This window comes from Ostrinia furnacalis, unplaced genomic scaffold (assembly GCF_004193835.3).
Source record: "Ostrinia furnacalis isolate ACB-3 unplaced genomic scaffold, ASM419383v2 OfSCF7013, whole genome shotgun sequence".
Classification (NCBI taxonomy): Eukaryota; Metazoa; Arthropoda; class Insecta; order Lepidoptera; family Crambidae; genus Ostrinia; species Ostrinia furnacalis.
Genome location: NW_021137252.1, coordinates 37,989 through 110,077, shown reverse-complemented (window position 1 = coordinate 110,077; position 72,089 = coordinate 37,989). Strand labels below are relative to the sequence as shown.

The 72,089-nt window shown below is 39.9% G+C and overlaps 1 protein-coding gene and 1 long non-coding RNA gene across 2 annotated transcripts; both read left to right on the top strand.

Moving 5' to 3' along the window:
- The first annotated feature begins 13,517 nt into the window (after positions 1 to 13,517).
- LOC114363157 (methyltransferase-like protein 9) lies at positions 13,518 to 67,634 on the top strand. The gene is made up of 5 exons (XM_028318799.1): positions 13,518 to 13,873; positions 30,818 to 31,008; positions 65,356 to 65,571; positions 65,997 to 66,172; positions 67,336 to 67,634. The coding sequence occupies exons 1-5, from the start codon at positions 13,562 to 13,564 to the stop codon at positions 67,554 to 67,556; spliced, it is 1,116 nt and encodes a 371-aa protein (XP_028174600.1). The 5' UTR covers positions 13,518 to 13,561; the 3' UTR covers positions 67,557 to 67,634.
- Positions 67,635 to 69,074: 1,440 nt separating this feature from the next.
- LOC114363158 (uncharacterized) lies at positions 69,075 to 70,263 on the top strand. The gene is made up of 2 exons (XR_003656753.1): positions 69,075 to 69,200; positions 69,253 to 70,263. It is a non-coding gene; the product is annotated as an uncharacterized LOC114363158 (long non-coding RNA).
- Positions 70,264 to 72,089: the final 1,826 nt, after the last annotated feature.

The window sequence follows — 72,089 nt, the reverse complement described above, 5'->3', positions numbered from 1 at the left end:
TCGTACGAATATGATTAAAAACATACAATAAACAGTAGTGCAAACAGTGTACATCTAACTATTGATACTAAGAAATATGTGTAGAGTTGCAGTATCGAATTTTAGCGCTCGTATCGGAATAACACCATCTCTACAAACTGCAAAAAGAGTCTAAACCATACCGATGTTCGGATCTCCCATAATCTTCTTTATGGATTCATCGCTCATTTAGCAAATTGTGATAAAAAGAAACTGCCCATTCTATGGCATTACCAATGCAAATGAGCTCGTCATTATGGCTAATCATAATTAATCTCCGCAACAATCCGGTAGTTATCCCGGGCTAAACAAGAGATAATTAGGGTCAGCTATAACCATTTCTCCTTAGGTTATTATTTTTTAAATTCTTCACGAATAACCTACCTCAATTTGACACCAATCTTTTAGGACGTTACAATGTAGAAACGTAACTTTTCTCTCTATATTTATTTTCGTAAAAAACTTTAGATTTATATTATAAAGCAAAACTGATATTTTAAAGTGTCATGTACTTAAATATCTGTACAAACATGAAAATATTTTCATTTTTCATTTTGAGAGAAAATTTTAATGATTTTCTGATTCGTATGCGAACATGAACCGCTGAGTTTGCTGAAGCCACATCATTACGGCAGCCATGTACATGTTTACATCTTATGATATTTTTAATTCAATTTTGCCGCGAAAGTTCGGAACCTACTCCGTTGAGTGTTGAAAGCTATCCAATTTGCGTAATACTGCCAAAATATCTCATTTCTACGCTCACTGTTCTATGTCGACCGAAAAACGACCCAACTCCGTTTTCCCTCACGCGAGTTTGCGACCTTCGTCTAACGTTTTAGAATACATATTCCCTTGATGAAACATCAATGTAAGCTCTATATCGACGCATACGTATAGAGTTTTGGCAATTCCATAATGCGAAAGTGGTCTGTTCAAGCTTTTGACTCTATGAAAAAAAAACGAAACTCGGAAAACGATAGGAAAAAAGGGGAACATTTATATTTTCATAGAGTTGTTATTTATGGTCCGGTGGACGTGTAAAAGTGTTTACAGGGCCCGGCACTCTGCCGATTAGTGGTAACAGCTCTTTGCTTTGGCTTTGAACCTGCGAATCACTTCGGGCATAACGTTGCTGTTTGAATTTCGCACAAGTGTTACGCACTAATGAATTTTAGTTACCGTAGTTGCTAGGCCTTTAATATCTAAAGATGATCAAGCACCGAGTAGCTAAGTCTATTTAATTAAATTTATGAGACATACTCTTAGTCCGTGCCTTCTTATTTACAAGCCAATTATTTTGCAGTTTTCATACCAATATTTGTTGTTTCATCATAATCATTAATCATCATCCCAGTCCTCACTATCGGATATCTTCAGATATGTACTCGTATTATTGAATTTCTAGACGAAGAAGGTTTCAAATGTAGTATTTTCTACGGGTTTTAATGAAATTGACGTCTTTTTCAGTCCCATCAACGACTCTACCACGAGCTGATTTTGCGAGTTGCTAGGAGGTTAAATTGTTACTGCGTAGAAACAAGAGTGTGTATCCACAAATTACATAATAAAGGGTTAAACGAATCATGTAAGTAATATAAATAAATAATAATCATCGCCCGTTCGCATTCGGGACACGCGCGCCGCTAATAAACCCGTGGACGGGGCGCGGTTAATAAACCACGTAAGTACGAAACTCGCTTTTACAACATTCGGACAACGCTTCGATTTGGCTATCTTCATAGAGTCACGGAGAATGGAATAGCAAATTAGTAAATTTAGTCATTATTTACTCAGATTAACGAAAAATGCCATCAATTTCATATATACTTGTGGATTTTTGCAGATTGTAGAGCAAGAGCTCGCATAGCTGCCGCAGTTTCCCATACTAAGGCTGAGTTGCACCATCTTACTTTGACTTTAACAAATGTTAAAAATCTGTCAAACTCCATGCAAAAATCGATTATTATACAGCCTTAGTTGTGTGCAACTAAAAACTATTACACACTATGGGAAACTACGTCAGCTATGTGAGCTATGCTAACTTAGTTTAGCTGCAACCGCATTAGAATAGACGTATTTATTTGTCTCAAAACAGGTATTAGCTTTATTTTTATGACTAATTTCTATAATTACGTTTCTCCTCCTGAAACATTGCTCAGTCCAGAATAGCCAACTCAAGTAAGTTATAACAGTTACCTGAGATTGGCTGCTGCAGAAGTTGATTCGATTGGGAGTTGAGGGATGGCGCGTTGATCACGTACGCTCTTCAGCCTTTGCCTTATCACCTGTGCAGAGATATCAATATCTCTCCGAATATTGCAACTGCATATTTTTAAAGGTACAGTCGCAGAATGAAAAGGTTCGTCACCTTAGTGTCGGTTTTCGCTTGCACTAGGTACCTACTGTAAGAGTCAAACCTGCCAACATAACAGTGCAAGAAACAGTGCTGCTAACATTAAAATAAATATGACGTTTGCTAACGAATAAGGTTTTGCTTGTTTATTTTTCTATCCCATCAGTGCAATGCAATGATGACATTGACCAATTGACAATAGTTTTTTTTATTTAATAGAAATAATAATGGCAGGTTGAACCAACAAGAAGGTTTTAGTTTATCAATCATAAATATCTTCTTGACAAGATAAATCGTCAAACAACTTTGATCTGAATAATTTTGAACTTTACGGACGAACAGTTAAAGATTATTTTCTCTAAGTCGAGATTATTCTGTAACATAGTTTCAAAAGGTAATATGTGCTCGCGATTCGTTGAAGGAATCAATTTGAAAACTGACGAACCTTTTCATTCCGTGACTGTACGTACGTACCAAATGTTGATAAGACTCTCTGTCTTGTAATGTGTATTTTTATGTGTTTCTTGCGCTGCTTATTCTTAGCACTGACCCATTTATTGTCCCGAAGCAGTGGTTGGGTTAACTGGGACGTGTAAAAGTGCTTTTTAAAAGCCTACTTGTAAAAATAAAATGAGCTTTATAAGTTTTTTAGACAAACTTCATCAGATCACCATTGATGAACTATACAGTATCCTTAAGATTTTTAACTATGTATACTGTTAGGTCAAACTTGGAGTACCTAATTAGCTCTCATGACATGTGTCATACTTACATAATTACTAAAAATTCTGCGTATTAAAAAACCAGCTCGCCCGGTGAACTTCGTACCGGATCTGTTCATCAGAAATACTTCTAATGGAGAAATAATTTTATAATCGATCCAGTAGTTATGGAGCTTATTCAATACAAACAGTCAAATCTTTCCTAAAATCTACTGAAAGATATGAAAGCTATGAAGTAACTTTAACTTAACATTGAATATGAGCTTATAAGTATTTCAGCTTTCATTGTTGCAGTGAGGACCCCCGACAAAGGGCATGGTCCAGCGATGACTGGACGGCGGAACTGTAAATACGATTCGAAAACACAATACGAATAACCCTAGAAAACTCATTTCCATTTCCCAGTGGAATAACGAGCAATTAAAATTACGTATGCTGCCAGCGACCTTTGGGAACAAACTTTTAATGACATGTTTTAGATGTCTCAACTTACTAAAATTCTGTTTGATGTTTTTTAATGCATTTATGTAAAGGTACTTACTTGTGTGCCGTGGCTACGTCAAATGGCAGTCTCAGATCCTTAAGTCAAGTCTACAACTTTTATTTTGAAAAGAAAATTATCGGTATTAGTTGTACCTACCTATCCTATTGTTAATAATTTTATTGTTTTCTTAAGATGCCGTATCTACTTTAATATTACGACAGGCTTTTGTCACGTTGTTGTATAACTCTGTACAGGAGCAAAGCACGAGGGCGATTCCTCTACAGCGAGGCGTAAGACAGGGAGATGTTATATCTCCGAAACTCTTCACCGCGGCATTGGAAGACGCTTTCAAACTCCTGGAATGGAAAGGATACGGCATAAACGTTAACGGCGAGTACATCACTCACCTTCGGTTTGCCGACGATATCGTGGTCATGGCAGAATCGCTGGAGGACCTCGGCACCATGCTCGAAGACCTTAATCGAGTTTCCCAACAGGTAGGCCTTCGGATGAACATGGACAAAACGAAGCTTATGTCGAACGTCCATGTTGCGCCCTACCCGGTGTCGGTTGGGAGCTCGATTCTTGAGATTGTTGACAAGTATGTCTACCTCGGACAAACGATCCAGCTAGGTAGGTCCAATTTCGAGAAGGAGGTCAATCGTCGAATCCAACTCGGCTGGGCAGCGTTCGGGAAACTACGCAACATCTTTTCGTCCAAAATACCCCAGTGCCTGAAGACGAAAGTCTACAACCAATGTGTGTTACCTGTGATGACTTATGGCTCGGAAACGTGGCCCCTCACTATAGGCCTTATACAGAAGCTCAAAGTTGCACAGCGTGCTATGGAGAGGGCTATGCTCGGTGTTTCTTTACGAGATCGAATCAGAAATGAGGAGATCCGTAAACGAACTAAAGTCGCTGACATAGCCCGACGGATCAGCAAGCTGAAGTGGCAGTGGGCTGGGCACATAGTACGCAGAACTGACGGCCGATGGGGCAGCAAGGTTCTGGAATGGAGGCCACGTACCGGAAAACGCAGCGTGGGACGTCCACCCACAAGGTGGACCGATGACCTGATAAAGGTAGCGGGAAGGCGCTGGATGCAGGCCGCTACCAACCGTGCGATGTGGAAGTCATTGGGGGAGGCCTATGTTCAGCAGTGGACGTCCTGTGGCTGAAATGATGATGATGATGTATAACTCTGAACACTACATTGCAAAAGAACACGACGTTCTCTGAAAACAACGGCTTTTTCTGTATTGAAATGATAAACCACGTCTGGCTTTAATTTCGCTATCCTAAAGCATGTTTCCGACCCTTTCAGCAACGTTGCGGCATGCCACGCCACGCCACGCCACAGCCGCGCCATGTGTCTGCCGCTAATCCGCCGCGCAGTGAACGATGACCCCTTTATTACTTATTAAGGAGCCTCCGCCGGCCCCGTGCAACGTTATTTATGTCGTCTAATAATAATTTGTATTAAATCAGGGACGCCTTCCCGCAGGACAAACAGGATTTGTTAGCTTTTGTTGTCGGTTTTCCTCCCGAAATGAGATACCTATTGTTTATTTCTTTTATGGAAAAAACAGTTTTGCCGGCGCGGAATTGAGGCTCCGTGATTGTGACGCGCCATCGTGCTGCCTTTCAGTCATATTTGACAGCTAAATGCTCAATTTTTACGAACTGTTTTGTAGTATTCCGATTGAACTAAATGGGTTTGATCCTTGACGAGTGCTTTAAAAATTAATCCGTAATCATAATATTGGGAACATCTGTGTAAAAGAGCGTTCAAAGACACCTCTTTTTACGACTGTCCTCAGACAGAAACAGCTTTTTTACCTTCTTTATATCATTAAAAATACTAATTTTATGCCATTTGGAACAAACCCTGTAATTTGGAACGAGTACTTAATTAAATTCTATGCCGAAAATTCCAGTCTCATAAAAATTTATTGCATATTCAATTATTAACTACTCCGACTTAATTAGCATAAAGTTTTACGATTGCGACCAGAAAATTAACAAGTTTGTTTGGTACCAATTTTGCAATTTACAAAATTAATATTATTATGTACAAATAAAACAAAACAAATTCAAATTAACTATAAACATGCATTTCAATTTATTTAAAAAAAGTGTTCAAGTATCAAACGCGTTTGGTGCACAATAAGTACCTGCTTAATTTAGGTTTCACACTTTTCCCCTGCTACTTTAAGGGATTGCTAAAAAAAATCGCCATGTGTTAAAATTCCCAAGCTTTACACGTTTGCTTCTATTTGAAATGCCATTCACTTAAAAATTAAAATTGCTCTAGAACCCAATTTCAACACATTTTTTGTTATTGCCATACTTTGTAATCGTAAGTAAACTTATAAATTATCTTGGTGTTGTATCATAAACTTTATTTGAAAAAAAAACTTCACACCTTTATCTGTGCAAAAAAAACAAAAGGCGATCGTGTGCACGTCTCCTGCAACGGTAAAGTCCGAGCACATGACGTGAGATGGTGTAAATCTGCGCTTATCTGTTCCCGATTCGCATACATTACGGCTGAAGATACTCGGGGCGACAACATTTACATTTTAAGCGCCAGAGTAATTATTAGCGGGCAGTTTAATTATTTGCCCGGTCAGAGTGAGGAATGCAACACAATTTGTTCGTGAAATCTAAATGGTGTTGAATATTTATTTGAGCCTTCACTTTGATTTGAATGTGAATTACTGTTTCATATCAGTCACGGGTGAATCATCATAAAGTACGGCAGTGTAATTATTAGCATATTTTACATCTCGTATCTTAACTAAGTACTAGTTAAGGTTCGTTTTTTTTTTCAGTTTCTTTTTGCTGCCGTAGGTACTTTCTAAATATCTTGTCTCTACTCTACATAAGACAGTATACTGAAATTACATCACTTCTATAATATGTTTAAAAACTGGAATTACATTTATTCTTTAACTTTCCTTAAAGAATCAATCCCGAAAATTCTACTCATCCCACCTCAAATACGCTGATTGTGTTTAATAAGGTAAGCGCCCGCGCATCACTCAATCGCCAACATTCAACTTTTCAGCGCGACGCCAGACGCCACGCGAGCGTCAATTTTATTTTTTAATTATGGAACTGACTAACGAACGCCTCCACACCGTCGGTTCTCCTACGGAACGTCTCATCAACATAACTCGACCATTCCATAGGAAGCTCTATGATATTCTCCATAAGGTCTAAAATAGTTTATTTTACAGCTAATGAAAGCCTTTTAGGATGAGTCGCAAATGGCGTCCAGAACTCCGCAAGCTGTCCACAGCCGTTGAGCTTTAACTTAAGTAATGAGATATGACTTCAGCTCATTATTATTTTCCTTGTAATTTGTACGGAGGAATAAATAAATGTGTTGTAAATTTAACCTGAGAGGTTTACTGCGAGAGTTATAGAGTGCACTAGTTCTCATTTCGCTTCACATGTGTCTTGTTCTGCTACTAAGGCGTAAAACTGTCATCTAGGAAACTATTGTTTTATTTACGAAACATCTAGTAGTAGAACGGCAACATTGTCAGAGCAAATAATTTCTAGATCATGTTATTTTGTAACTCTACATTCCTTGGTTTAATTAGGTACTTTGTGGCTCAAATGTGTTGTATCATTAATAATAGTCATTAAAGTAGGAATCAATATTATACCTCTGTAAAAAAACATAGGTTTTCCCATGCACTACTTTAGGTTTTTCTTCTACATTAACGTAGGTAGTTCACAATCAGAGGAAATTAAGTATAGGACTTAATTTAATTTTCATAGATCACTAATAGCCAAATTAGAAGCGCCAATTTAATCACATTCCATGGCCGTCAATTTTGTAAATCTTCAATCGAATCGCTCACATTTTAATTTCCTTATGCCTCGTATCATTAAGGCTATTTTTGAACGACATCCATAACCTGTGAGTGTATCGGAGTGTAAGTACAGACTGCAGCACATCAAGTTTAACACAGTGGCATCTTATCTCGTTGTAATAAATGCTATTTTGCTACAAAAATGTATAGGTTGATGTGCTGTCGATGTACGTAAATGAAAACTCGCCTCATCACGTTCCAAATTGAAATCCTCCGTTCCTCTTAGGCCAGCCGCAGAGGTACTTTTTCCCTTTGTTTTATTGTATTGGTCGGCCGATTATTTGAATTATGTTTAATTTGTTTCCATCTCGATGGTAATGCCCGCGGTCTATGTGCCTATTCCGCCGAGTTACTGGAGGCAATCGATCAAAACTGTATGGTTGGGTACCGCTGAAAATGTTGTGGAAAACTTGCTTAACGTGTCTTAGTCAGACTATTTGATGAATTTTCTGTCTAGGTCACATTTAAAAAGGAAACTTGACCCAGTTTTCCGGAAAAATCCTTGCAGCGTGGGACCGGTTGTGGAAATCTTTGGGGATGGCCTTTATTCAGCAGTGGACACAGCTTGGTTGAGACAACGAAAACGTTAGTTAGGTAATTAAAATGTTATTTAAAACCACATAAAGGAAATTAAGTAAACCTCAATCAGTTTTTATTTATTTTAAGCTCACTAGGCACTTGATTACCTGAAATGAAGCAGGTTATGAAGAAATTTCAAAGTGATTGAAACATAATGTTTAGGAAGCAGCTTTAACTAGTATGTTACGATAAGTAAGTACTTTAAACTACAGTGATTTGTTGCGCTGCTTACATGGCCATTTTCTTTCAGTTCGCAGCAGGCCAATGGTGCGGCTGATATCGGTCGCTTGCTTCGCTTCAGCTGCGGCGACGCCGTGAATTTAAGCTAAGCGGCCATTAACAGCAATAAATGCGGTTGCGCAAGCAGATGTCCAATGAAATTTATTAGAAACGTGATCAGTATTCGTACCGAAATCAAAAATCAGTGACGAACGACCGAATGATTGCGGCCGCGCTACGTGATCGCAGCGACACCTTCCGGCCGCCGCGAAAGGATTATTATTTTTTGATAACTTAATGCCCCATCTGTAACGGTGTAATTGCATGTTTAGCGGTTTCTGTTCCGACGAAAAGATAATTTCTCGGTTTCTTCCCACCCTTTGTGACGGCTAAACCGATTTCCTGCCGAGCTACGTGAAAATTTAAACCGACTTAATCCCCTATCGAGCTTTTAATGACATTTTCTTGGAACGTGAAGCCGCAAGAAAACAACAAACATGCCCTCGGATGGTTAGCCGCAAATCATAGAAAGATTTGCTGCATTGATAAAAATAAACGACGAGAGATATTACGAAATCAATATGAAATTGCATTTCCTAATGTCAATTGTTAGTTACGAAGTGCAATAAAGTTCCAATAATCATGATATGAAATAATTCCTGAACGATGTGGCTCGCGGGTGGAGTGTGTCTCTTTCGGGCTCGCGGTGTTGGTATATGCCTGTCCTTGTCGCGGCCGGTGGATCGCGGGGTATGATGAACTCAGTAATGATCCAATCAGAAGTAAAGTGCATCAATGTAGCNGGCTTTTCTTGAGACGCCATTTTTGAATTTACTTTTTGACCTTTTTGACGACAAAATTCCGGGCACGTAGAATTTATCACACTCTGACACCATGTAGCGTTTGGTGTATGAGTGAAAGACTATATTGTGAAGCGACTTGAGTTTATTCAGTATTATGAAATACATTACATTCAGTACAACCAATGTAAGACGATGACCAAAGACCAAAGACAATGGAGCATGACGCCATCTTAAGAGATAGTGTTGTGCGTAACACTAGTGATGTGACTATTCTCATAACAATCAAGTCCGCGCTGTGAGAATGCGGTTGAAGGTGCAAAAACTACGAGCTCAGATTTAAATTAAGCTGACCGTTTGGTTTTGTTTTAGCACACCTTGAACTAAATGTAATGAGATTGTAATATGTATCTGGATTTTTTATTTTATTGTTTATCCTTAACGCAAGGAGATAACAAAGGAATAAGTAAGGAGAGTCATAATATGTTGGTTTATCTCAACATTGAAAGGCTAATCATGTTAAGTTTGTTTTGTATTTATTTTACAGGTTTAAGAACATACACTACCAGAAATAAGTAAGCAATAATAATTTTATGGAACGTGTAATTTGCGATTCTGGATAAGCAAAAATCAGTCGAATCTGTGAACCTAGTTAGTTGATAATCTACTTTTCGTCTCTTTTACCCTCTTATTCGAAAGGTAAATAAGTGCACCCAAAAAAATATTCATCTTACTATACGTAAGTAACGTATTACACCTACATCTTTTTTTCAACAATCATTGGTAGGTATGTTGGTTAACTACAACCTATGCTATGTAACTGTGACGACTAGCCCTGGCTACGACTGTGGTGACCATAAAGGATAAACTGAATAGATCCGTATGAATATTATTAGTACTTAATCATAAGCATCCATTCCATGACTCATGTATGAAAATTTGCGCTCAACACTTACTTAGTGTGTTTTTGGCCCCCGGCGGAATTCGAACCCGCAGCACCGGGCAGCACAGCAGGACCGGCGACCTTTGTTCAGCAGAGACGTCTTTTTCATTTGGCTGAAATGAAAATATCTAGTCACACCAGCATACACCAGTCTTAAAAAGATTGACCTGAAATACTTAAAGCCTCCTACGACTCCTTCCTGCCTAAACAACCTTGAGGATATTAGTAAAACCATTTATGTTTTGGTTTACTATGTGGTATGTACCACTGACTGAAGAACTTCAAAACAATATTGTGGACGGCCTACGATTTGAGTCATTACAGCTTCATGTGAGTACTTAGATTGCGTAGCACGATAGGTACTAGCAAGTTTTATTGATCGCAAGACATAACCAGATGCACAAATATTCCAATACATATTCCAAAAGCGTTAAAGAAAACTGTAGCTCATTTTCGCGAAAATCTTATTAAGCTAATTCTCAATGTTCAAGAACCGCTCATCAGAGTTTCCTGAAACAAAATTATAATCTTAATCCAATGTTTTACCGGAAAACACTTAACCAAAATCAAGCCAAACCATTAACTGCCCATATCGCACACTTCCAACATCGTCCCACCACCCAAAATTTAATACAAGTAATTACATTCAGTTTTATGCAATATAATTCAACAACAAAATTGCCGGAATACTCTAAAAAAAATAGTCCCATTTATTGCCAGCATTGCACCAATAGGCACTAAGTGTGCGCTTTTAAAACCCATTTTTTGGAATTAAAAATAAGTAATGGTCTCAAAACACTGGCTGTTACGTTTCTCCGATGGCTTGTAATTATTTTAAATGTCCCGCATGCGCCAGCGCCGCGTCGCAGCCTGCGCCCCGGGCGAGACGCGCGTGATCGAGAACCCATATTGAACCTTCACGAAAATTAACTCTACATTTTATAGTTTATTTAATTGATACATACTTACACCTGGTTTACCTGTTTTGCTTATTTTCGGTTATTTGTTTCTATGAAAAGACGTGCTATAACAGTGGTTCCAAGTGTGTCATTATCGTTATTATTTGTATAGTAGAGACAGTAGTCATTTGTATTACTTACAATGTCTGTAGCAATTTCATGAAGCGTAAATAAGAAGTCGGTGACTGAAATTTCAATAGCCCTTTCAGACATAATATGATAATTCCATTTTCTTTTTGTATTATGTAGGAAAATTCAGCTGCAAAATTACGTAACAAACTGAGTGATTTAGATACTATCATATAGTATTTATTATACTTAGTAGAGTTAGGTACATCAAATTAGCGAAGTCACGGGTTTTCGCTAGTCAAGTAATAAAATTGCTATTGATTTCTATATCAACGAACAGACGTTATCTTAAATTAAATTTTATTACGATAATGCTACATTGTTTATCGCTCACTTCAAGGCAATCGGCATTGTAAATTCACGCGTGTGCTATATTGATTTTTTATTGATTAAATTTGTGATGGCAAGTTTTCACAACCTCAAAATACCTAAACTCAAGGAAAAAGTAAGTTTTAGTTTTTTTTTTAACCAAAAATAATACGATGCATATTAGGTCTTTTCTGTAGTTTTTGCGTAATAAACGTGAAGTTAGTGGTTAGTTAGAAATAAGTAGGTAGATAGTGGTAGGTTACCGTCAGTTATCTTGTATTCAAATATTGTAATCTTAATACTAGATTGATTTTTGATAACTGACATGTTAACATTTAGTAGTCCTACACATTACATATCGTCAATATTTCGCGTCGTCTTTATGTAAGTATGTATGTATGTACTCGTACCTAGTACATTTATATGTATTAAATCACTAAAGAACTAATGTTTTCTATTTCGTCTTTTAGGAAAATCACTTTTTTTCATAATGAGTTTTCAAGTGATACCTAAAATAACTCAGAATAAGCAAAGAAAAGAAAGAATAAATAAATAAATAAATAAAAGTATGTCTTTAGAAAATTAGTAGGAGATACTACATATTTAACATATTTATTTGTTATTTCTAAATAAATATAATAATACAGTAACTTTTTGCCTTATTGACTCGCGTTTGCCAAACTCTCTGGTTGCCAGTTTGAATCCTGCATTGATAGAGTAACACGAACATTTGCATCTCTTTAATAAAACTAATAACGTACCTAATTTAGATCCTAGTATGTATAGCATATTTACATATTACCTAATATTTTTAAGTTAAGTAAAAAAGTAACTTAAATGGTAGCGTAGAAACTACCTACCCGAGTCCATTGTAAGTTATAAGAATGTAAGTAACGTTACCTAAGTATTAGTACCTAAGTATAAGTATAAGTATAGTACTTCATAATAAAAAAAATTGGGCAGGGCAAGAAGGAAAATTCAAAATTTCTTTAATTCATCCGATCGAAGTTACTCTTTTATCACCAACGGTGCATTTTTCGGCTCAAATACCTACTCATGCGCATCGGCTGGACAGTGAACGGTCGGTCACGGCCAAGGCCGAAGCCGCGGGACTTACATTTCGGCTTACATTTCGACTTACAATCATTAAAATTACCTCTCACCGCACAATACACCGGGAAGTAAGTGTGTGAGTGAAGTACAGTAACAATTCTCTCCTAATTCGTATATAAGTCGTGTTCAGTGTCATATAAAGCGATTGATAATTGAGTTCTTTGAAAATTTCGTCGGCCAGTGAAAGCAAAATGTTGAACTCCGTGCTGCGAGAGATCGTCGCTAAAGCATCTGTCGAATCGAAACAACACACGGTTAGTAGCAAGTTTAAACATACTGAGGTTTAGTACCTAAATGGACCTGTAAATTGTAGAATTTATGATATTTCAGTGCATAATTAGGTCAAAAAATATAAACACAATATTTAACCGGTTTAAAAATGTCGAACTCTACGCGCCCTTAGAAACATAGTAGTACTTAGCTCTAAGTTTCAAACGTAAATTTTTGTTACTAACTAGATGTTACAATATCATTTTCATTTATAAATCTCCGTATTATCTCAAGTATTAGTCTGCATGTGCATCCAACTTTCATCGTAAGTTTCAGGTTCATGATAATGTCTATTTACAGAGCTAGTTCCATCATAAAAAAATAAAAATATTTTACGATTGAAAAATGTTCAACGTAAGAACCATTTATAAAGAAAATAATTAAAACCGTTGTTTTATAGTTGTTTTATGTACTTTAGAAATATATTTAAGACAAAAAAATGATATATTTTAAAATAATTTGAAATATTTTAGTGGCTTCGTAAACGTTTCAATGATCAACCAACAGCGCCCTCTTCCAGACAACTGCGAAACTATCTTTGACGTTTGTCAAACCAACCAACAAAACAATGTTTTGGGTTTTTTCAGTTTTTAGCCATAAAATTAAAAAATACTAATCTTTTAATAGTAAACAAAAAAATCCTTTTACCAGTGCCTAAAATAGTGAGCTAGATCGCAGATTTTTAGTATATATCTCTAGCAAAACTGAAATGTAAGCCTTAGTAATTGGTTTTTCCATACTCATAATTAACATTGAAAGATTAGACATAAATGCTTGCTTTCATTAGAATTCTGTATAGTTTCCTTGTAATACTACTTATGCCTTTGCATTCAAGTAACTTTTGTGACAGAACTGACCTGTATTGTTATTATACAAAGGACGCTCAACCATACTGTTCAAGAGGAGAGTTTGATGATGTCACAATAGCTGGGGATGCTTGGAAAGACCCTGTAAAGAAGCATTTTGAACAGAACAAAGCCATGGCTTCAAACGGACTAATTAGGCCTAGAAGTGCACTTGCTCGAGCGTTCATTGAGAAGCAGCAGAATGATAGAACCCTTCAAGAATTTGATAAAAACGAGGTAAGATTTCAATTAAATTGTAACACTCATGACAAGGATAAGTACCTTATCATTTAAAGTAAGTGACTGTTGTAAAGACAGCTTTGTTGCGTTTAGACTTATCAGTATCGCAGTATTGAAACAAATTATATGAATTCCGGAATCCCAACCTAGATTTAGTTTCATTAGTAATCTCAAAGAATAATCTTGTGATGAATAGCAATCTATACCAAACTAACTAGCATAAATTCTTTACTGCTTGCTTTAAATCATTACTCGAGAGTTTGCTAAGGGCAATATTTTATCCCGAGATCTAAATAATATTACATAATCCCAATAAGAATATGTTGTGAATAAAATATCCTGCGCACCTGACTGCTTCCGTCATGGCCAAAATCGATCGGATGGATCATCATCATCACGTTGTAAGCAGTTATTATAGGTTGTGAGTACTCCTATTAGTAATCCTATGTTAAATCAAACGATGTATTTTAAAATTATTTAGTTTTCATAAAATAATCAGTCACTAATTAGAGATGTTAATCGCAACAAACTCAGTAAAAAACTTAGTTTTCAACTGATTGCTGTAGTAAACATTGATTTCTTATAATGACAACATTTTAAGTCTTCTTTGAAAACAAAAAAAAATACTTAGAAGTTCTAATAAAATAAAATAATCTTTTTCTATTAATGCCCACATTTGTAAAAAATATTCATAAAGTATAGTATATGAGCATGTTTTGGAGAAAAATTGCTTGCTACTCTGCTTGAAACCATCATAATTTATAGGTTGTTTAGTTGTTTCAGGATTTTATGTTCCTTTACTTTTACTATCAACTCATTATTATAAATATTTATAAATTAGTTAGGTATTAGTTTTATTGTTAATCATCAATTGCACTCTAGTTAATTACTGCTGAATGCTGATTCTCTAATGAAACTTTGATACTATGTTGATTGAAATCTAGGCTCATGTTACTGAGAGACTTGGCACCTACATTTCTTCACCTTACCACTGCACCCTACCATTATTGTTCTAAGCTCTATGGAGTTTTTTAATGAGATAATGTTTATTTCCATTTGTTTTTACTTTATGTTTTTTTTCTTACCTTCATATTGCTTTTTTCTCTAGGCTAATTCATACCAACCAATTTTTAACTATTAAAAAAATATAACTTTTACCACATTTACACTAGTAGAATTGCGTTGATATAAATTATTACAACTATACATTATGTTAGGTACTAGTTAGTAAATAAATAATAAGTTTCCCGATATATTGCAAACCAATTTCGGCCTAAACGACGCGAACGGTTGCGCCGTTATCCTCCGCGCCATCATTAATATTTCCATACAACATGCGTTAAAAGCCCCTATTGTTTCGTCAAATCAAAGCCGAACGATAACGAGCCGGCGTTTGTTGCTGGGCGTCGTTTGATTGCTGGATTCAATTTTGTTCCCCGGGACAATTCGCCCAATCTACGAGTCACCCAGTCACTCCGGGGTTTTTCTCTAGGCGCACACGCAATCGCCGCTCACGTGTGCTACTGCCTACGTAACGAGGATATATTTGCGTATGAAGAACACGAAATACCTCTGAATTGTGGAGGGAATAAGACATTCAACCCGCTCCCCCACAAACACCCCGCCCCCCCGCGACCCTTTTAACTTTCATCTCTGTCGAGTGCTCGGTCCACATACTTTTGTTCTATTTGATCAATGTTATTAAAATGTCGCGAGCTTGCAGGATTACAAATATCTGACTATCGTATAAGCTACAAATTAAACACTGGTTCCTTGAAGCATCCTGTACCTACCTAAGTATATTATACGGTTCCATACGTAATAAATACAGAACGTATCTTTCATTTTATATGAGGAAAACATAAATAGTAGCTACAGTCCTGCTGCATGTGTGTGATGCATCTAATAGTAGAGCATACTACAAGTCTTCGGTAGGTACCTACCTAGACATCAAATTACTACTATTATTATTAACTAACTAATAATTAGATTATTTCTAATTATTAATTCTTTAAATTAATTCAACTACCATAAATAGACTGTTCCCGAATATCGTTGAATAAACTTTTTCTTGAAGCAATCACGTCCCAGAGGAATGCGCGACTCTTTGGTAAACCGAAACTACGAGGGCAGCCAGGAGGACAGGACTAATTAAATTAAATAATTTTGAAACTTATGACAATAATTTCTGCGTACATCAAATGATCAAAGGAAACTTACTTAACTAACTAGGAAGGAATAATTTCCAAGTCTCACCCACATCCCATCCATATCATATCATATTATTTATTAAACCAGAAATATTCGTGTTTTGTAACTAACTATCCTAAATATAATATTATCTGTTTTGTTTTCGTTTCGTGTTCTCGAAGGCAGCTCCTATATTTATTTTTTATTTTTCTTCCATGAAGTTTTATAAAGTTTACGGGGGAGAATCTATGCAATTAGATGTTTTCTTCGTTTTCTCTTTGTTTTACGAAAATTGATTTAACCACGCAATATCATTAGTAATTTTAACGTTAAGATCAAATTGTTGGTCTACCTAGTCGTAAGTTCGAGTCCTGCACCCCTTGCAGGACTCGAACAGGTCTGTTGTTCAAAATAAATTCAAATTATTTATTTGTAATAAATAGGGTTTACAAAAATTGTTTTTCAATAGTAGGACACCCAGGACTGTTATTTTGCGTAGGTGCCATACTTACCGTTTGATTCTGGTGATTTGGTCTATATGATGGTGTTATAAGTCGATACATTCTGGAATGTAGTATTTAATGGTGCCATAACCGGTATATCTCGCTACGCCTGTACTTTATTAGATGCAAAAATAACCGCTGGACAGTTGCGTTACAAATTGCGTTTGATTGCGGCACATTGTCACTGCGCGCGCGCATCTTCGCATCCACCGTCACACGATCCTCGCGAACGTCCGTAATCACTGCTATCCATTCTGTTAAAACCACCCGAGGATAAATTAGTTAAGTAGACGCTTCCGTTAATCGTCGGTGCGGCCGGCCCGGTCGCTCGCTCTAAATGGATTAATTTATACTTATGAACGGGGACATTTTCGGTGTCACGCGAGGATGGGGTGATTGTGTTGTGATTGCTTGCGCTTCCTATGAAGGCATCCTTTATTAAACGATTCGGCCTCGCCTCGTTCGACTCACTGTTGTCATTAAACGACAGTTTACTCTTCGCCCTGGTCGGAATCTAAAGTTAATGGTGTGTTTTATGATCTTCTTAGCGTATGGTATGGGCGTAACATTTAATTTGATGCTTGTTTATGTTCACGTAATGAATACTTAATTACGCATCTTCTAGCAGTAAAAGTTATGGGCTCAATTTTAATATGGGAACATAAATTTACTAAATAGGTAACTTAGGTGTGAATAGACGTTGCTACAGGTGTTTCTAGTATGCAGTCGCATGGCATATAGCTCGCGTTTGATAGGAGAGGTGATGTCCACGAGAGAGCTGAGCCACCTGAGTCGCGCCGGGCGCATCGCTCACTGCAATCTGTACATTATTTCTCCATTGTTCGCGTAACGAGCCCCCACCCTCCCGGAGCACCTCGTCACTCCTCGCCTCCCAGTTCCCACACCCCGCCTCGAGGCGGTGGGACCTCGCTCGCGCCTTTCTTTTATCATTCCTCTCTTTATTTCCGAATGCAAATAATCCTCCACACGTGTGAGAACCGAAACCATTGTTCTCGCCTCCCACCCCCACCGGGGACCTTGGTGACGCAATCTTTTTCTTCAGCATTTAGGCAAATGTATGTAAGTACTTGTACTTACCTATGTACATACATCACGCGAGTTGCTAACAAAATCCATTATTTATACTTACGAAGATAACACGCTAGAGCTTTTAAGTAGGTACAGGAAGACTACTTTCTGCAAACTCCTCAGAACGTTGAAATTGGAATATGCTCTAGGTGTTGTTAATCTTATGTTACTTTACGAGAGGAAAATAAATCGTTTTCAATTTATATGGTCCCTAACGTCTCTAACGTCGTCATTTTCATCCCACGCTACAAGTAAGGATTCATTTCTCCCTTCTCACGATGTCTTGATTTTAAATTTCGCAATGCATTTTCAGTTAAATTTTGACTGCTCATCAAATAAATAGTACCCCAAAATCCGTATCGTCTTGAAAGTAATTTGGTGACATGATTGCGGTGTAGGCGACAACCGGCCTAGTTGCCGCGAGTGGAGGACAAACAGCTCGTTAGGCCTCCGGCTGGCGGAAGGGTGGAGCGCCGCGATTCCCAAGAAAAACGCTAAGTGGGAAATCAATACGTATTAGGCGCGATATCGGACCGACCGCCCGTCACACCATGATGGATGAACGCGCCCAAACTTTTCCGCGCCAACTCTAATAATGACAATATACAAATTGACGTCCGCGGCCGCTTCCGAAACGCGATAGTGGTGCCACTCACATTATGTAAACAAACAGCAAAAAACGCTTTCAATTTATGTAATAGAAATCTCAATTACGGATATGTTTTTTGTGTCTCATCTATCATGTGGCGTCTGCGGAAGGCTGCTCCCGCGTGAGTCAATCCTCGCGTCGAGTAATGCCGTCGCCTCCGTGACGTCTCACAAGGAGTGCGATATTGGAGTGGATCGACAGGCGGGAGTCACAGCGCCTCTACATATTGAAAGCTATTCGGAATTTGCAAATAAATACATACATGCACGTGAGTACCCGCCACGTCGCGCCACCAGGGCGCATCCCTGCCGCTTTTGAAATTGAAATCGTATTTGCCAATTCTCTGATGCTATAGTTTCTTTCGTGCACTACTTAAACCTTCTACATTATATTTATTATAATTTTTGTGTTATCAAACTTTACGGAGGTCTCCTTGTCACGAAATGTCGATTAAATATACCTAACATCTCGATTGACGGATTTTATGATTCAGTAAACCGATTTGTAAGAGATGTTAAACTATAAGAACTCTGGCAACACTACATGTCACCTGAACTTTCAATAATGTTGTCACTAAGCTCTTTTGCCTCTAATTTGGAAAGCCGTAAAGGTAAATTGGCAATGTTCCTCATTGCCGCGATACTCGCTAGCTAACACACAAAAGCCATTTGCGACGCACCCACTTGGGACTCGCTCTGATAGTGATACAGTGTACATTTGCACCTATCTTTACACGTGTCGTACATCACGACCTGCCCCCGCACGAGCACAACTACCTTATAAGATATTAGATAACATTTCGCCGGTATTTGATTTTAAACTGAACCTCACCACGTCTACAATGTAGGGTTTTATTATAGACATCAAAGCTGGATAAAGATCGGCAAGATTGGATTCATTCTTGTAATGTCGAAGATAGTTGATATCTCTTTCTTAGTTAATAATGAAAACGAAATTGAAACGGTCTGGCATTCTTTGGGATCGTCGTCAAGGACGTCAACGCGTTATCGTTCGAGCTTTCGATTCGGATAATGTGACCTGCATTTGGCGAGACGTTTTAATGTGAACTACTTCCGCGTCGTATAGTCTTACATGAGATTAAACCGGGGGTAGTTGGAAGCAACCATGCTGGGGGGGTGTATTTATGTCACCTCGGGGACGCGAGCTCTCGCCCCTCCCCAATTATACCGCAGTAAAAGTCATAAAAAGACACCCGAAGTTTTTACACGAACCAAGAAGAGGCTCACGCGAAATTAAGAGGGGCGCCGAAATGTGAGATGAGCATGAATTTTTTATAAGCCCAGATGATGGTGCTCCGTTTATGATGTCTTATGGCGGATAATGCCGCGATGCACGCGTTCTTTGTTTGTTCGTCTGAATCATTGATGAGCCCGACTTTATTGCACTCAGCCGCAAGGTATCAAATAATTAATTACCCTCCCTACCTGTAATGGAACCGACTTTTGTGGCCGCTCCGTAATATACGAGCGCGTTCGCGTCCGACGGTATTTCCTCCACGTCATAATTTCCTCAAATGTCTCCTAACTAGACAGATATGTCTGTTTGTTGCGCGATTAACTGGCACTTGCAAAACAACAACCACGCAATTCATCACAATAGGCAACCGGTTAAAATTATGTGGGGTATTATAATAATGTTATAATTTTCGACGAAGTTGAAATACTAATGAGAAAGTCCGCTTGAATAGGTTTCGAAAGAAACTTTGCACGTTAAAAGGTCCTCGCAATATTTTTCAGTTGATTATTTAGTTTTATAGGCACTTTGTTTATTGTGTCTTGTTGTTTTTCACGACTTTCAAACGACATTAATGGAACTTTTATTGGTAAAGAAGGACTCTTAAATATAAACGAATATACAGGTCGATTTATTGCGGAGGAATATTTCAGGCGGCCATTACGACATGCTTATTGAACTATGCTATGGCCAGTGCATGGAATAACTTGAAGATTATGACACTATTTAAAGCAAAAGCATAAAGTTTCAATTGAATACGGTCTGTTATGGACCTCGAGAAGTTACTTGTGATTTTGTTTTAACTTTTTACTTTAAGTTACTTGCATTCGGACAAAGAAACAATAATGGACACACTGTATGAGTTGACTTTTTCAATTTTGTGGAGTTACGTAGGCTATAAACAAAAGTTTTATTTAACGCGATTTATGTCCTCGAAAGCAGGTCGAAAACGACCTGAGACCTGGTTAAGGCAAACAGCGATTTTCGTTTTGTTCACGCTTGTATGAAACAATACATTCTCACGTTTAATTTCTTTCGGGCCTTACAATTGATTCTTTTACGAGTGTGTTTATTGAGCACACTCGAAATACGATAGTGCCATTTGCGATTTTCGCTATAACACAAGGTTCGTAATAACGTAGTAGTAGTTCCAATATTATTTTTGTATGGTTATAAAATGTCGACACTTTTAAACGGTTCATCAATTGTTTTGTAATTGAAATTTTTTAGTTTCATTGTAAGTTAATGAAGTCTGCTGTAAATATGCTTTTATTCGTTTACCTACATTACTTTTCATAAAATAAGTATTCATCAAGGATTAACATTTTATTATGACGAGATGCTCAATTATATAAATGAGATACTCAACCAATCGCACGGTCTAATCTGTGCTGGAATAGAATCGAATTTTCAGCGTCTTTTTGAGATACAGTCAGGCCTTAATGTCCTATTAAAAGTTTTCCTAAGGCGCCATAAAAATCTAGCGCAGAAGGTGGTGTAATGTGTTCGATGCACCCACCGTCTCTAGATAGAGAGCCCGCCTGAACAGAACCGATGTTTAATTCATGCGATGAAAACACTTATATTAACGCGTTCAGTACCTTTGTATCTCTATGCCACGCTTTTACAGCTAAGTATTTTTATGTACATAAAAGTGGATTAAAAATTAAAATGAGTTAGTAATGAAGTAGGGTTTATAGTAGATATATCATGATTATGCTATTTTGAATTGACGTTTCGACTTTGAGTGCCTATATTTCACGTATGTTTCATTTGACACGATCAAATAGAAATTACATTTAACCCTTGTACGATCGTGTATTTTATGATCAATTCCGCGAGATTACCAGTTAATTCGAAGTTAATGTCGTTACGTGTCGCGTTGCTAGAGACGCACGGTAGAGCGGCGGAGAATAATTTCCCGATATCAGGCATCGGAGGCGCATAAAGTCATCTCTCATGCGGACACGTCGTAAAGTTGCGACGGAACGGAGGTGTCACGCAGCCGCGCCCGATTGGGTCCGCCGCGTGCGTGCCTAGCCGGCCTCCGGTCGCAGCTAATATGATTATGACAGCGCTACGTGCCAACCCAGCTCCGGGAATCCTCGCACAAATATTCATTAATCTTTCACGGTCCGACGTCCGCCGCGATGGAGATTTAATCAGATTAAGGATCATCTTTTTTGCGGGAAAAGTCATGCCCTTTTGTTGCTAGTCGGCCGTCGCTCGCACTTTTGTGCTGAATTTATGACGGCCGATGTTTGCTCTGAATGTAAATTCCGAGGGTAATTCGGTTCGGTTTTATGTTTTTTCTTGGGCTGGCTGATTGCGCCGGTAATGGCGGCGAGCACGTGTGCGCCGGCGCCTGGGAGGCTGCGCCGCTCGCCGCGCCGTCTGTTCCGCGCGCTCCGGCCGATGCGCTCTACGATCTCTATTCCGATTACTGCGCCTCGACCAGTTCCAACGCCGCGCTACTATCTACTCAAGTTACAAAACCAAAACTCAATCAAACATTTCGTTAACACACGAGTCGTTCGAGTATCGACACGAATTGATTGGTGTTAAGAAGTTTGTATAATAAATGTTCAATTCATAAATAAACCGTCGAAGAACGTCTAAAAAATGTTAACACTTAAATGGGCACGCGGCGAGCAGTCCGTTTGATTCGTAGATAGGGCGCGGGAGGCCGAATAAAAAGTAGAATTAAGCGCGGCGAAACGCGCGTAAAATTATTTTACCATTGTATGCAAATCGACGCCGCCGTGATTATTTTATTTCCTAAGAGGCTCGGGATATAAATCCCGATTAAAAATAAACCAATCCGCAGACTTATCTTAGTTGACATTTAGAAGCGGTGACGACGATTGCGTTTGCCATAATAAAGTCCTTAGAAATCCAGGTGAGTTTAGAGAAAATCGTAAACACCTCAACCCGGTCAGACAAACAAGAAATGTATGAATGAGTAAATAAATACACCGAAAGTTGACAACTGCGAGCTTGGAGGACGTTTACAGACGACAAAAAGCCGTACGTGCTTGCCGAATGTGGAAATAAAATACCTGTGCTGTTTTTGATGAATTCCGTAATGACAGCCTCATGTCAGCTATATTCCCCCAGATGATAATAATGCTCAGTTGATTTGAAATCTACTAAAACTCGTAAAATATACAAAACGTTATTACATTATCAAGTCGGTAGGGGACGATACCCTAGCAACCTGTGAGAGAGATATGAAAAAGCCTGTTTTCACTATCTTGTCATACATACTCGTGGAAACCCATGCTTCTTTAACTTCTTAGATTATCTGGAAATGCAAGTAGAAGGTACTAAAATAAATTGTGTACCTACACCCTTATTGAGATCCCGACCTATCTCACTCACATAATTAAAGCAGGTGGACATCTTGAATCTCATCTGTCCAGGATGGAGGGCAAAGCAAATGTGCGAAAAAAAATTTTTGAAGTGTCAAACAATGAATGAGCTTATGACTATCATAACATTCTCGACACCCGCCCGGGACCCGCCATCTTGGATATAAACGCATAACTCATTTATTAAAAGGAAACGCGTCGGCCGCGCGACTCTAATGAAAGTTGGCGCAGCAAAAACGCAGTGGCGGCCGGAATGTGTCGCCGCGCGCTCCGAAACGCGTACAGGCTATAAAAATACTTCGGCCCGACGCGCCTCTCCCCCACGCCATTTCTTTTTCAATCAATTCAATCAACGGACGCCGTCCGATTGGCTTTTGACGGACGAATTTTGAGGATACCCAAATAATTTATGGCCGGGCCGAGGTGAAAACGGCGTTTTGCCTCCAAAATTTCGATGCGACACCTTTTTGTTGATCCTTCTTGTGAGTCAGGTTCACGATACATAATTCCCTAATTAAGAAACTGCAGGTCTTGATTATTATCATATTAATTACGCCTAAAATATTTGCAGTCTCAACATAGGATTCTTCCAAAAAATTATCTCTTTCCATCATGATAATGAGGTAAATAGCTCAAACAGTCTAGATTAAAGAGTCACAAACCCAGAGCTCGAACGCTCCTTTGTAAGCCTTGAAGCATTTCAACAATACTATTGTTGTAACATAAAAGATAGTATTATCAAAGCACTAGAAACATTTAATAGCATGATTACTATATAGTTTTTCATTACATTTCCTTGTCTATTGGAATTGGTTTTTCAATTCTCCATCCCAAAAACTAAGTAGGTACTTATTAGATTATCGTATTCTTTAACATTAAAGTTTTATTTAAAAACACCTAAAACTTCAAGATTTATGTGATCTTTCTGATTGGCAATCCATTGCTGACAGAAGATCTTACAATACCGAAATTGAAAGGCTTTAGTGCTTATTTATTGCTTTGTATATTTTCATTCATTGGTTATATTTATTTCTTTATAAGATAAAATGTAGAGCAAGATATAGAGAAGGAAAGCCACATAGAGTTTCCAAATCTCTAACCAAGAGTATTCTAATTCCTAACTTATTTCGTTTGTATTTAACATTATATTTGAGACAAAATTGTAAAGATAATTTCAATGAAAATATCAAAAAGTTAATCAAACAATACCGACGAGACATTTCCCAAGGCGATTGTCTAGGAATCCTCAAAATAAGATAAAAACAGAAATAACTTGAATTTTTGAATTCATTAAAAAGAGTTGAGATTCCGAAGCAAAGGCCCGGCTCTCGGCCCGGACAATGGCAGCGATGGGCGGACGTCCACGTGCCGTGAACCCGTTTAATTGCTATTCGACGGTGAATACTCACAATGTCGATGTTTCCAGGGCTGCACTTGCTTATCGATATCGATATTCTACCTGTAACAAAACTTTTTATCCACTACCACTATTGGCAAGATTGCTTGATTTTCTTATGTTTATGATAAACTTATGCGTTGTTTGAACTTTGAGGCCAACGAAAACCATGCACTTTTTCCAGTATTTGACCACCACTAAAAGTATTAGTAACCAACTAAAAGTTTTTAACATACATAAACATAAATTATGACATACCACAGAATACTAACCGAAGTAACTTTTAGGGAAATACATCTTCTTATTTTGCATAAAACATTGACCCATTTACTGTTTTCATTTTACCGTTTCGTCTAACTGGACGTTCTTGAAGATTTGTTTATTTCATCTTACTTAGTAATTTTATTACATTTTCCTCACTATGTTATTCGTTATTATCTTTAAAATGTTATTGCATCTTGCGATATTACACATCATACCAAATCATCCATCAACACCTGGAGGAACGTTAAAAGCCCAAATTTTACAACGCTAACCCTTCGAACCTTCGCGAATGAGATCACAACAGAAGTGACCCATAGTTAACCTGGAGTTAATTTAACCGCCCGCCGCTTGGGTGGTAAGCAGCCGAGGTACTGTCTGGGACGTAACGGCCGGTTTACGATCAAATCGGCCCAGTTGGTGCTTAATGTAAAACCAGTTTAAATACACTCGTAAATCTTTCGAACGCGTGCCCACGCTTTAGATGACGTTTTGTCTCATATACCACATTTGCATTCTTTCAGTGCAGCTGGCTGGAATTCTTGCCGCTGCGGTGCACGATTCAATTGTTTTTATCAAAACTCAAACGAGATTCGTGTTATTTCAAAAAAGTTTTTACGCCAATGTCGATAAAAAATATTTTCAATTAAATTGTACAAAGAAAATAGTTTATCCAGACAAAAACGCAAAAGACGCAAGCAATTCCGTGAATGTCATTGAAATGTAAAAATCCGTAAACATTAACATTTCAAGGAGAGGCCAGCTCCATAAAACAATAGATTCAATCCTGAATGTTAATTTTATTGCCCAACAAACTGTTCGAACGAAATGATCTTTGATTAAAATTGTAGGCGGTGCATTCCCATGGCGCGGCGACGCGGAAATAATAGTGCAAATGAATGTGAATGGCGTTATGGCCGGGATCACGTCGAGCCATAAATCGCATCCCCCGATAGAACAATTAAAAGACGAGTTTAAAACAATTACGCAACAGTGGCCCTCGGGCGGCTCGTGATGCCATAGAGCAAGCAGCGGCCGACGCCGGTGCTCAGTGTGAATTCGCCATTAATGGCAACAAAAAGGAATGTTTGATTTACATTTCATAGAAAAAAAGCAGCTATTCACTTCTTTCAAGTATTTAAACTAAAGGCTCCATCAAATGCATCAACATTACAAGAGATACTCTATCTACACATTTAATTTTATGCAAAGTATGCTTCTTAAATTACCAAATAAATCAATGCCCTTCACTTCAGCATTTTTCCTCATCATGTAATCCAGGATTATAATACCTAAGGAAGAGTACTTCCTTTAGACGGTGAAGGATACTTATAAGGATTTTATACCTCAATACTCTTTACGAGGTTATGTAGGCTCCTTCGTTTGGCCAATCTATTCCATTCATTAATATTCTTTGACCTAAAGTTGTACAAACGCACATACAACTGTTAATTTCTATAGATAGTTAATGCATATCTGATAGAATGCTTTATTGTTTAGTAGCTTTGCGGAGTGTTAATCGAAATCAATTGTTTTGCAGCAATAAGTCATGTGTTAGATATTAATTGAGGGTATTATTACAAGCACGCTCGTATATCTCTGCCCGTGGCGGCTAATAAACTTTATGTGCCCAGTGTCGCACGAGACACACTCGAATCAAATTAACCACGAAAAGCCACAGGCGAAATGAATCTCTATCAACAATGTAATCTTTCCACTATATCACAACGTAAGCCTTATGTTATGTTCTACATATGTTCAGAAGGAATCATAAAATTGTCAGCCACGTTATTATTGTAACTTTAACAAAAAAATAAATGAACATAATTTTTACGAAAACAATATGGATATTATTTCATTGTTAAAGTATTCACAATTACATTTAGCAGATTTCAAGTTCCCATCTCGAAAATAATCCTCTTATACGTAAACACATAATATCTCCGCAGACATTTATATGTAAATAACTTGTACATAAAGTTCACACTCGTACTGATCCTTTTATTGATATGCGCCAGTATACTTAGGCTCGAATGATGCCGATAGTATTTCAACGCGTCTAGAAACTTCTATGCAAGTTTTTAGCAGATATTTGGTCTAATCCAAGCTAAATTCGATATAGGGCTTATAAAAAGATTTTCTGATTCCAAAATATATCGCATTACAGTCAATACGTTTGTAAGCACTGGATGAATTACTTTCAAAAAGGCAAATAAATAACGAAATAAAAATATGTTTATTTATAAGTAAAGTAAAAAAGATGTATTGAATGACTAGATTACAAATTGCACAAGAAACCTTATTCTTACCTTTAAAAGTCTATGGCCTGTCTGTATTTATTTTACAGCTTTTTAAAGTTGTTATTATAGTTAAAAGGCAGCAAATGGCAAGGAATTAATGTAAACTCTGCTTTAATTATTATCATTGGTACTCTACTTAATCGTATCAACTGTAAACTGAAGTGTAAAAAAGAAAACTATCATAATTCAAATATTTGTTATGTAACTCACAAACAGGATATTTTTAGTGCACATAAACTACCTAGAGGTATAGTAGATCAGCTATTCAGCTTATGCTTACCGTATCGTGAGCACTTCATTCGTCTGTACAAATAGCCCGCTCGTCTGCTGCAGAGTCCAGCCGATCTGCATCCCGGCTGATCCCATTTTAATGGAGCGCCCGGCAAACAAGCTCGGGAGCTTACCGGCAAATCTCACGGGAGCCACCCCAGCCCATGCGCCACTTAGCTCGGAACTATCTTTTATAGTTACCGCCAAGCCTTCTCCGTACGTGGCACTATACGCTGCGCTAACTCCCTTGGCGATTTGAATTACTGTATCTAAAAAGACACATGTAACTAAAATACTTTTTGTATGCTTAATTTATTGCGAATACTAAAGATGAAATAAACAAGTAATGTCACGACAAATTGCACGGCCCTACTTATCGAATGCGACCTATTCACAAGCGAAGAAAAGCGAATACAAAACGAAGCTGTACGCGCTGTCCGATGTCCACCATTTATTTCACACATTTAAATGGGAATTAATCTGGCATTATGCGGCGAGCCATTTCAATGTTAATATTTCGCTGCGTATTGACAATATGCTCACACCAAGAGGTTTGATTCATTAGCTCGAGGCGAACGACCGGCGGATAAAGGACCTGCATCCCTCCATTCGTTCCATGGATGCACCTCCGCTGACCTGCGCTAACGAGTCAACGGCACATAATGAACCCATTCAGACGCTATGACTGACCGAATGACATGAAACATTTACAGGGCTTAAATTAACGCTTACATTTATTTATCTTAAGAACGGGTTGTGCGAAAAACGGTAACCCACATAGACAATACATAAGAAACGACGCGGCCTCGATAACTCGACTGAATAAATCATTCTTGATTTGTCTTCCTTAAACAGGTAGATTTTTAAAATGAGGAAATTGTTATTCATGCAAATCCAACTTTACACGAGCTGAAAATGAATCCTAAACATGAGTCTCATAAATAATCGAAGCGGGTGCCTCTAGTCTACATGATCGAAAACAACATAAAACAACGCTCCTTGTGGTTCATCACAAATGTGTCTGTGTTAATCAGACAGAACCCATTGGTTTAGATCGCAATTTCATTTTTCAAACATTGCATAATACAACGACCTACCCCGATTACGAACGAATGCGTGAATTTGATAAACATGCGTCAAACAAAACAGCACCCTGTACCAAAGCAAATGAACAACACCACTTCGTTTGATTGCTACTACGTTACTACATTTTTCTGTTACTACGTTACTGCATTACTGCATAATTAATAAAGCTATCCAAGTACCCTTCCTCTTCCTATTCCCATTACACCTTTTGCCTAAACTAAATCCACTCTCATTAAAAAACAAACAATTTTAATAAATAAAACTATTTTAAAACGATCACTCAAACGTTTCATGATTTGGTCTATCAATCGTTAGACTACGTAGGTATTAAAGTAGGTATGATCAAAGAGCTTGACATTCAGAAATTTTCCACGATTTGTATTCTGTCTGGAGAATTCCCCTTGTCGGATCCCGTACTTCGGATGCAGGCTATTTTAAATGGAAAGACGGCGCATTGCATAATCACCAACGTGATTCGCTATCAGTATTCGGTACTAAATATTTATTTGCCCAGGTTTTTACGATACTTTTTATGCGATCCACCGTAAAAAATGTTCTAGATTTTGATTATTTTATACGACGATACGTGTAGTCCAATTCGTTCGGCCGATTTATTCACATCGCGACCTCTTTTGCTAACAAACAAGTCGGAAAGAGCAGATTACAGTAGCATCATTATCATTTCAAAGTAATCTGTCTGTCTCAATTTTTTCATGACGTCCTATCTTCTAACAGTAAACGCTTGACTTATATTAGCTCGTCGAGATGATTTTATTGCGTTATTCCTAGAACGCTACTGGCTCGGCGGACTTATCAATTTGTACTCTTTAACATGCGACCTCATAAAATATTCGCGTTAATTTATTACAGCACAGTTAGCACCCAGTATGAGAATTTTTAGAGTAACGGGTTCAGCAGTTCAGTACTATAATAATACGACACCCATAACAATAATAACAAATTATGTTACAACCCAGCTACAGTTAGCAGGTTGGGACCTCTACCCACAAGGTGGACCCGTAGAGACCTGATAAAGGTAGCAGGAAGGCGCCGTGCGATGTGGAAGTCATTGTGGGAGGCTTATTTTCAGCAGTGGTCGTCCTGTAGATGAAATGATGATCACAATTATGAAGTTACCCCTCTCATAAAATACGATTTGCATCCAGATTCCAAACAAACCCAAAAATCTTGTATGTATGATACATTATTTGTTTAATGACTTTTTAACCAACTACATATTTTTGGGTGTATCAATTTTACATTAAACTATCCTTAAGTATATTGGGTTATTCACATACGATATTCAATTAAGTCAATACATAAATTTAAATAATACGCGTTGAATTGTGGGTCCCTAAAATCGAATACGCTGCTGACCCGAATGGACGGTTCGATTTACCGTGACGATTGTTTCAACTACCGGTTTTAGATAATTATAATATGAGATCCGTACAATAATATAAAATGAAATAGTATCGAATAATTTTTGCTTTCATTAAAATAATAATTTACAAGTCTAAGAGCATGTGTTGCAACTTCTGCATTGTTTGTTTGTGACATCGAAGCAGAAATAAACAGCAAAGTACTTATGAAAAGTTGTATTCTGTTAGGTAGTATTATAGCATTAATTACAAATCAACTAAATAGTTAAGTACTGATTTAATTAACGTAATACTTAAAGCAATAAACGCCTTGAAGTAAACAATGAATTTATTTTTTGCTAAGAACTGCATCTTTGTAAATTGTTAATCAACCAACAACATCCGCCGCGAAGAACCCACCGCTCTCACGCGCGTATGGCTTGCCCAGTATTTTTTCGAGCGGCCATCTCCGATTTTAATATAAAGACACATCGGGTATTAATTAAGCCCGGCTGATGAGTTCGCGGCCAGCAGCCGCCGTCATTACTGCCGCATGTAGAGGCGAGAAGTTTTTTTAATTCGTCATTATTCTGTGGCGTAAAGAAATGTTAATTCGAGGCAGCGTGAAATTAACATCGGCCGCACTGGCCTTTGTAGGGCCGCGGCGGCGGACTTAAACACACAACGGGTGACGAGCTACGCGCTCCTTTCATACTACACTCTCTTATTTGCACTCGATTACTCTTTTTATATGGTTTCATTAAGAACACGCAGCCAAGGGTTGTTAAACATCAATTTACAGTTCACAATTGTACTCCAAAGAAAAGTTTCTTTTAATCACGTCCTCGCTAATACTTGACGACGGCGCATTTACATAATTGCATATTGTGTTAAGAGTCTTTTTGTTCTGCTCGTCCAGTCGTGTGAATCATATTGATGATTCGATAATTAGACACGTTGTGTGGATGTCTTTATGGTATGCATTCATCATACGCGACCGGTTTCAAAGCAAGCATGCGCATCGTATTGTTTCTTGGACAGAGTCATCCGATGTACAAATAGACCTTGTTATTTCTGTAATGCGATCATCATTCACGACCGGAACTTTTTTTTTTCAAGCAAAGCAGCATTGCTTCGTTGCTTATTTAAAGGCTTTCCTTATGATATTATGTTATGTAATAGCTAGGTATTAAAATTGAATTTTGTTTCAGTGGTACCGGGTCGACAAAAGCCGGTTGTCCCCAGAGATGCAGTCCACGTTCGTCCAACTCCACGCAGATGAAGAGACCAAGAGCTTCCTATCGAACTCCATCGAGAAGTCTTCGTGGGTGTGGACCCAGATCTGGTACCTGCTAGCGAAGGCCGTCCTCAAGCACTTCTGGTCGATCACCGACATCAATGGGTAAGTGCTGGGTCTCTTCCTCTTCTCTAGAAATTATTTTCGTTCGTTCGTTCGTTTCAGCCGAATGACGTCCACTGCTGGACAAAAGCCTACTCCAAGGTTTTCCACAATGAACGGTCCTGCGCTGCCTACCAGATCGTCGGTCCACCTAGTAGGAGGCCTGCCCACGCTACGTCTTCCAGCCCGTGGTCGCCACTCCAGAACTTTTCTGCCCCTTCGGCCATCGTCTCTACGAGCTATGTGCCCCGCCCACTGCCACTTGATTTTAGGAATGATTTTATCTTCAGCTATTACGGTGATAATCAAAAATGTAACGAGAGGTAAATACAGGTAAGTATGTTGCTACGTTTTTCTACAGATCTCGTAGCGTGCTGATATCAACAACGCCTTTTACGATTCAATTTAACAAGTGACAATAATTTCTTCATCAAATTAACATTATTCTAAAAGTCTACAATCAAATGTACAACTTATCAACTTACATACTGAATTGCTTTTATAAAACTGCTTTATTTATGGACACAGTAGCAGCACCGCTACAGGTATTAATTAGTGTATTAAACAGCATAGATATGGCTAGTAACTATAACATTACTTTTGACGTAGAACAGATCACATGAAACCGTTTAGTTTCTCGCTCCTAACTACTAAAGAAAACATTAATCAAGTTTAAACATTCGTTTTGTGCAAACAAGAGCAACATTGAACGTTATGTTACAAGATATTAGATACAAGTGATAATCGCCCCCGTTACAGAAATAGTACCAAACTTTTTAATTTAATAGTAATGAATCACAAACGATGAATCGCTGTCTGAATTACGACAATGGTCCATTTTTAAGCGCGTCCAGATTCGTCCAATTACGCCAATTACAATCTCCCGGTGCTATATAAGTACATATATCAGGACATACACACATATGTATATTATTTCCTCATCCATTGTGTCGCATCTGCACAAATTAACTAACTCAACTCATCTTCGGTAACCGGCGGTCGATATTTTGAGCCATCGATAGTCACAAAATACTATTTTTGTGAATTCTTTATTTACGTGTGCCCTCAGTGCGGTCACGTTGGACATTTACGTCAAAGAATTGTGTCTTTGTATAATCGGCAGTTGGCAAATCAGTGTAGTAGAGTCGTCGAGGTCAGTGCTCCTCCAAAAATTATGCCGTTGACTTGATTTCAAATTCTTTTTATTTTACATAGGCACATTTTAGCTACACCACAATATTATCTTTCTAACCCGGGATTAAAGAAGAACCCTTTCTGGACATATACAGGGTGTTTGGCCCAAGGTTAGACAAACTTCACCATATACCATAAGTACTCCACTTAGGCTCAAATGGGCGAACTTGTATTCTTAAAATGAATTTACATAGACACCCACGAAGTTTGTCTACCCTTCCGCCTAACACCCTGTATTTTTAGGAATTCATTCAATACAAAAATGAATTAAAAGTGAAACTTATCCATATAATATGACCTAAATTAATATCTTATGACAGTATGACAATGAATGTGCGTTCTGAATAATTAATGAATGCACAATAAACCACCTCCACCTCCTTTCAGCGTCCGCTGAAATTCAGGAAAAACAAACGACAGAAATAGCGTTTTTAAACACATTCTTCGTGTAAAACTGATATGATAGTTCTAGTAAACATAGATTTCAAGCATCGATATCGATGCTGCCGTTTCCATCGGGCTGCATCACTGCGCGCGTCCGGGCTCTGTGAACGCTCTGAAAGCGATCGCGGCGGGTGTCTATAGCCGGCCACTAATAAATAATTTAAATAAATTGACGGACGAGATTTACTCATTGGCCGTTTCCGTCCCTCAATTACGCTTTATTTATCACTTGTACGACCAAAGAGCCGCGCCCGGTCTTTGCATACGGCTTTAGGTGTTAACTGACGCGTGTAGATGTGTTCTTACGACTACGCCAAGGTTACAAGTGTGTTGGTAAACAGCGTTAGGTAACGTGCTATTTTATGTTATTGTAAGTTTTAGTGGCTATTAGAAGAGAATAACTATGAACAGAACTTAGTACAACTATGTTGAAGATTTCATGCAAGAATTGATGACCTGCTCCTGGTAGTTAATGCTCTTGGTACACTCGTATTCTGTTGAAAATTAAGCTGTTTGTTCACATAATTCGATAACAAGTTATGCTTTAACATTGTCTTCAAGGTTTACTATTCTATTACAGTTTCAGATATTCATTATCTTAATTCTATAAGCTTACTTCACAGAAAATTGGCGCTCCTTAGTCTTTCATCAAACTTTTACTCTTCTATGCGCCAACTCCATTACCGGAAAAAAACTAATTCTTCATTACTCGGAAAACTACTTATCTACATTGATTTTGTTTTCGTGGACGTTTTCCTGGATACGTCCACGAGCCCCCTCTAGCTAAGTATCCGGGATATTAATCATTGCTTTTATAGTTAGGATAAATGACTCAATAAGCGCTCGCCGCCAACGCTATTGACTTTTCCGGTCCAAATATCCAAATGAATCTGTTCACAATAGATTTCAATTTGCTGGGATTTTGATTTATTTTATGGATAGTTTACATCCTCTTGATTTTTAGTTCGTAAGATTATTAAATTAACGCTACTCTAGCACTAAAATATCTCCTGTTTAGGTTTGTTATTATTTTTTTCATGCTTGTTTTCTTTTAAAAATATTGCACTGAAATACTTTGGAAAATCTTTTGTATTGTCATCGTAAAACTTACTATGGGTACTACCGGCAAGTTTTTGCGTCGTGACATGAAACCAAACGCTGAAATGTAACACTTATTGAAAAGTTTATATAAATTGTACTTTGCTCGTTTGTCCATCAAGATCGTTTCCCTTTTCATCGAGGAAGCTCCTTTACAGGAATACATTTTCCTTGACAAAACCCGTATCGCTGTGAAGACATTTTCAGACGGTTCGACTTTAAAGCTTTATTAATTCTCGAATACAAACGAGTTTCAATTTACGTCTCGCATGCAGACAGGCTCATTGACACGAGACAATATACCGCCGAAAACCAATTGGATCGACACCGTCAACTCGATCGCGGTTCGCGCGTCACTCCAGACGTCTGTCGTAAAGGTGTTCCTCCACCAGGAATGGTCACGAGCAGTCGCGAACTGGAAATACTAGGAAGATCTATGCTGTTTCTATTTAGGTTCTACCTAAAGCCTCTAACACACAGCCTTCCGCTGTCAAATTTTCCGTCGTGTCGTATATTTATGAGATAATTATAACATGTGAATGGAGAATGGAGATCACATTTACGAATTTCTTTAGGTATTTGTTTTTCCACAGAACTCTTCCATCTAATAAAGTTTAGGAAAATTTTAAGAAAATCAAGATATTTCTGTCAAAATATTTAATGATCACACAAATAAACACTATGACATTTTGTTAGGTTTGCTAAACTCCAATGTTCGTTTTAGAAACATCAAAAGTTTCGCGTGAAAGCTCTCAGTGAGGTAGCTCCTTTACGTGCGTTTCTCGTAGTTGTCACACGAAGACAGAGATTACTCGCGTTAACACGTGTAGCCTCGTATACTGCGGTATTGCGTTTTCAAGGAATTGCTACGAGGGAGACGATACATAGAATTCCATTTTATAAATCGGCTATCAAGTTTGATCACCAATTAAAAAGTTCGTAGCTCACCTAGTACATAATAGGTTTTAACATTTTCTGGTTATTTGTGATTATTCTGCATGTAACTCCACAAACAATTCCATAATCACAATAAAAACAGCGAACTGTCCATGCTCAATACAAAGGCAACATTAACAGGGCACAAGAACGCCGCAGCACGACTTTCTTCTATACAATTTGAATCACTAGAATTGTTAAGAGCACTTTCGCACATTAAGCAGTCTTCATAATCATGTTACAAAGACATTCGCTGTATAATCGCTGCATTAGCGGGTGATGACTAATGACTAAACTCTGCCTAGCAACTAAGATTACAAATGAACTATGTAAAGGCAGATGGCATAATAGATGTATGTAGAGAAGGCTTACTAGTATAAACATATTCAAAACCTGGTTTGCCCTTTATTTGGCATTAACCCTTATCCTACTCGTATAGCACTAACAGTAATAATAACGATTAACGTCTGAATTCACACTCAAACTTGTTCTCTACATAAACATTCTATTGGGATTGTATGTATCTTACCTTATGTACTTTTGATGTAACTTCTTGTGATTATTTTAATTGATTTGCTTCTAGTTTTCAGTCTTGCTGTATTTCGGCCATTTAAAAGCTCCTTAAATTACCGGCGTATTACTATGTAGCATTATCTTTAAAAACCATAGAGCCTGTACAGTCTGCTGCGTCCAGCTCTATTATAGCCGAAAGCTTTTTGCCCCTCGGATCGCTTAATCGAAATCGTAATAGCGGCACTGTCGGAAATCATGCAGGAAAATTGAAGTCACGACGTACTTTGACGAAAGCTACTATCTATAATACACCTAATGACCGCGCTCCAAGGCGGATAAACAAGCGTAAACTTAGTTCATTATGGCACTCGGCTGATTTTTGTAATTTTTTCAATCTAAACTATACTAAATTGGCCAGTCTTGGCATTGATGATCGAGTTTTTCACAATTCAGACGCTTCTGTGTATTGTAAATTTTCCTGAAAGAATGTTTTCTTCGAGTACTTTGACCTTATTTCATAAAGGTCGAAAACATTGAACTTGGTTGAGGCCCACTTGCACCGTAACTATTTTATATTTCGAAATTTAATGAGAATAATCATCTACACGTAAAAATGAATTCGTTTATGACAGGTCATCATCATCATCGTCAATAAGAAGTATAATCTCTCGAAAAACAGCTTACACATCTACTCCACGCTAAAATCTCCAAAATTCTTTGCTTATTCGCATTAAGAAATGACTTTTGAGGAAAAATAACCACCTTAATATGCAAATATTCCCATAAAGGTTTCACATTAAACATTGTTATTGGAGACTTTAATTACCGTGACCTTCTTAAGTCGCGAGTTAATAATGCCAAAGTACCGTATAATTGTATTTTGGTCGCCATTAAGGTGCGTTTCGTTTTTTGCATCGCTTCTTCATTGCTTGTATTTTAATAACGTTAATGAGGTTCCATACCTACACACCACCATATTTCGTCTTTGTACGCAATTTTAATGACACATCCCACCAAGACTTATTTATTTGGAGATTCTTAATTTCGTATAATTGTGCGATTAAAAGATAATGCTCTATCTATAAGCATTATCTTTTAACGAACAATTATACGAACTCTACTTAAGCTTTAAAACGAAAGTGTACAAATATTTATAAGACTTATCCGTGTATGTAAAGAAAATGAGAGGTGCGATAACTTCCATATTAATTTAAGTGAACGTGTTTTCACACTACTGAAAACGATACCAAAGCGTCCACAATACACTCAAGGCTAAATCAATCGGTACAGTCAATCATTGTTATTGTTTTCAGTGATTGGTAATTAATTTGCGACAGTGGCAATGGATGTTATAAATATTGCTTATTGAGAATGATACAGCTTTTTTCATAGTACATAATTAATTTAATTTAACAACATCACAGATTTGTAAGTACCTATTCGTATAAATCTTTTGATATGTCTATCTTCAGTATATCATGCAAGCTCTTCTATTCCTGCTCTGTTTGTTCGGCAAGTTCCTACATAACGACCAAGCAAAACAACCTTCTTCCCTGGCGTCCATTATTAAAAATCGCATGATATAATATCGCACCATCCATTCCGAGTTGAATTATTTATTTATTGTGGGCACTAAACGGGCGTGTGGTCCGCACTCGCACCGGTGGGCACCGCTCAAACGCGCGCGATTGCTCGATAGTGTACCATTAGCGCGAAGACTCGCGCCGGCATCCAATTGTGCGCTTAGATATCGCATACAAATGTCGATCGCGAACGAACGCAGCGTTCGCCCGCGCCCGGACCGCGCTCATCTGCATTCAATCCCATTGTTGCCGTTATTATTGCCTGTGTGCGTAATCGCTAATTTATGAATCTCGATGCCCGCGTCAGCGTCGTACACGATCTAATCTCTCTAATGGCCTCGATTTCAATTATTTACGTTCCAACGGCACTAACCAGTGCGTATTACAAGACGTCGAGCTTGATTGCTTCCTCTTCAGTCGTGTCACTGAAGAATTTTCTGCTCGGCAAGATGCAAGGCTCAATAATCGTAAAGTAATTGATACACCACCTATACACCTATGTATTTGATAAGAAAACTAACACAGGGCAAGTAAATGGTAAACTACTACACTTAACTGCGCCGGCGAAGCGTGCTCGCGGTATAGAGATAATCTCTATCCTCGTGGTAGCGGTACTGCGTTAAACGCCGAAAATTTTTCGGGTCGTGATTAAGGAGCGCGGCTGTAATTATTCGCCACAAAAAGGCGACAGATACGTAATAGGGCCTGAAAAGACGCGCCAGTCGCGCCGCCGCCGTAAAAAGCGCAAAGAATACACCTCGATATGATCGCACAAAGGCCGCTCCTGAATCCTACCTCAATGCTAATTTCCACTATCGCGCTCGCCCTCATTCATTTTCAATCGGAGCGAGCCTCTGGTTACTTCTATTTTTTTAAAATCACATTAAAGAATCGAATATGGTGGACGTTTTTTTGGTCCGCCGGTGCGTGCGACGCGATTTATTTATTTGCGGGGATTTTTAAAGCGACATTCCGACCCGCTGTATACTTGTGTCTACCCGCAATTGGCATTTCGGGCTAAACGCGAGCTATACAAAGTCGTCGGTTTTAACGGTTGTTTTTAACGCTCGAAACCCTCTCGCGCAAGAAACGGAGGATACAAATAAATTATTAATCGTTTGTCCTGTCTTTTATAAATTAAAATCCAACCTTTTTTTGGTCGAGTTGGTCAGCCCCGGTATTTTTTGGTCGACGCGTCTCGATGTCTGTCCTCGAATTTATTAAAAAGCTTAAGCCAGAGGTGAGCAATTAAATCTGTGACAGAAATTAATACGAAAACAGCTCGCGACCGGTCTCGCACAGTTATTAATTTATGTGTGCTTTATGATACGTTTTTATTAATGAAAGCCTTGTATTACAAATATTTTTGAATTTATTTTATTACTCCAAAAAGTTTCCACTTCTCAAAATTTATGTACCAGCTTCATTAACAGCAAATCTCTCACGTCGTTAGTTACCGCTTCAAAGAAGGAAGAATAATAATCAAGCATACGTACATAAATTAGGCTCGCCCTTAGTCCGGGTTCGCCCGGCCGGGAAATTCATGAAAATTATCTAATTACGTGTGTGCACGGAGAAAAATCGCGAGCTACTTACGTAACCACCCGGAAAATTACTGGCATAAATCAAGCGGGAGGGCGCGCGGGGTGCCTGATTTTCCATTCGCTATCTTTCGCCTCCATATTATTTTTGATTTATTTTCACGCGTAATGAAAGCGTACGTCACAAGTTGACGTACCGGTGATCCGGTGGCTTTTCATTACGAAAAATGTTTCGCGTTTCGTTCTGGTAGCCACATTATTAACTAAGTGAATGCGTAAATCTTGTGCGATCGTAAATTTTGTAATAAAATAGGATGAGCATCACCACAAATAGGTGTTAGTTGTGTGCGAAGTAAAGCGGCGGACGTTGCGGCGTGCGCGGGCGCGTGATGGGGCGGCGGCTCGTTAACGCGCGCGGCATTCCTGCGGCCGCGCATTAGGCTGCGGCGTCGCGCAATTATGCACCCGCCTGACACTTGCATACTGCCCGCTGCATGATGCCTGCATAGCACCCGTGGACAAAGACATCACGCGACTCAATCGGGCCACTATTATCTTTACGCGCTTATGAACCTGCGGACACCACGCTGATTTACCCTTATTAGGCTGAGTTGCAGCATCTAACTTTGACCGTAACTTTATACTATACGTATAACCGGTATATTTTGTATGGAATTTTACAGATTTTTGACGTTTGTTAAAGTCAAAGTAAGTTGGTGCTACCCAGCCTTAGTCTCTAGAATATAACTGACCATCGTTTATTATCGTGATTATGCTCGATTACGATTAACTTTCTTCATGTAGTTGAGAATGTATAGTGATTTATATTGTTTTTAAGAACAAACAATTGTGTAGTTCCACGAATTCGCGATGTATAATAAAAACATCATTATTCGTATGTTCATGACAGTCGTCATGTTCTAATAACACAAACAAATCTGACGCAAGAAGCTGCCACTGACACCTGCTGAGAACTTTGTTACAGGAACATTACGAGGCGAAGGTTCTGACGTATTTGATAACGCTTATTGCCAGTCTGTAGTCACCGTCGCAATCTGTTGTCTAACTCGGAGAAATGTGTTTTATCTGCTCATAATTGATGCGGTAAGCAGCAATCTACGTAACTGTCGTCTTTACTTTGGAAGTCATGTCTTGTTTACGACTTGTGATTGTATAATTATTTTCTTATTTTACATTAAGATTAAAGTGAGACTCGCTATTATAGCAGTAGATAATTTGTTAGGAAAACTTTCCTCCTTTCACTCGCACACACGTCTTTAGATTGTCTCCACATCAGCATAGCACGGTCGACATCGTCGAAGCACGCATGAAACGGGGTTTATTGTGTACGCAGCGCAGGAATGACGCGTAATGGGCACCATTACCGCCGCGCTAAGCCGCGGCGACTCGCCGCGACCACCGCGCGAACCAGGCCGTACAGCATCTGTTGAACGACATCTGTTCAATACACTTTTAATTACTGATAAAGTATTATTACACTAGCATTCGTTAATCTGGATTACAAAGAAAAAGCTCTTGATAAAACACGTACACTTTTTCTCTAGAAATAATTTATGGTAGAGGTGCAAACCAGTCATACAGTCTATTCAAGAATTCACGCTGATATCTGTTAGAGATACCAACCCCATTATAACCAATTATGAATAAAGATGCAACGAAAAGGCGCGTAAATTGCAAACCTATAATTAACTGTTTCACTTAAATGATCCTATTCTCATAACAACAGTCATTGTACCTACCTGATAAACTATGGTAAGTACGTGTGAAGTATGGATTATTGTGAGACGACAAGGCTGTGCGCGGAATGACGCATAATGACGCGTATTACCGCCACGGTAAGCAGCCTACAACATGTAGCCACCGCATACATATTGCACTCTTTAAGTCCCTATTATAAAAAGAAGCTCAAAAATCGATTAAAAGTCAAGCAAAGATTCAAACAGGCTGGAATCTTGACTTCAGATCATTTTTCGATCATAATTTATTGGGATTATAACAACATACATAAATGATTAAATGTCTATTTTGTCCTGCCCGGTGTTCTTTAGCTACTTTATTGGAAATATCTTCTACTTATGACTCTTTTGAAGCTAGCTGACTGATGAAATGATTGTGCCTTTTCAAGGCAAGAGCTGAATAGAGCAGCAGAATGAAAATAACAGACTTTTTCAAAGCGCATAGCTCATTCTTTTCTTCACACGTATAACGTAAGCAGTTAATTAATAAAGCTTGCTACCAAAAGCGTTAAAGTGCTAACATTTAATTAATTCACTTGTATCCGCACCATCTGAATAAACATGTAAATTGCTGGTTAAACTGGCCAGATGTCGATAAAGGAATCGCATTCTCATATTACATCTGTTAAGCTTAAATCGATAGCCACCAGTGTTCGAGTCGCCATAAAGAATTAATGAAACAGCACATTCGGATCCTCAACAACATTTCTTAATTAGCCAGTTTTTATTGAACAGCAAATTCGGTTAACTTTAACAATGGGTTCTTTCAAATAAAAATAAAGCTGTGATTCGTGACGAATCAAGAAGGTGTTTCGCCTGATCCCTCGTAACCCTTTTTGTGACCGCTCGGACTAATCTAGAGAAGGCCGGAGGTTTTTAATTAAAAATAATGCAACATAGCTGCACGTAGTATAGCGAGCGCACCGACACCATCTAGGGCTGCCGGCATACTTCAAACCAATTAAGTCGTAATTAAAATTAATTATTTTAATCACACACGTCTAGCTATGTGACAGTGATGGATCGCGTGAAAATCGCAATGAAACGCACATGTCTATTGCCGTTGGTATTCCAGTACAAATAAGTATCAGTATCGTTGTTCTGAGTAGTTTTTCTCCACTTTAATGTGTTTCTCTTAAACTATGTCGGTCGGCACGGTTGATGCTAGCTCTTGAATTCTTTTATAACCTGACTGTAAGAGATATTTGAAAAACAGTGACATCCGCTGTTGATTGATACTCTAGATTTCCTTAAAATACAATCAACCTAAGTATTTTTACATTTTCTCGACATTATAACTGATGTAATTTACAATAACAATACCTTATGATCACATAATAATTATCGCAATACTTTAGTCGTCTCGCGCCCTTTCATCTCGCAAATCAATTAATGATGTTCAGCTCTACCATTATTTCTACACACACGTTTAAAAACAGAGGTGACCCTATAGAGTCGTGGAGGCTGTAATAATTAGTCGGAAGCTCATTCGGCAGCGTGAAAAGCACCAACAATGGCCTCTGCAGCGGCCGCGTACGTACTACATATTCAATTAAACGCATGATTGACCACTGGACAGAGCCACGTTTATTCACCGTTTGTTCGAATGGTATTGAAATTCTATACATTTTATAACATACGTCGGCGTAAAAGTAAATTATTTCAATATGTTCTTCAGTTATATGCGTACAGCGTACAGTTCACATTACTTCTTATTTGCAGTTAAGCCCATCACGCTTTTAAATCCACATTAAAGTAATTTTGTATAACATACGATGACAGCATTAGATGAATAATTCCCATCCCAATGAGAGCAAGAGAGAGTGTTGTACACCAATGTAAAATTTTACCATAAACCTATCACACATTTCCAACTCCATGTGCACCTTTAAAAGTTGTTAACCAAAGATATTCGTGATCCAAACAAAAGCAATTCAACTGTCTTGGTGTGCACATCAATCGAAAATCTCCGATTGCTCTCGTTCCAATCCTACACATGTAGGTACCAGCACTCCGACGCCTCTCTAATTCTCGGTGGCTACCCAAAAAAGTTACATTAAGAGCGTCTTTAATAGTCGCCTTGATTACCATCTATGCTGAGTGGAGGACAATTATTTCGGTGTCGGCCGCTTGATGCGAGAGAAATAAAATGCGTAAGCGCACGCGTCGCCACCGAGTTACGCCGTGCGTCGTTAAGAAATTACCGGCCCCGCAGACGCAGTCGATTTTATCGATGGAATTTATTGTCGACACTCGAGCGCGTGCGCCCCTTCCCTATCCGTGGGCTTTGAATCGAACGCTTTTGCTTGGCTATCCACGTTAATCGCTACCAGATATTTAGATTATCGCACACAAAAGCTTCTACCCACATGCTAATGCGTGAAGATTATACTTGACGATAACTTAGTACGTATTCACTTAAAGATTGCTCTACATAGGTACCCCACATAGAGTTTCCTTCATAATCATAATTTAATCTATATCTTTAATCGTGATCGAGTTAATCTCGGTAACTGTTCAACAACTCACAAGCCTACATAATAAACAACTGTCCACGTCGTTTGATAACGTCAAATGCCATGAGCATTTCTTAGCCTTACAAGCGTATTTTCAATCAGGGCGTTTTGAATTATTCATCGATTCTGTGTCAAAACAATTTCTCCTATTTCATTTGCTGGAAGCATTCGTCACGTCGCCGCAGCAGCCGAGGGCAGGGGGGGGGGGAGTTGCGCGGGCGCAGCACGGTAGTAACGAGTGTATAATTATTATCGGGCACGGCGCCGGTAGCCGAAAGGCCGACTCATCGTAATTTGATGGCGTCGGCCGACCCGCCCGCCGCCGCCGACAAAAAACTAATTAACGACGACGGACACCTCGCTCGATACAGACTATGTTGCATTCGCGAGCCCAAAACGAAATAAACAACAAATTAATGACTCTTAATTATTTTTCTACGTGCACACTCCACACTTAACGTCCAATTTTGGACATAAAATTAAAATGTAATTACAGGCTTAATGAAAACAGGATCTGAAACTGTAATATTATGATCTTGAATGACTCACTCTTTGACGAAGCTACTCGAGAAAGCTTTTAAGTCTCTATAAAAGCCTTCGTTGTCTATACCAAAAAGTTTATTTATTGGTTTCTACAAAATTACACGTAGTAAACCTAAGATACATTATGTAGGACACACATATAAGTCGCACATACGTCTGCTGGCGGACAGTGCGGCGGTGATAGATCGCCGCCATGATGGATCGCGAGTCACCCGCGAAATAACTCGCGCGCCACCTCTCGGCGACCGCAAACAACGCGTCTCTACTTACGGCAAATTGCCGGGTCTTAACTAGGAGTATTCCAGATCACCAGAACCACACACTAGCGTCAATCACATGCTCATCACTCGCCGCGGTCATCAGGCGAATGACAGACGCCCCATTACTGAACTTCGCGGTCATTTTAGGATTCCGTGCAGATATTTTGGTCTCGTCTATCCATCTGTCATGAGAACTATCTCAGAAATTATCTACTTCTTGATCCCTAACCCGATGGTTATCTATCTCTAACGCCACGCCAATCAATAACATCATTTTAGAATACAAATGGATTGAGTAAGATCGTTCCATTTATCTACTGTAAAACCAAACTGAAAGTCATAAACCTTAGGATATTTTTCATCATTACCAATTACTTGGTTTTTATTAGTAGGTATATGAAGCAATGAAAATCGACAGAAAGAACCCTTTGCTTACGAGAAAACATACACTTGTCAGTTTTTCTGAAATTATATCCCACGCTGGTGAGGTGCCAGGATGTAGGTGATTTATACTTATGTACGTACATTTATACTAACTTACTTACGTACATTAATTTAACATAAGATATCGTGTTTTACTGTTTGTTAACTTGAATTCTTCTGTATCATTGTTAACAGCAACAACTCTATCAATGGCAGATCGTTACACTGATTCAAATCAATACGAAATTTCTGAAAGCTTATTCAAACTAAAGGATATCAAAGTGGTCAACACGAAATTTCAATTCTTTATTAGCATGTAGAACCTTTTCAGGACATTTGTACACGTTCTAATCAATGTTGCGTGTATGTATGTAAGTAAAATACAAAGTAATCTAAGTATGTATCGGTCTTCAAATCCACAAAGAAATTAAATTTGTGTAAGATTTACAACCTACTTGGTTGGTTTCGGATAAAATTAAAAATTTAACACTAATGCTGTGCGTTAATGAAACAAGCATTTTAAAACAATCGAGGGGCGCTCCGGTATCGGCGTTCAGGTAGTCATCAGCGCTGAACGACCCGTGGTGAATTGTATTTCGGCGCTCAGGACACGGTGCTCGCGAAATCCGATAACCGGCCGCGACGCGTCAACAAGCCGAAGTTAATCCCTTTAATACTTATTTAGAGCCTGCCTCGCCCCGCAACCTGCACGCGCACTCCCATTGTTTACCACAATTTTACTGCCTACCTCGCTCGCCACCGTGCCATTGATGTATTGCAATCTTTGACTACGACCAAAGTGACATACTAAATGGTTTCTGGAACCCTTTCAAGGTTCCCCATTCGATCGCTTCTATGAACCCATTCGCATTCCAAACTCCGGCTAACGGTCCCGCGGAATTTTGCATCCGTTTAATTAGCCAAAATGATATTTGCGAAAATGAACGGCGCCGCCGAAATCGGACGCTTCATTAACGCAGGAGCCCGGCGCGACCCAAAGAAATGTCACGTCAAAATCGCTTTCCGAGAACCGTAGCGCTACCGGACCCGAAAGGGAATTAATAAATACAAAAGGGTTATAAAAACTGTGACAGAATTAAGAGCGGGCGCGTTAAAATGGAGGTACGCGCGCGACGGCGACGCGAACAAGTGAAACATAATGCGCGAAACAAAGCAGCCGGAGCGAATGCCTTAAATCATTTTTAATTATGTTATGGCGGCGCGGCGTTACTGCGCCCGGCTTGGGTTACACAGGCGGGAGCAGCGCGGGCGCACTAATCACGCCGCGCTGTCACTGTCCGCCCGATGCATGACCCCGTCACGTACACCGCGCTTTACTCGCTGCAGTAACTTCGCACTATAAAGTGTCGCCAATTAGCTCGCTTACCCCCTACGTCGATGATCACTTGCGCCTTTCTTTTTGCATATTCGCAGATTGTACTTTATGATCCATGAGAGTGTAAAGCCACTTTTGTTCTCACGAAGACTTAATAGTACTGGTAGGGACATTTCTATTTTCTACTTGCTTACTTCTAAGGCTTTAAGAAGTGCAGTTCATCTCGCGACATGTATTAGTACTTACCTATCAGTTTCCATAGTATAATAAACAAAAATAAACACCACTCTACCAGATTAATTTCACGATAAAATTTTGCAAAGTAATTAATTAACAAAGTATTTAGGCTGGATCTGATAAATCTAAATGACTCGATCGAATATGGTTTAAGAGGTATAGCGCGGCGGTGACTCACTCGCGACCGGTTCCTATTTCACGGTAGCTTATCGCCTATGCAATTTACTTCATTCGCTAACTTCGTGTACTGCATTTATTGAATTGAAATACCTTATTTAACATGACCAAAATCAGACCGAATAAGCAAAACCGTGTAGCAAAATTCCTTCGCTTTAGCCAAGCAGTTTAAGCAAATAATTTAAGGACTTTACGTCACATAACATTTGCTATATTGCTGGTCTATTACAACATTAATATTATCAATTTTTCTAAAAATTTTAACCTGTAGAGCAAAATTGTGAAAATTTAGTAAATCGCGCACCATAAGCAGTCGAATGGCCAATAGACCTGCACGATTCTAATAGTAAACAAACAGCCATAGAGCGCTTGATTTCAACAAAACATCTGGAGTTATGATATTACCGCTTGATAAACGTTACCAACGCAAAACAGCTGTAGGTCCGAGAGACATGGCAAATGTATGTTCTTATGCCTAATATGCGCGTTTACACAACGATGCCTGATGATAATAATCATTGACATGGTCCTCAGGTCTTGTGATATCATATTATTGACTAGATGTTGCCCGCGGCGATGCACGCTCGGACTCTTGTTTTTAATAGTTTGAAACATAAAAATCACGTGGACTTTTTCAATTTTTTTTTATATTCGCACAAGTTACAGTTATCAATTAGTGCATTACGTAGTTGTAATGACACATTTTAAGGAAAACTACTTAAAAAGAATAATGTGAAATCATAACGAGTGTAAGTGTACTATACTTACGAGCAAAAGTATGGAATCACCCTTTGTGTTCCGAGCGGTCTTAAGAACTGAATGACTATGTATTGTATGTATCTATGGTATCAATTTTAAGTTTATAATATCTCCTTTAAAATGGTACCATTTTTATTGATCTTCTATTAGTCATTTACTTCTTATGATCGCTCAGAATAAATAGGGTGATTCCATATTTTTGCTCGCGAGTGTAGTTTTGTGCCCCATAAGGTCTACCTTTTCTTTTTTTATTATTTACATTTTGACATTCATAAGTGCCACTTGTGGTCTAAACTGAATAAATATTTTTGATTTTGATTTTTTGATTTTGACCCTAACCTGTGTGTGCGCTATTATTACAGATCACGCGTCCAATTTCTCTTCCAAACTTAGCGGCCCTTCAGTGTTGCAACACCATGCGCACGCGCCGTCCGTCGTAGGCCGGCGTCGGCAACTAACCGTAAAATCCGCCACAATGCCTCAGCGAAGCAGTGCTTTGATTGGTTCGAGACCGTACATCTCGCTTGACACGAGCATATGTCAAGATCATGACTCAACGATCAGCGTGACAATGTTTACGAAACATGTCATAGCATCAGAAACGAATACTCGTACCACACAGATATAGGCCATGAAAAAGACTTCAACGACTCTTAAAGTCACTTTAAATGCATCATTACTGATAGCGTTACATTAACCATGACTCATGAGCTGTTTGAAAAACTGTGCTTCTGAATCATCCTTTATGAGGAAATTCTTAAGGTGCACTCGCTTCAATTTGCCACTTCAGCTGATCGGGCAACGACAGTTCGCAGCATCCAGCGAGGAATGCATGACCGATCGGCAGCTGAAGAAAAAGCGCTCGCTTGCCGGTGAATGAAGCGATTAGCGCTCAATGGCGGCCGGCACGCGGAACCAAGCGCGGGGCACGACGCGCGACCACGCCGCGCATTGTCTCAGTCCGCTTGACCCGTGCCCCGGGCAAAAACCGTGCTTCACCAAAAACTAATAAAAACCACCAAAAAACGCAACGAACCGTTCTTGATTCCACAAAAAAATATGATGTTTTTGTCAAAAGAAAATAAAGTCACTTCTGCTCCAGCGCTTGTTCTTGTCCACGGTTTTAATGCAGATGAAGATGTCTCAAGAACCAACTACGTTTTATACGTAGCTGCTCATTATAATCTTACTCAATTTACACAACATCATGTATCAGGTAAACGATGTTGCATTCCAAAAATTATCGTAACCGCGCTCTGACAATACGCCATTTGAATACGATTTCAGATGATCTCGAGCTTTTGTTTCCCACAATTGATCGCCTGAATCCGAAACTTTAACACCTCGAAATCTCCGTGGAAAATCCGCTCGTTTAGGATAAATCTTTGGGTAACAAGGCGTTTGTTAGGAACATTGGTGCGCTGAGGGCGTCCGCGTCGGGGCTAATTTAAGCTGCGGGCTCGCAGGCCGCATCTCATTTACCTTATTAAGGAGGAGTCGCGCGGCCGGGCGCGTCAGTCAACGTCAGCGGGCGCATAAACACCTCCTTAGCGGCCACCGTCTATCGCCTCTCTAATCGCGACGGTGCGCTACGCCTGCGCCCGCGACGGCCACCACCTTACTTCCACTAATGAATGGCCTCGTAATTCTTCAATCACGAATCGCTGATTAGGTACGATGGGAACGACGGTGTTGCAAGCGGTAATTGCATCCTATGTGAATTGAATGGGTTTCGCTCCATCGTGAGGATTAGATTTAATTTAATTTAATTAAACCTCTCGCTAACAAAAGGCAACTGGTTGGCTGGTTTAAGATCTGAAATAAACGTTGGGGCTAAAATACAAGCAGGATGAATAAAAACTTTAATGGTGTAGCGAAGCTTGCTTGTCTGCACATGCTCTTCGAAATTATGTTTCTAATGAGATAATTCGGCATGCAGTGAGCGCTGTGCTCCGCTATACAAAAGGCAAGTGCACACAAGTGAGATATTTAACTCACTATACCGCACAATAAGATAAAAATCAAACATTATCCAGTAGTTATGGAACATACATCATAAGCTTTTGATAATAAAGGTAATCGCATTCATTAAATCAATTTCTACTGTCGCCCGAGTTAACTGAATCATGATAAAGCGATTGGAGTTAGATTTGTTCAAGGGCCTTTAAAATAATGTATTCCACTAGCATGATGCATCCTGGTAGAGTGTAGGCTAAACTGTTCCTACCTTTAAGATAAGAGGACAGAGAGGTAAATCTTCGGTTGGTTTTTCTGCTTGTGAAGCACTTACTGAAAGTTAAAAAACAGAATTATAAATATTTTGTCCAGTGTGCACGCTGCCTACTCGCTAGGCACCCAGCAATGCCACGGACGCGGGAAATGCACACCCGCGCAAACATTATGCTAATGGTCATTTAAAATAACCGGCTGCTTAGCATACCGCCGAATGATATACTCGCTGTGCATTATGAAATTAGAAATACGAAAGCTTTATGCCGGCGTGTCCCGTGTTTATCCGCTTCTGCCATGGACGTAGACGCTTTAGTGATTGAATCGTGTTTGCGGAGGCATGTGCTTATGTTGATGCGGAGGCTGGATGCACTGGACTAGTGGTTCTGAGATTTCATTAGTTGTATTTAAATTTTCCCAACCGTAATAGTATTTTAGATATTGGACAAAGCTTAAATGTTTCGTTTACAAGTACATAACATTAGTCATACATCAAATACGTAATTAATATTTGTAATGCAAACGAGCAGATACATAACGAGCGTTCGCCGGAAAAACTGAGCCTATCCAACGCAAAGACAATAGGCATTGTCTCTATGTAAACACAGGCGCCGACCAATCAGCGCCGCCGGTCGCTTCCGCGCAGTAATTAAAAATTCAAATTAGGAACGCGGTCCCCTCGCGCGACGCGGTTGGTGATTACGTGGCGTTAATTACGCGCGACCAATTAAAACGCGGGGCGCTGGGGCCTGGCCAATGGCGGCGCGGCGCTGAAGCAAGGCGTGGTAATTAAGAGCTAAAGGGTTGTGATTTTCCGGGCGTTCTCGAGCTCGACGGCAGGGGGCGTGCGATTAATCAACGCCAGGAACGAGGGAGTGCGCTTTTAGATACCTAAAACAATAGGCTAGGTAGTACATGGTATATACGTACCAACTGTACAGATATTTCTGCAAAGATAAAACAGGCTACAGTTTATCTATATTTCAGTTTCAGTAAATCTAAAGAAATATAGCTTAATTGCAAAGCCTAATGTTTGATGTAAAACGACATAAAGATAACCTGAGACCTCGGTAAGAGCGTAGGGCATTAATCTTCCCGGAAAATTCAAAGCTCTCTCGAATGGGAAATTATGGACTTCGTAATTTTTTCTACACATTTTTCCTTTCTCTACGTTCGTAACAAAATTTACTCTATATTTTGGAGATCATGACATGGGTAATATTAATAACTAGTGACTATTAATGAAGTTACATGTAGGTCAATTCGAGGTTCAAAGCAAATGTTACTATTCCTTAAAAACGCACCCAAAGCTCAGGATTATTGTCGTTGCTGCCCTATGCTCTACATTTTGTTGTTATTTCATGCTACGTCATTCATATTTCTTTGTCAAGTTACAAGTTCTAATTTACATATACCTAACTCATTCTCTTGATCGTTCGTTCGTTCGTTTCAGCCGAATGACGTCCACTGCTGGACAAAGGCCTCCTCCAAGGTTTTTTCTTCTCTCTTGATCATCACACTAAAATGTGTTCCTTCCCTTGCGGGATAAAATCATGCAACCGTTGGCTTGCAGGTTCATACACGACCTACCAAACTAGACATTCGTCAAGTAACTTGCAACTGTAGTTACCAGCAAATACTAAGGAAAGGTTTACATTTTAACGTGAATAAAAGCTGCAGTTTACGTCAAAACGCTGAAAGCCTCGCAGGTAGAGTGAGCACTGAGCAATCCCAAGCTGACGGCTCTACGCGCTTATCTCCACGCATCCCCCGATGAAGACCTAAACTGAGTGTGGCCCCTCAGAGAAACAATAACGCCGCTTTATTTGCATGCAGCTATTCATTGGAACGTAAAACAGATGTAGGTGGAGGAATTGAGTTCGTATAGTGATGTTGAAGTTCAGTTTTTATCGATGAAGTGAGAAAACCGCCACGTGCGCTCTAAATTGATTGAATGTGTTTTGTCCAAAAAACTTAAAACAGGAAATGCCGATGGTAGTTTTTTCATTGCCTTTAATCTTTCATTAATTATTCCATGATGAAGTATAAATTGTAATCGTAAGTATAATATCCAATTAATTTACTTCATTATCATACCAATCACTTATAAAGCAGTTTGTTCGACGACTAAATAATAAAACTTTATACATCTGCAAACAACAACGACTTCTCATAATTTGGAAAAAAACACACACATACAACCACACAACTGCGTGTGGTGACAAGAGTTACCTCGTCAGGTGGTAGACGAAGTCCCTAATGGAAATATGGAAAATGAAGAATTTGTCGATATTTTGGAACAGCTCTCCTCCCTAAACAGTAGAGTGCGCAACGCACCTCACTGTGGCTCAAACGCGCAACTATTTGCCTAACGTGATGTTTTATTCCACGTGCCTCGCGTTACAACACTATATTGCGTTTGTATTCAACGTACTTTCGGCATTTCGACTACTTACTTAAATGCCAGTAATAAAATGTTGTCAAGCAAAAATAATCATTTTACTGGCGTATTACATTTTCTTGGTATTGCGCTAAAAGTTTGAAAGATTTTACATAACGTACGAGTAATAGTTCCCCGAAAACTAACATCATCTCAAAGTCATATTAATGAACAACCATTTGATATGTCTATCAAATATAAATAACGCAATACATTGAGGTAAAGAAAAATGAAAACCAATTATCATTCTAGATTTTCTATGGGCTCAAAGCTTTCAATAACGTTATTTTACAGTCCAACCATTACAGCTATTCAAATACCAGCTCAATTCTCACAGGGTGCCGCACAATTTGCGCAATCCATAAAAAACAAAACACAAACACCGGCAGCGTTATTAACAAAGTCGATGAAGTATAAATGATCCGCGTAGCTATTCCTGAAAGAGAGTTATTCAGCCACCCCGCCGCCCGCCCGTCACCGCCAGAAGAAAAATGCTAACACGCCCCCGCGAAAACTATTAGTTATTTTGGCACCCCCACCCTGCCGCCTTCGATTATGGCCCACTGCTGATTCTCTCCGGCCTCGAGGGCCACTAATCTCCGTTATATCTGAACATTAACGCCTATTCCAATTTTGTTTCTTTGTTTCCCTGCCAAGTGCCAACAATAACTGGCCAGTTTTGTTGAATCAGCGAGAAGCCATCGACAATGGTGTTTATTAGAATTTGTAAAGCTTGTGTCTCATAGATTTGTATCTCTATCTACTTCAAAGACTGTCATTTTAGTTGTATTTTCATCAAATAAAAGATTAAGGCCTTTTCATTCAAGCTTAAAAGCCCTCAATCTAAAATAATAGTGCGTGGAAAACACAAAAAGTCTGTCGGTAAAATCAGGACAGAGAAAAAAATTTAACAGCACAATCCTGTACTGCAGACGCACTGATGAAATTCAAAACAAGATAAAGAATATGGCCCATAAAAGTTTCATTGCTGTTAACTTATTTATGAACTTGGCTACATATTTAAATCCTACGATTCCTACGCGATTACTGGCTCTAGTTATTTATGTGTACGTAAGTACGTATGAATATGTTGACAAAGTTTCGTTGGTGATTTTCCGATGTTTAGAGTATTTAGTGTTACTATACCTCAATCTTATTGAAGTACTCATGAACCATTAGTCCAGTCATTATAGTAAGTTCACCTCGGAATTCGAGATACCCAGCTGTAAGTCTGTAAATACGTGTATATTGACACCCTAAAAGTTGTCTCAAAACCTACATATGGTAGGGTGTAAGCAACTATTAAATTTCAAGGTCAACGGTCACAAAAATCGGTTTTTTGCGCTTTTTTTAGAAATATCTCATTTCCTGTGGGTTTTTTGCTATTTGTATTTATTATCAATATTGTAGAATACTAAATTCTCTACAAATTTTGTTTAAAAACTTTTTTTATACGGTGAACCGTTTTCGAGATAGAGGGCGGAGAGCGCGCGGTCACTGCATCACTTCAGGTCTACTTAAGCGGTTTAGATTTGTCATACAAAAGGATTTTCCCGCTAATTCCTGTGGGAATTTCGGGAATTCCTTGTTGTAACTAAGCTTTGAGTTTACTAAGGTACCTACATGCCAAATTTCAAGCGTCTAACTTCCGTTAAGCGTTTAGATTTTTCATACAAAAGGATTTTCCCGCTAATTCCTGTTCCCGTGGGAATTCCTAAGTATACTATAACCTGCCCAGGTGTATGAAGAATAATTGTACCAAGTTTCGTTAAAATCCGTCGAGTAGTTTTTGTTTCTATAAGGAACATACAGACGGACAGAATTCTATACATGAAATATATTTTCAAAATAACTATCAGGGGGTGATTAGTGATCGATACTGATGCCAAAAATGCAATCAGTAAAATTTTTGTCTGTCTGTCTGTCCGTCTGTATGTTCCTTATAGAAACAAAAACTACTCGACGGATTTTAACGAAACTTGGTACAATTATTCTTCATACACCTGGGCAGGTTATAGTATACTTAGGAATTCCCACGGGAACAGGAATTAGCGGGAAAATCCTTTTGTATGAAAAATCTAAACGCTTAACGGAAGTTAGACGCTTGAAATTTGGCATGTAGGTACCTTAGTAAACTTAAAGCTTATTTACAACAAGTAATTACCGTAATTATTTAGCGGGAAAATCCTTTTATATGAAAAACCTAAACCGCTTAAGTTGACCTGAAGTGATGCAGTGACCGCGCGCTCTCCGCCCTCTATCTCAAAAACGGTTCACCGTATAAAAAAATTTTTTAAACAAAATTTGTAGAGAATTTAGTATTCTACAATATTGATAATAAATACAAATAGCAAAAAACCCACAGGAAATGAGATATTTCCAAAAAAAGCGCAAAAAACCGATTTTTGTGACCTTTGACCTTAAAATTTAATAGTTGCTTACACCCTACCATATGTAGGTTTTGAGACAATTTTTAGGGTGTCAATATACAAGTATTTACAGACTTACAGCTGGGTATCTCTAATTCCGAGATTCTTACCTAATTTAAGCTTAAATGACTGGACTACATAGTGAAACTATGGTTATGAAAATATGGTAACCACACTCACCAGAAAGAGAAGCACTCTTTTACTTTATTTTATCTTCGTTGACAATTGTGTAAATGCTAGAACTTAAAAAATATTGTCAACTCCTAAGTGGGTCGTACAGAAACACGAAAAAAAGTCTAGATTTTTTTTAAGTACGCTCGTCTTCATAAAGATTCAGTGTTTCTCGTAGTATTGAGTAGTTTCTTACACTATTTTATTTTCAAAAATAGTAGGCGCCTTTTGTTATTATTATTTTGTCATGGGTTTACAGGTGAAAACTTTCAGCTATGATAAATTGAATAAGGTAAGGCTGCGATCGCATTTAATATTATCGCCGCTGCGAGGTGGAAACGCCCCAATAAGTATCACCACCGTTTTCACTGTTTTCTTTTTCTCGATACACTTCAACTTTTATTCAAAAATAACAGTTGAATGTCTATTTTTCTTGTTATAAATTAAATATGTTGTCAAAAAAGAATTATGTTGTCAATGTAAGTAAAGGCACAAAGTTATGATAAGCTTTCATTAAACATTGTTGTACTTTTTTTTCTAGTTTTCCATTAAATACTTTTATAATAATTACGAATGTTGCATGTTTCATTGTAAACTATAGTAGGTTGATTAATTGCTGCAAAATTACATTACCATTGTTTTGAAGATGATGAGAAAAGGTTGAAGTTATAACTTCACCATAATACCAAGGCTACAGGGGGGAGTCGGGGATACACATAAGCTGACGTGATGTTATATTTATACCTCCTCACTTTGTCCTCATTTACCCACCTCTAATATCCATATATCACACACACTGATGTGCGCCGATCGTATTCAATCATCGTCCGGCCTACATACAGGGGCGCAAACAATGCCTCCACCCTCATCTGTCATGGCGCTTCCGTCGCACGACCTCCTTGTTTAATTGACCTCCGACTCCTCTCGCGCTCATACATCTACCTACACTAACCATAACAACAAACCCATAAGATGTGTCGCAGATTGATCAGATTGAGAGGCATAGTGTAAGAGGAAAATATTACGTCATTTTTCTGGGAAAACACCAACGAATCGAAATATTAAGTTCACAATTAATTTCTGAAGCTGAAAGCCTCACGAGATCCCCTGCGCGACCGCCTTTGTATTATATTAGATCCCTCTGTCACTATTCTCTTTGAACACGTTACAATTTAATTGACCTCACCCCTCTGATGCTTCAAGGGTTTTGCTATTCGCTTTATGACATTTCCTTTCTTCACATGCGTAAGGTACACTTTGACGGCGTATTTTTAAACTTCTTATTTCAATTATCGACGACAATTTTTTATTCTCCTCGTCACCAAAATGAGTGCGAAGGGAACCTTTGAAGATACCTTTATCAAAATATTAATCACACTTTGTAAAAGCTCGTCCGAAAACAAATTTGTTATACAGCACACGCAAATTATGATTAAATTAATTTGAATTTTAATGGCTTTCTGTAACATGGTCGCCTCTCGAATAAATTTCAGTTATGGCGAGATCGCTAGGGTCGCCTCCTGGGCCGCGTAATGTTACAGAGTATGAGGCATATGTAGTTACACATTAGGTAACGCGCCCGTACGTAATGTGACGACGCCACACCGCTTACATAACAAACACAAAAGGCTGACACTTACACACAAATGAACAAACGTAGTTTTCACTAGGGCTGCTACAGATAATGCCCCGGAAAAGTTTCACATGTTTCACTCTGGAATACATTTTTCTTTGCAATCTTTGGGGAATATGGGAACAAGGAAATGTAGTATGGAAATATAACAACTACAAAAAATGAGGAAGATTAGTGATTTGCAAGATAAAAACTTAGATATCGAGCTTTTTTTCTAATGCTTATGATCTTTCTCCTGGTGATTATTGAGAGCTTTCTCCTGAGCCTGGCAGATTTCTTCCGCCAAAGGCTCGACGCCAGCGGATGCAGCCACTTGATTAGTGTCAACCCTACCGCATACTCGTACATAGACAAAGCACACAGTCTCGTGAGGTCATCTCCCCTCATTAGGTGGTTAGTTTTCCGGGCGTGTCCGCAGACTCCGGAGCCGGGGGGTGTGAGGGGGCGAGGGAGGGGGGTGGCAGACGGGAACTTACTTAATTAATCCCCGCGCGGCCGCCATTGGCCGAGCGGACTTTAGGCGGGCGGCCATCTCATCGGCCGCGTTAATTGGGCGGGCGGCCGAGCTTGTGTTAATGAAACCTGCTCTCTTAGTGTGCACCGTATACGGGACGCACATGAACAACACACGTAGGTGGGCGATACCTACCCGGGATAATGAAACCGGATCCCCTAAGTATGTACGCGGCATATTATGACCGAAGATATAATAAGGGTAGGTGGAGGATAATATAAGGGGTGTTAGGGGATAGGAATTCTGCCAACGTGTTAATGAACTTTATATACCGACATAATGGTTTCCTGGTTCTATTAGTGAACGTTTTAAGTTACAGTGCTAAAAAGGTATGGTTAGTCAAATGTTCTGTTCATCAAGAGCTAGTCATCGTCTAACGGTAAACAAAAATGATAAGATCGAGTTATCATTTACCATCATATAATTTATAACTCTAAAGAAATCAAAGCACATTGCCATTAATTGTATGCAATATCTAACAATAACAGTCCTCAGGACTCTAGCATTAATCAGAAGACGGGTTCTTACATTACTTATCAATTTTATACTTTCACAACCTCATTCTGTATAAGTTAGTAATCATTCGATTCGTAAAATTATCAAACGATTCACTTGATAAGCGCCCTGAGGCGTCGCTTCAATCGAAGGAAATTACGGTATCAGCGTTTGCTTTTAAAGGGGAAAATGAAAAAATATATCAAACCCCGTAGAGCGTTAATAAATATTGTAGTAGGGATGGAGTTGGCTCGAAACTAATATTGCTCTCGTCGCGTCAAGTGAACGTATAAAGCTCAGATTTAGCGTGAGCCGAGGGCTGAGCAGGCGCGAAACGCCCAGGTAAAGTACCTACTTACACCTCGATATACGAGGAAACGTAAATTATAATATTGTGTGTGTCGGCGCTAACCCTCTCCGCGCTGCGGGCGCGGGCGTGTGTGCGCGCCCACTGAAAGAAAAGCAATTTCCTCGAGCGGCGGGCGGGGGTTGAGGTCTCGCGCGAATATAATTTTGTTCATTTTTTCATTCGGGCGAGTTAATTCGGCTTCGCGGCGGAGTCGGCTATTGATTAGGGCGCGTCTTACGTTTTAATTTGTTTGCGCGCGCAGCTGCGATGCACCCGCCGAGATGAGCCACCCCGCCCGCGTCCTAATGAAGCCTCCGCTAACTACGCGCTAGTGTAATCACGGTCCTTTTCACAATCACGCTCTGACGTCAAATGTTTATTCTGCCCTGATGAGCGCCGCTCGCCCGCCGTTTGCGAACCCACGATCCACTTCTCTTGAATCTTCATCCACACCGTAATTATATTTAAGGTAGTAAACATCGTTACAAGTTTTTATAAAAGTTTTTTTAGTAATTAAAGATAATAATGTAAATATAAATCAAAAAGGCTTTAAAACATCATTTTAGTTATCCTATAAAGTATTCGTTAAGAACACTGCTGTCAAGACTTTGTGTTTCGTACAATCGGATAATTACACTTTTAGCTTTTCTACTTAATAATTTTCTGTGTTTAATGGCGTAATGTAAATGCAATTAAAGTGATAAGTCCACGATTCTAACTTATGATTCTTGGTTTCAAAAAACGAGATAATTGAAGTTTGAAACTCTTCTTGGAATTTAATTCGAATAAGTAATGAGGTTTCTCACTTTTTATTCTTATTAGGTAAATTTTCCATTCTACGGTTGATTTACTGTTGTGTGAGTTAGTGTATAGTCTATAGATTTTGTTAATTAAAAAGGCAATGTAATATGTAATGGCTCAGCGTTAATACAACGCTACATAAAAAGCAAATCCAAGAGATAGCCTCTAATTACAGATCTAGAAAAGATAGGAAGACTGGAAAATGGATACCAATTTCCTCCGTGAAATCCCGTATCTGCGGCGAGATTTCAGAGCGGGAACGTAATTAACGTTGCATCGTCCGAGCGAGGGTGCACGCCATTGGTCATCTCCCTCCCCCTCCCTCACCCCTGCCCGCCGCCCCCCTGAAACAACGCCGCCTGCATGTGACACATTAGTAAATGAGACGACATTCGTTACGGGAACGCGGCCAGCGCCAGTTTCCTCACTGAATGCTTGTATTTTGAAATTGGTAAACAAACGGTCTACCTGGTGGTAAATTTTCTACAGTCGTACAACCATTAGGCTGTAGAAAATCAGAAAAAAGTAACACACAGCCTTTCTTTAGGCTACATTCATTCCATTCCGGACTTGTAGCACTGAATTCTAATTTTCATTCTCCTCAAATATTAAGGAAAACAGCTTGAGGAAAACATCTCTATAAAAACGTCTTTACTCGTAGATAGTGTGTAAAATGTAGGAGGTCGTCGACTTCAATGACGTAAAAAATATTCGGCAAAAATTATGACAAGTACGTAGCGACGAAAAAAGTAGCGTGATTAGTTAAAAACTCGTATAATTTGACCTACAAAAGCAAGTGAGAACTGAAAGATAAGCGCTTAGAAATTAGAAATGTTGGAAGAAGGAAACGTGACTGATACAATATTTTATTGCTGGACATTGAAGGAAAATAAAAAGCAAAGAAATGTATTTGTTTCCATGCTCTTATTACACGTATGTTTTCAAACCGCGTCACTTGATTAACTAATATTTTATTCAAGCAGACAGTATTCTTTGAGCTTTGTAATATTACAAAATGCCAATGAAATTATATTTGGCAGAATTTATTTCCGTGTTGTTGTTTACGTCCGTGTTTCAGTTTCGTTTGTAAACTTCAGAAGGAAATTTTAATATTATTGCAACTCAACTGCGTATAAATGCCACTAATGGCTTTCGAATAAGTATCATTGTATTATAATGCGTCGTTCGCTTACCTAGTCTATGGAAACCACTCATGGTCGATGTCCACTTACAAGCATTTCACTTGCACGCATGACCAGCTTAATCGCTACTACATATCCGCTGTGCTGTGACAGTAAATTTCTCTCATACATAATAATATGTACAAATGAAACAATCATTCTGTATTAAGAATAGGGCCAACTCATTTCATGAGTCAGATTAATTCAATTCTAAAGTCAAATCAGACGAATTCAAAGTCTGGCTTCTGACATGATTTAAAACCCTTATCGATCTGGAACAACCAGTTTCGATGATCAAAATATAATTTATCCGGAATAAAGATGAGTTTTGACTAACAATGAGTGCATCCCAATTCGAGTGGCCGATCAGTCGAAGGCGAAGAGCTGGCTCAATAAATCGAGACGCCGCCGCCTCCGCTCGGCCATTAAGGCTCTCGATAGTGGATACTCTTCAGTGCTCACTTTGTTTTATTACTTTCATTTTATTGTTTTAATTTGTGTGCGGGTGCGCTATTTGCGTGCGCGCAGTTTGTCGCGCGCCCCGCCCACCGCGCGCCGGCCAATGGCGCGCGCGCCGCTAACGAGCCGCGTGCGCCCGCGCCGAGCGGCGCTGCCTAGGGCTGCTTCGGTGGCTGGACTTCACAAGCTTTCAGTCTGCAACTGGTAAAATGTTTCTAAACGCCTTAATTAGTTCAAAATTAAAAAGCATTCCATTATTATCAGCTGCCAATTGTAACCATTTATTATTTTGTACCTTCATTGTTTACATTATCGAACTGAACTGAATTTTTGGAAGGCTCTATTAGTTATTGTGTAAGCTTCGTTAGTTTTGTGATACTTATAATAACAGTAACAAGTCGTATTGAGCTTTTCGCCAGTGATAGTTACTGAAAGGTAGCCCTAGAGTGCGACGCGACGCGATTACGCGTCACGCGGTGCGGACGCGACGCCGCGTGGTGCGCGCACGCATCTCGCGCGACAATGCGCATTGTTTCAGCGGTTATTTTGTTTTAGCGACGTCCGCCGCACCGGCCGCGGCCGCAGCCCGCACCGCGCCTCCCACCGAGCGATAATTTCAATGTCGCGCGTATATTGTGATATTGACTGAGATTCCACTCGGGGCGAGTTTTATCGTCAGAGGCGCGTTTCGTCAGAGCTACTCAATAAGCAATAAACCATTCGTCTCGGAGAAGTTATTTTAAACTCTGACTGGGACTCGAATTGAGCCCACGCCTTTACACCTTTTAAAGGTTATTGTGTTCTCGAAACGCTAAGCATATAACCGTCAGCGACTTCGCAAATATTATTACTTACTAACACAATGTAAGGCCACGCGAGTTATTAATAGTTCACTGGGTTACATTATCGACGCTAAGCAAAGGACACAATGATAAAAATACATTAAAACCTTTTTAAGTATGCTTGTCGTAAATCGTAAAAGACAGAAAGCCACGAAATTCAATTCAAATTTATTCCAAAAAGATTAGCCGATATAAAGAACTGACTGAAAGTTCCAACGACGACCCTGCTGCCAAAAAGTAAACTCATTCCTTTGCCATAGATGTGAAATTCTTTTTTATTCATTGTCTTTTTATAATTGTTCCTTTTTTTAAATACCTAGTTGAGCTATGAGATCTCTATAAATAAAGCGACCTCTTAACAATAACACGTTTCTCTACAAAAAATATTTCGTAACTTTTTTATTTCTCTCGTAAATTGTTTGTGAGTTCACAAAACATTTGATAACCATTATCGAACTGTTCGAAAACATTATCGACGAAAAGAGAGGAACGTAGAAAACGCTGACACACCTAATTGATCTGCCCCCGTTATTGTTTATTTGAATCTTTTCCTTTAGCATCACGGCGGAACGGGCGAGTCGCCGCACGAATAATATTAAAGGGGAAACTAAGCAATTGATAGTAAAAATGGGCGGTGAAATAGAAAAATATCGTCGGACGCATTCGTGGCCTGGTAAAATATTCAATCGGGGCAATTCGGGTCCGCGTATAAATTCTGCCCCGCCATTATTTGTAGCGCGTCCTCGCGACCGAAAATCGGTACCTACATTGATAGTCGTCATTTTTCTTGTAGGTATCGTTAATATTTTACGGGTGCGTGTCAACGGTTTATGGGGCCACTCTTAACACTAAAACGTTTTAGGCGAACTCTCATTGTTTATACATTTTACTATCCACTTTTTTATAGTTTATTGCCACTCGAGGCTGCCCGGGTTGCTGTTGTGTGACGTTCGATTATGCGCTATCGAACTTGATTTTTATTACGCCCTAATACACTCTGAAACTTTTCCGAATCGTCTTTTATGGGTTCGGCTAACTTATTCGGCATATGTGTGTATATGTGTAGGCAGGCAATAAGCTTTGCTTAGTTTTTCGTATTGGAATCCTATTAATATGATACCGATATAGAGTCGCTCTACATTTTTGGTAATTCGGTGCTTAGGTACTTCATAAATCGTTTTTGGTAGAGTTCCCATGTCGATTGATAAATAATTTCCTCCGAGTAAGTATACGATGGTTTAAATTTTTGTCACTAGCTTTGCCCTTAGTTCTGCTCGTGTAGAGTTTCGTTTGTCACTAAAAGACTATATCTATACCCCAGTTTTCCCAGAATAGAATTCAGGCTTGTGTTCTATTCTAGATTACCGTACGTTATTCTATTTTGGAAATTGTTTGGTGCTTTATTGATTAACTTCAAATTCTATTCATGAAAGGCATGAAGGGAGGTAACTTAAACGGTTTTGTTTTATTATAACTGAACGACACAATTAAATGAACACAAGAGTGGTTTTCCCAAAAACAAAACAAATAAGAACATAAATCTAAACCAATCTAAAACACAAAGCCTTCGTCGGTTACTATCTAAGTGTAATTATCCAGCCGAGTTTGCGAGCTCAGAGAAAGAATTGCCGCCGCCCGAGTGGGGGAGGGTGGGGGTAGGCTCACATGGGACGCCTCTAATGAGGTGCCTGAAAGCGACAATGTCTGAGCAAAGCAAATGTGTAGCTATCTACATACGGGGAGGGGCGCTTCCTGCGGCCCGGCGCAGCCGCCTTATTTATGTACACAAATAACGCTAAGAATGTTTTGATTCTACCTATTATCATATTTTACGCCCAAGTGCCCATAAAGGTACAGTACTCGTACAATACTACTTTATGCATGTCTTAGGAAATTACGCCTCTCATTATTACACCCGATTATTACCATATTACACCCGATCCGACGCTGAAATGCAACAAACGTTCAATATTCGCTAAAAGTACAGCCGTATACAAAATAACGTGAAGTATAAGCAGGACTGTTATAGGATAAGTTTATTGCAACATAAGTATAGCTTGATTGGCTAGAGGCCAACTCTACTATAATAACTACGCTCTCCGACTACAACTCGTTAAAGCCAATTTTGAATAAATGTAAGTGCATAGATTGTTTTCAATTGTCGTAAGTTTGCGTAGAGTGAAATGGTATAAATATTTTATCAAGTTTTCAGTGATATCAAATAACACAACTCTAATTGCCATTTAAAGCCAAACTAAAGTGGTCATTCCGGTGTGAGAAGCAGACATTTAGCGGGGATACGGTACGGCGAGATAATCGTATGTATATGGCTGGGAGGTAGCGCTGGCGAGGCAGCGTCGTGCGAAAAGCGAGGGTCGATTGCGCCTTCCGGTCCGGAGCCGGTTTTAATTTCCCGCGCGAGGCGGCGGCGGCGGCGCGTTAAGTTTAAACGCCCGGAGATGAGCGCACACGTACTAATATCATGCACGGCCCGGGCCGTCGCCATAGCGACGCACACTCAAATGACGTGTGTGGCGCGAGGCGGGTGTGAGGCCGGGGGTAATATGATTTGAGCGCCCCCGGCCACCGCGACACCCCGCCCGCTTGTTTGCTCTCCGATGCAATCGCGATACGAGCCCCCCGACCCCCGGCCCTGTCCGGCGACACATCTCTCACCTCCGTCGTCGATAACCGCATCGGATTCCTTGTTGCAAGCCACCGCATTCTATTGAAATAGATACTCGGCGCCCGCCTATCCACCTACTGCTCTACTCGATTTACACATCACCCCTTGCCGCACAATTTTCAACTTCGCTATATCGTGTCCTTCCGCGAGGGACTTCGTTTCGTTTTGTACATATGCGTCTTTGTGCACCCGAGACGTTGACGCTGCGAGACGAGGAATACGTAAAAAAGCAACTGCATTACCGATGCGAAAGTTTTATCACCTTCTCCTGCAGCTCGCCATTAATATTCCATTCGAAAACGTTTTCAACGGCCTAATGCAGCACACATTTCGTTTAAACTACCGAGAACTCCTCAACTGATACAGGTTTGACGCTTTTAAGTGCGGTTTAAAGAAGCAACCCCGACAACAATGCTCATTCTGGTTATGGTACTAATAAATCAATCATGTAGCGCGGCCGGCAACAGTGTAACGAACGTCATATTCGGCCGGTTTTTGCGGGTGAGTCAATCGCGTGTCAGCGGCGGAATCCCACGAGTTTCCCGCGGCCGGTGACAATTACGCGGTGCGGAGCTCATTAGCTGCGGGCGAGCGGCGCTTCATGTATCATGTATAGCGTGTGCGGACGGGACAATAAAGCAATCACGCGGCGCCGGCGACGCGGCCGCGACGCGCTGCGAGCTGCGGCGACTCCGGCGCGATATCCGCTGCGCCGAGACAGCTCGTTACACCCCGAGAGCGTCATTAGAGTATCGAATGTCGATTTATTACATAACTGATGGATTCATCTGAATATGCCTTGATTGTGACAATACTGACAACACAGACTTCAATATTAAAAAAATACGGTCAAGTTCAAGTCGAGACCGGAGCAATGTAGAGTCCTCAATCAGTTCCCCTTCCAATATCTTAGGAGGGAACTTTTTGCAAGCTTTTTGTTATTAAGGGTACTCGTAATAGTGTAAAATTCTCATTTCACTTGAATAAACATAACCCCCTTCTGGCGCAGGGCGCGCTATAAAGGGCATAAGTCTCCACGTGACTCTACAAAAATGACCAGTTACTGTTACGTAAGAAAATCCTCAAAATCCTACATACACCTAATATCTTAGAAAGACTGAGAAAGAGAAAGAAAACATCAACGCATTATGTCTCTATCCATAGTTGTTTAAGGAGACCATGCTTTAAGACCTGTCGAAATAAAGAAGGTCTTTATCTAAAGACTAATCATAATATCCGGTTTCTTTAGAGTATTTTACGAGTTGTGCCCGATTTTAAATTGTATGAAGAATCGGCCAAATCGAATCGACGTAGTGTGCGCACTCCCATACATGCCCATAATGATCAACTGCCCGACTAAACTATCGGCCGACGAAAAATCAACGGTGTTCGCCTACTCTTAATAAAATTGCAGATGACAGAAGAAAAGAAGACTCGTCTGTCAGAAAATGTTGTTATTCACTTCTGGCAATGGAGAGTTATAGCGCGCAATCTGTCTATCAATAATGATCGATACTCGCGTTATTATTAGTTCCGCTTTGTGGAAGATGAGACTACGAGAAATTCTGAGAACCCGCACCTGAAAGCACGAACTCCTTTGACAAGGTTCAATGCTTTGTATCTTCTACAATTAAGTGCTTTACATTGCATGAAGTCTTTTTTAACTGTCTATATCGCCTCACAATCAAATAAAAAGTATAGGTACTCGCTGTTTAAATTCTAAGCTTTCAATCAAAAGTGTTGGATGAACTTTAGAATTTATCTTGACAGCGTGCAGGAATTCCGATATTTAATGTCAAAATGCCAATATAAAATTATGCATACCGCTTATAATAATAATGTGAATACCTTTGAAAGACTGGGTTGTTTCTTTAAGTCGAGCAATACCCCTTTAAAATTACCTCCAAAATTCCGTTTCTGCTGAGAAATCGTCGTTACGCCTATAAGGTTATCCTAATAGGGTATTGTGACCGTACGAGTGCGCTGTTTGCGGTGCGGTAATTGCGGCGCGGACGCCGGGGGCCGGGAAATGCGCCGCGTGATATATGGTACTACGGCTAATAACAGAGCTCGGGCCTCGCCGCGATTATCCCTTTACCCGGCGAAGACGAATTCGTATCGATCGGCGCGACGCTCGCTCTCGGCTAATGAGAGCGGGATTTACTACTCATTATCCACTTTCGCCGCTGCCCGGGGCGCGATGAAGACGTCGGCGGAGCGGGCGCCGCGGGCGCACAATTTGCCGCGCCGGCCGCCAGCCCGGCCCGGCGCGGCCCCGGGCCCAGCTCGCTTTGTGTTTAATCCCGGGTAATTGCGCCCCGACGCGGTACACCTCCGACCACACGACCAACGGTAGTGGATAATTGCGCTATTGTTGCCCAGCTCCGCCGCGACTGCCTTACAAATAGCTTTCAAAGAAGTTACCCCCCTCAAATTAGAAGGTTCAAACATCGAGTCGACTTTGTTGTTTCGACAATTAAGTTAGATAAGAAAATTAATAGTTGTACTAGCAGCACTCATCGTATGTGAGCTACGGCCGCGATCGCTGCGGTATTGCTAGCTCTGCACTTTACAAAGTTGTTTTTCTTTGGAGAAAGACTTTATAATGACTTGAGTAATATCGTTTTAGATACCGCATCTTCCTGGTGGATCAGGGTTAACACAAATAGCCCTGAAACAGTTTGATTATAAATGTTGCGATCTCTCGTAATATGGGACTGGCTATACTATACCTACCCAAGAAATCGGTCAATTGTATTCCAATAAAAATGTCCTACATTACTTATTAGATTGTAATATTCCAGCTGGTTAGGCCGCGGCTCCATGTTCGTGCTATCCGAGGCGCAGGCTCGCTCGATGCTCCGCGCGGCGCGGCGCGGCGCCGACGGCTCCGGCTCGCTGGTGGACGTCGGCGCCGGCGACGGAGAGGTCAGTCGCCGCTTCGCGCACCTCTACGGGGAGAAGTACGCGACGGAAATCTCGGCCAGCATGCGAAAGACGCTCTTGAGTAAAGGATACACGTGAGTTATTTACTATTAACATATTAGAAAATAAAAATAAAAATAAAATAAAATAAAATTAGCATGTGTCTACAGCTTCGCTCGATATTATTTCGGTTTGTTATTTGTGGCATTCTATAGAAAAGCACCGGAGGAAGAGATTAGGATAAGTGGACCCTTTGAAGCCGGAGAGGCTCGCTCAAGAGAAAGTCATAGCTTGAGATGCAGCTGCAGACGAAAGTCCAAGTAAGGACAATAACTCGCGAATCCCAATGAGCTGGTGGACACCGTCGGGTTTTAGTGGCTTCGCTTTTCTGACGGGGAAAGTCGTAATGGGCAAAGCATTTCTGGCTGTATTTGAGGCGTGTGTAAGTAGTGGAAGTGCTCTGAAAAGGGCCTGCTATCTAACAAAAAATGTGTATTCCACCCTTCGCTCGTGATTGCAGGCTCCTGGACGTGGACGACTGGTGGCGCACGAAGCAGTTCGACTGCGTGTGCATGCTGAACCTGCTGGACCGCTGCAGCCGGCCGCGCTCCATGCTGCGGGACGCGCGCGCCGCGCTCGCGCCCGGCGGGCTGCTGCTGCTGGCGCTCGTGCTGCCCTACAAGCCCTACGTCGAAGGTGAGCGACACTCAGCGCTGCGACCTGCTGCGCACAGCGGCCGCGCTCCATGCTGCGGGACGCGCGGCCTGCTGCTGGCGCTCGTGCTGCCCTACAAGCCCTACGTCGAAGGTGAGCGACACTCAGCGCTGCGACCTGCTGCGCACAGCGGCCGCGCTCCATGCTGCGGGACGCGCGCGCCGCGCTCGCGCCCGGCGGGCTGCTGCTGCTGGCGCTCGTGCTGCCCTACAAGCCCTACGTCGAAGGTGAGCGACACTCAGCGCTGCGACCTGCTGCGCACAGCGGCCGCGCTCCATGCTGCGGGACGCGCGCGCCGCGCTCGCGCCCGGCGGGCTGCTGCTGCTGGCGCTCGTGCTGCCCTACAAGCCCTACGTCGAAGGTGAGCGACACTCAGCGCTGCGACCTGCTGCGCACAGCGGCCGCGCTCCATGCTGCGGGACGCGCGCGCCGCGCTCGCGCCCGGCGGGCTGCTGCTGCTGGCGCTCGTGCTGCCCTACAAGCCCTACGTCGAAGGTGAGCGACACTCAGCGCTGCGACCTGCTGCGCACAGCGGCCGCGCTCCATGCTGCGGGACGCGCGCGCCGCGCTCGCGCCCGGCGGGCTGCTGCTGCTGGCGCTCGTGCTGCCCTACAAGCCCTACGTCGAAGGTGAGCGACACTCAGCGCTGTGACCTGCTGCGCACAGCGGCCGCGCTCCATGCTGCGGGACGCGCCTGCTGCTGCTGGCGCTCGTGCTGCCCTACAAGCCCTACGTCGAAGGTAAAAACTCGAACTCGAAGCAGCTCCAATGGGATTTTAAGCAGAACCTGTTGGATGTTGCAGTTTTCTATTCTAGAAGTACAGGATCTTCGTGGATCGTCGTGCTGCTCTGCTACCATGTACCTACTCTCGTTAATTGATGTCACAAACATTACACATGGAAACAAAGCATGCCCAATCCTGGGTGATTATGGTGCGGGATTTACATCGATAACTAAAGACAATTATCACTTCTTCATACAAACTGTAACACCTGGTAGTTGAATCTTTATTTTGTATATTTTTTTAGATCCCAATCCTATACAAAAAGTGGCTGTATTTGACCACTAGATTCACCTGTTTGGATGAAAAAAAATTAAAATTGATTTGGATAGTAACTAACCACAATTCGATATGTGCTTACAGTGACAGCAGACCACAAGCCCGAAGAGCGACTGGGCGTAACTGGAGCCGGCTTCGAGGAGCAGGCGACGGCTTTAGTCGAACAAATGCGAAGCGCAGGCTGGGCGCTGCGGGCGTGGGCACGCGCGCCCTACCTGTGCGAGGGAGACTTCGCCCAGGCCTACTACTGGCTCGACGACTCCGTCTACGTGTTCCAACCGGCACCCATCGAGCCTGGCAACTGATCCGGCCGCAGGACTAGCAACGAATTCGTAAGAAGAAGAAGAAGTAAGCCCGCTGTTACACCCGTGAAGACACATCTGCCGCCAAATACATTAGAATATTTTGGCGAATTTGCTCGCGCGGCAAACTCAACATTATCTGCTCTTGAGTGAGCAGGATGACCAGCGTGCCGCGCGAGCTAATTCGCCCAGTCTGGACGCACCATGAGATACTCAGAAGTAAGCCCATTTAGACCGTGGCTGTTCGCTCGACTGATAACACCACCGATGAACTCCTCAGAAGTAAGATTCACTATCCCGTGGCTACTGCCTTGATGACACACGTCTACGAACAAGCCGGTACACTCCGCAAAAGTCAGAAGTAAGCCCGCTGTTACACCCGTGAAGACACCCACGCCATCTAACAGGGTGTCATTCTCCTCAGAAAAAAGCCCGTTCTTACTGACGAAATAACTGATGAAATAGGACATCTAGCTCGCGGCTATGTTCCTAATGAATGGCACACTGCCCCTTACTAAGCGTCAAGCTCCTCAGAGATAGGCCATTTAGACCGCGCCTAAACTCATTGATTCAAATCGCCTGACACTAATCATTGAATACTTCAACGAACAAGCTGTAGAACTTCTCAAAAATAGCCCGCTGTTACACCCGTGAAGACACATTCGCCGCCAAATACTCTGAACTTCGTGGCTCCATTTAGACCGTGGCTGCTCGCTCGCCTGATGACACCCATCACCGAAGAACTCCTCAGAAGTAAGACTCACTATCCCGTGGCTACTACCTTGATGACTCACACGTCTACGAACAAGCAGTTACACTCCGCAAAAGTCAGAAGTAAGCCCGCTGTTACACCCGTGAAGACACATCTGCCGCCAAATATTCTGAGATACTCAGAAGTAAGCCCATTTAGACCGTGGCTGCTCGCTCGACTGATGACACCCACCACCGATGAAATCCTCAGAAGTAAGACTCACTATCCTGTGGCTACTACCTTGATGACTCACACGTCGACGAACAAGCCGTTACACTCCGCAAAAGTCAGAAGCCCGCTGTAACTCCCCTTATGACACCCACGCCACCGAACAGGGTGTCAAGCTCCTCAGAAAAAGCCCGTTGTTACTCCCTTGAAGACACGCCACCGAAAAAACTGTCGAAATAGGACATCTAGCTCGCGGCTATGTTCCTAATGAATGGCACACTGCCGCTTACTAAGCGTCAAGCTCCTCAGAGATAGGCCATTTAGACCGCGGCTAAACTCCTCATTGATTCACGTCGCCGGACACTAAGGCCCAGAACAGACGGGAAACGCAACTGAAACGAAACTGCAACTTTGTGATGATTCTGATGAATGAAACTGAAACTGAAAGTTTCAAACTGGTCGCGTCATGTGTGGTCTCTCAACGGACGCTATGGCAGAAACTTAGATGCAACTCAAAAGTAACTAGCAGTTGCAGTTTCGTTGCAGTTGCGTTTCACCGTCTGTCCTGGGCCTAATCGTTGAATTACTGAGAAGTGAGACTTACTATCCCGCGGCTACTATCTTAATAACTCACACTTCAACGAACAAGCTGTAGAACTCCTCAAACATAGCCCGCTGTTACACCCGTGAAGACACATCTGCCGCCAAATACTGTGGGCTCCTCAGAAGTAAGCCAATTTCGACTGATGACACACCCACCACCGATAAACTCTTCAGAAGTAAGACTCACTATCCTGCGGCTACTGCCTTGATGAATCACACGTCGACGAACAAGCCGTTGAGCTCCATAGAAGTAAGCCCGATGCTACTCCCCTAATGACACCCACGCTATTGAACAGGATGTCAAGCTCCTCAGAAGTAACCCTATGTAGCCTATGGCTGCTCGACTCATTACGCACGTCACCAAACGAGCCCAGAAGTAAGTACGGCTAATCGCCTAACGACTTACACCGAAGAAACTGATGTTCTCCTCAGAAGTAAGCCCACCTGGCCTGCGACTATTCCACTGATGATACACGCATCACTATACAAGCCATTGAACTCTTCAGAAGTAAGCCTGCTACTACTCCCCTGATGACACAAACGCTACGAAACGAGCTGTCGAACTCCTGAGAAGTAAACCTATCTATCCCACGGCTACTCCTACTCATACCGATTTAGAGATGGTCAGTCGCATGCCTGAATTATCAGGGTAAATAAGTACTTAATACTCATACGCTATTAACGAAATATTATCATCTCCCGTGAACCAACCGTAAGTTATAGGAAAATTAGTGACTAAACCTACCAGGCTATACAATACAAATATTACATTATTTTAAAACAGACTGCTATTGTATAATTAGGGATGTGTTTACAGAGCGTTGGTAAAGAACGAACATATTATGTATTACATTGATTGTTATCGGAACCAATTAATTCTTTTGGTGTTTTAAAAAAACTAAGTTATTTATCGTTATGTTTTTCATCCACAAAAACAATACTACTGACTACCTCGTGAATTTTGTACTCATCGAGATAACTTGTGATGGAAATATGATAATGCAAAATCGATACAAATAAGACTCATTGAATATGATGACGGTAAGCGCACACGTACTGACATCGAATTCGTATTTTAATAACGATTTATCGCATTGTTGTGTCGCACTGTAAATAGCACCACTGAATTATTGTTCAACGTTTACTAGTGTTTGCTACGAATTTACTATTATATTTCATATAAGACAAAATGTTACAAGGAAAATAAGTTAACTCCAGTTTTTCTGGTACCAATCTCATATTATACAGTAAATAAATAATTACTCAACCTTTTCTTATTAGAACAAAATAGTAAAGAGTTTGCATGTTAAATTAGTATGTTATGAACTGAGTTTGCAGTTTTTGTGCATAAATGTATTAAGGGATTTCATGGACTGGATTTATCTCCGATTTATCATTCCAATTATTTTGAATGTGATTCAATAAATCTTAAGTAATCTTAGCTACGTGTTGTGTGTTAGTCATTTATATGAGATCTTACATTTTAAATATTGAAATTTAGATAAAGGTGCTTTTCGTTAATATATTTCATATTTTAAGCATATAAAATGTCATTTAATGTAAATTTTCATATTATTTATATGTAAAATGAAATAAAGATTTTAAAAATGCCTTTTGTAGCAATTTTATTTCTCACCTAATCATGGGACACTAGATAAGTTTTATTACTTTGATATGGTTTCAAGAAAAGACATATTTTTAATCATATCATTTATTTCTAAGCACTTCGATCACTAAAACTCCACTTTTATATGATAAAGATAATAAAATATTATAAGTCGGCAAATAAATTACATGGCAAGGCCAAACATCATTCCATAACTTAACGTACTGGGAGATTTATTTTCTCAGCAATTTGGAAGTCACTACACATCAGTGTAAATTGTCATCACTCTAGAAATAATGTGTTTTGCTTTAAACAAAATTATTAAAATAAACATATCACAGGAGACAGGGGCCAAAATGTTTGATAACATTAATTTTAATTTAATTCCAGCAAAATAGTATAGGAAACTGGATTAAAGACGATTACGTAAGTAGATAACATATAAAGTAATGTCAAATCCAAAAACTAAGATAAAATAAGGAAATAAAGTGTATTGATTTACTTTATTGGATTCTGATAAAACACTTTATAAATAATTTTGAATATTTCTCTCAAACATGATAATCATGATATTCTAGCTTTAATGAAAAAAAAAATGAATATTACGATGTTAAGTCAATTTATGAGATCATTTTGTCAATAAATAAATAGATAATACGAATCAAGCTTGAAAATATGTAAAAAAATGCTTGAAATACTTCACACTCGCTAAACCTAAAAAAATCTATGACCACCTACTGTTCAAAATGAATTTCCATCAAATCCAAGGCAATAAAAAGTTAATAGAGTGATGCTAAGGTATGTTAGTTACGCCAGATATCAATGATTCTCATGTTAACATGTTATCCAATAAAAATGTTGAAAAAATGAAATCGTTTTTGACTAGAAAGCTTAAACTAATACAGAGAGAGAGATTCTTTTGGAATTTTATAATACTTCTTCGAGAGTGTTTGACGGTTACACATATCAATCAACCTTACACTACTGCGCGCATCGTTCGACTTGTTAGTTGTAGTTGAAAACGTAATAGCCTCGTTACATATTTGGATATACAGATATTATACCACAAAATAGGTACTCCTACGAAATAACAATGTCCTTAATTACGTCCAATAAATAAATCAAATACAAGGCAAACGTATTTTTGACAATGCACGAAACGTTGAAAGCTGCACTTAGTTTACAAAAGTCGTACAATAAAAAGTTAGATTAACACAACAAACCATCAAATAAACAGAGACCACGACAAAAATACTTATAAGATACATTACAACCTTTCACGCCTCTCTAACGCGATGATAATCAATTTTATTTATAATTTAGAATTATAGTACTAAGATACAAAATTTTATTTTTAAAGTAGGCTTTGCCTTATTATTGCACTAACAAACTTATGAAGATAGTTCAT

Excerpts from the sequence above, each read along its gene's own strand:
- LOC114363157 (XM_028318799.1), top strand. The coding sequence starts at position 13,562 with ATGCTTGCTTTCATTAGAATTCTGTATAGTTTCCTTGTAATACTACTT. Across the intron at positions 65,572-65,996 it reads CTCTTGAGTAAAGGATACAC|GCTCCTGGACGTGGACGACT; the intron begins GTGAGTTATTTA and ends TCGTGATTGCAG. Across the intron at positions 66,173-67,335 it reads CTACAAGCCCTACGTCGAAG|TGACAGCAGACCACAAGCCC; the intron begins GTGAGCGACACT and ends ATGTGCTTACAG.